This window comes from Eulemur rufifrons, chromosome 14 (assembly GCF_041146395.1).
Source record: "Eulemur rufifrons isolate Redbay chromosome 14, OSU_ERuf_1, whole genome shotgun sequence".
NCBI classification, from domain to species: domain Eukaryota; kingdom Metazoa; phylum Chordata; class Mammalia; order Primates; family Lemuridae; genus Eulemur; species Eulemur rufifrons.
In genome coordinates, this window is record NC_090996.1 from 34,512,981 (window position 1) to 34,579,248 (window position 66,268).

General features: G+C 53.9%; 7 protein-coding genes, 1 long non-coding RNA gene, 1 other non-coding gene and 1 pseudogene across 10 annotated transcripts; 5 read left to right on the forward strand and 5 right to left on the reverse strand.

Moving 5' to 3' along the window:
* Positions 1-9,123: 9,123 nt before the first annotated feature.
* LOC138394728 (uncharacterized) lies at positions 9,124-12,138 on the reverse strand. Its single transcript, XR_011235322.1, has 3 exons — positions 11,602-12,138; positions 9,663-9,760; positions 9,124-9,361 (listed from the first exon to the last, which is right to left on the reverse strand). It is a non-coding gene; the product is annotated as an uncharacterized lncRNA (long non-coding RNA).
* LOC138394961 (small nucleolar RNA U13) lies at positions 10,537-10,628 on the forward strand (annotated as a pseudogene).
* A 126-nt stretch (positions 12,139-12,264) lies between the features above and the next one.
* LOC138394726 (serine/arginine repetitive matrix protein 2-like) lies at positions 12,265-19,642 on the forward strand. Of its 2 annotated transcripts, XR_011235321.1 has the most exons (11): positions 12,265-12,474; positions 15,832-16,107; positions 16,994-17,101; positions 17,296-17,460; positions 17,690-17,767; positions 18,194-18,256; positions 18,351-18,383; positions 18,612-18,662; positions 18,829-18,921; positions 19,007-19,281; positions 19,574-19,637. XR_011235321.1 is itself a non-coding variant. In XM_069487026.1 (10 exons), the coding sequence occupies exons 2-10, from the start codon at positions 15,866-15,868 to the stop codon at positions 19,047-19,049; spliced, it is 876 nt and encodes a 291-aa protein (XP_069343127.1). In that variant the 5' UTR covers positions 12,265-12,474; positions 15,832-15,865; the 3' UTR covers positions 19,050-19,642. The 2 variants fall into 2 exon arrangements, 1 of the variants encoding a protein (XP_069343127.1); XM_069487026.1 differs by having other exon boundaries at positions 19,007-19,642.
* A 5,762-nt stretch (positions 19,643-25,404) lies between these two features.
* Positions 25,405-26,388, reverse strand: LOC138394727 (uncharacterized). The gene has a single exon (XM_069487028.1). It carries the CDS (start codon positions 26,315-26,317, stop codon positions 25,466-25,468), a length of 852 nt encoding a protein of 283 aa, XP_069343129.1. The 5' UTR covers positions 26,318-26,388; the 3' UTR covers positions 25,405-25,465.
* A 179-nt stretch (positions 26,389-26,567) lies between these two features.
* On the forward strand, positions 26,568-30,691 carry LOC138394085 (serine/arginine repetitive matrix protein 2-like). Its single transcript, XM_069485703.1, has 7 exons — positions 26,568-26,712; positions 27,178-27,583; positions 27,830-27,922; positions 28,324-28,611; positions 29,678-29,791; positions 29,933-30,046; positions 30,190-30,691. Exons 1-7 carry the CDS (start codon positions 26,568-26,570, stop codon positions 30,197-30,199), a joined length of 1,170 nt encoding a protein of 389 aa, XP_069341804.1. The 3' UTR covers positions 30,200-30,691.
* Positions 30,692-31,262: 571 nt separating this feature from the next.
* On the reverse strand, positions 31,263-35,848 carry ELOB (elongin B). The gene is made up of 4 exons (XM_069487029.1): positions 35,793-35,848; positions 35,537-35,671; positions 34,147-34,252; positions 31,263-31,435 (listed from the first exon to the last, which is right to left on the reverse strand). The coding sequence occupies exons 1-4, from the start codon at positions 35,793-35,795 to the stop codon at positions 31,323-31,325; spliced, it is 357 nt and encodes a 118-aa protein (XP_069343130.1). The 5' UTR covers positions 35,796-35,848; the 3' UTR covers positions 31,263-31,322.
* A 2,884-nt stretch (positions 35,849-38,732) lies between these two features.
* LOC138394957 (small nucleolar RNA U13) lies at positions 38,733-38,834 on the forward strand. The gene has a single exon (XR_011235463.1). It is a non-coding gene; the product is annotated as a small nucleolar RNA U13 (small nucleolar RNA).
* A 3,428-nt stretch (positions 38,835-42,262) lies between these two features.
* PRSS33 (serine protease 33) lies at positions 42,263-44,240 on the reverse strand. Its single transcript, XM_069485705.1, has 6 exons — positions 44,195-44,240; positions 43,784-43,816; positions 43,494-43,656; positions 43,047-43,318; positions 42,626-42,795; positions 42,263-42,421 (listed from the first exon to the last, which is right to left on the reverse strand). Exons 1-6 carry the CDS (start codon positions 44,238-44,240, stop codon positions 42,263-42,265), a joined length of 843 nt encoding a protein of 280 aa, XP_069341806.1.
* Positions 44,241-48,215: 3,975 nt separating this feature from the next.
* Positions 48,216-51,124, forward strand: PRSS21 (serine protease 21). The gene is made up of 6 exons (XM_069485706.1): positions 48,216-48,282; positions 48,473-48,499; positions 48,816-48,981; positions 49,749-50,032; positions 50,479-50,633; positions 50,885-51,124. Exons 1-6 carry the CDS (start codon positions 48,216-48,218, stop codon positions 51,122-51,124), a joined length of 939 nt encoding a protein of 312 aa, XP_069341807.1.
* A 3,261-nt stretch (positions 51,125-54,385) lies between these two features.
* ZG16B (zymogen granule protein 16B) lies at positions 54,386-55,974 on the reverse strand. Its single transcript, XM_069486747.1, has 3 exons — positions 55,876-55,974; positions 55,559-55,664; positions 54,386-54,889 (listed from the first exon to the last, which is right to left on the reverse strand). Exons 1-3 carry the CDS (start codon positions 55,928-55,930, stop codon positions 54,475-54,477), a joined length of 576 nt encoding a protein of 191 aa, XP_069342848.1. The 5' UTR covers positions 55,931-55,974; the 3' UTR covers positions 54,386-54,474.
* Positions 55,975-66,268: the final 10,294 nt, after the last annotated feature.

A 66,268-nucleotide genomic window follows, 5' to 3' on the forward strand; every position in this document is an offset into this window, starting at 1 on the left:
CCACCCACCTCAGCCTCCCAGAGTGCTAGGATTACAGGCGGGAGCCACCACACCTGGCCGGTAAAAACTACTAATGAAGAACCCAGTGGGTCTGTGAAGTTGCTAACCAAGATCAGGCAGAACAGGAATTAGTTACATGGGACTGAAACACTGATGAGGATAATGTTTTCAGGACTTTTTAATTTAAAATTTTGGTGGTTCTTTATTTTAATGTTTTATTTTCCAGATTGAAGGAAACATTTTTCCCTCTCTTCTTTTAGATTGTAGCCCTGTTCGTTGTTTTTGAATTTGATTATCTACTTGTAGACTGGATTAGGTCCAGAGTTGCAGGTTCCTCCAATTCAATTTTATTTCATTCTTCCAACTTGAAATCACTAAGAAAAAGAACTGCTATGTTTCTGCAACCCTACATGCTGGAGACGGACAATGTGATGTAATTTCAGGGGACGACCCTCCAGCCTCATGTGTGGGGCCCTCAAGGAGTTCATCGAAATGCCCAAAGCCACAACCAGAGACATTCAGACCTAAAACCAGGAAATTATGCTTTGGTTTCTAATCTAGAAATCTTCTTGACTAATTTCCCTCTGGACTCAGAGACTGAAGTTATAGTTTGTTCTAGTCATTGACCTTTGCTTTTATTTGGTTTCCATAGAAATATTAGCTAAGGAGTGTATGCCAGTATCTTGGTATTTTTCTCCTGATAGTCATTATCATCTCCTCGGTGTACTATGTGAATATAAACATAATTTAAAAGCTGTTGTAACTCCAACAACACTTAAAGCTTTGAGAGAAACACGACTGTGATCTGAGTCACATTCACTTAAAATTTCTGATTCTCAGATTATAGATCATCTCACTTTCTTAATTTTCTTGTTTTGTATAATGACTAGAGAGAATTAAACAACATTAGGGACAACAACTTTCTGCCTTAATTACTGACCCTCCTTAGAGATTAACTTCCCCTTTTTTGTCTCCCTTTGTTTAGACTAGATGATAGAAAACCCGTAACAATTACACCCTCTGTAAAAAAAAGTTAAATGGGCTGGAAGCCTGTAATCCCAACACTTTGGGAGGCTGGGGCAGGAGGATCGCTTGAGGCCAGGAGTTCAAGACTGGCTTGGGCAACACAGCAAGACCTAGTCGCTACAAAAAAAAAAAAAAAAAAAAAATTCGTGGGGCATGGTGGTGCACACCTGTAGTTTCAGCTACTCGGGAGGCTGAGGCGGGAGGATCACTCAAGCTCAGGAATTCAAGGTTGTAGAGAGCTATGATCGTGCAACTGCACTCCAGCCTGGGTGACAGAGCAAGACCCTGTCTAAAAAAAAAAAAAAAAGAAAAAAAAGAAAAGAAAAAATATTAATATGAGCACTGATATTACATATGTTAAAAAATGTTAAATGTCCCCTTCCCAAAAAGAAACCCTGCCTGTAATGAGCACTCAGACTACTGTAACTATGCACCAACCTCGTATGAATAATGTAATCTTGCTTCAGAAGTCCTCTGTTTCCGACTATATAAAAATGAAACCTTACCTTCCCTACTTTGGAACCCTGACTCCATTTCTCTGGACTTTGTGCTTGAATAAACTCTCTTTAAATTAGACCTCTGACCCTTCTGATTATTTTAGGTTGACAGCTGTATTCCCTCAAGGGCCTTCAATATGTGCCTGTGCCACCCACGGTAGCCAGATGGTCTCCCTGTGATTAGAGCAGCAAAAAAAAAAAAAAAAAACCCGAGATGAACAATAAAAGGAATCTTTTTTCAATGAGCCTCATGTTATGACTTAGGAGTTCCTCACAGAGATGATGACAGCCCACTCATGATGGTGACAGACAGTGGCACTCATGCCCAAGTTTTGGTAAATTTCTCATAAATAAGAGGCTGGCCAAATGTGGGGAATTGTTTAAAAAAAAAAAATTCTACTTGGGAGGCCATTACACTGGGGTGGCTCTGGCACTTTAAATTCCTACGTGAACAAACTAAAGCCCAGTGCAAACAATAAATTTAAACTAGAAACTGCACCAGTCAGAAACCACCAATTCATCTCTAACTAGGAACTTTCCACTCTAACCAATCAAAATAGTTTTCTTTGTCTTGCTTCTGCAAACACTTGATAAGAGTTTCTCCTCCACCCTCCCATGAGCGCTGGCTGCCTGCAGTCTGGTGCTATAGTATTCATGGGTCGCTAAATGTTCAAATAAACTCTACATAAATGTGCTTCCAGTTTCCTTTCATTAGCCTCCAACCCGTACATTTTAAAAACAATCTGTTTTCTTGCAGGCAGTGGCAGTTTTCAAAGATTGAGGACCAGGTGTGGGAAAGTACCTGGAGGCAGAGGCCTTTGCCCCTGGGGTTTCTGGGGGACCCCTCGTCTCCTGTTCAAGGAGGTAACTCTATGTTTCCTTCATCTCCTCTAGCAGGGCTGGCACCCCGGGGGCTTAGGGAGGGCTTGAGGTTCCCAGGGATCCTCCTCAGCCCTCGAGCCACCCACAGGAACATGTGGCAACGCCATGCCCTTCAGGCAGGATGGTGCCCCTCCCTGCCCACTGAAGACTGTGGGCCAACCTGCTCCTCTGCAGAACCCTGGAGCCACTTGGCAGTGTCCCCTGCACCAGGGTAGCCATGAGTCCCGAGAAGCTTCCAGGGGCCTGTATGGCTTGGGTGGCGTTGGGGGATTCCTGAGGAGGGACCAGCAGGAGGGGGCCTGAGGCCTCCTAGAGACGGGTCCTGGGAAACAGGTCACTCAGACCCAATCCCAAGGGAGGACTCCTGAGTGGAGGACGGCAGATGGAGGACGACCATCACTGTGCCACCTGCCAGGAACAGGAGTCCAAACACTTCCGCCCGCTGCATTCTGGCCGCATTGTGCCGCACCTGAGGCCGGTGAGACAGAATGCACTCATGCAAAGGAAGGCATCACAAGAGGGTTTATTACTTACAGTCAGTCAGGGACAACAGAAGCCTCAGATCCATTGTGAGCCAGTCCCCCAAGGCTCAGGAATGCTGCATGTCCCACTTGAACTGCAGCTGAGGGGCCCCAAAGGCAGCTCACCCCAGGTTATATACCTTGAGGGCTGCAAGACCCACTGGGACCCAAGCTTTGGCTTGAAGGACATCCTGCTTCCAGGGGAAGGAGGAACAAAGCCGGGCTGTCCCGGGTAGTTCCTAGTGAGAAGGAAAAGAAACTTTCTATCTGAGGAACAGGCACGTCCTCCAGATAACCAGGCAGTCCCGTCCCACTCCTGCCTTGGGCTGAGCGGTCATCTGAGGCTGCTCGCTACGGGCTGGAGACTGACTGTCGTCAGAGGTAGCTATAAATTTACCTAAAAATGCCACATGCTGGACACTATAACTCATACCCTGTAGTTCTCAACAATGTACAGCCCCTCACTAATCAATATCATTTCTCTGAACAATGGGAATTCCTGACAAACAACTTTGCATCAGCACACTCCTTGTCTGCCTTTTTGCCTTTAAAAACCTGCTTGTAGCAAAGGCTGAACAGAGCTCCTATCCCAGGTGACTTGGGTGTGAGTCTTCCAGGCAGCTGTCCCCATCTTGGCCCAAATAAACTCTGTACTTACATGAATTTTGCTTTGGTTTCTTTCTTTCTTTCTTTTCCTGAGACAGGCTCTTGCTCTGTTGTCCAGGCTGGAGTGCAGAGGTGCGATCATAGCAACCTCAGACTCCTGAGCTCGAGTGATCCTCCCGCTTTGGCCTCCCAAAGTGCTGGGACTACAGGTGGGAGCCACCTCGGCCAGCCTAGTTTCTTCCTTTAGGTGGACACTCTTTTAACTCAAGATGTGTCATTCCCGAGGAGCTACAGCAACAAGGCCTGGGCTGTTTCAGGCAGTGCCTATCTCAGGATGTTGCGTTCTCAGCACATTCTATAGTTATTGTTGAGAACTACAAAGACAGAGAACTGGGTAGGTTCAAGGCAACCGGGAGAGCTGCCCTGCAGGGAGAGTCAGGGCTTCTGAGGCCTCCCAGGGGCCCAGCGCAGGGGATCCCACTGCCCCCTTTCAGTCCAAGGGCAGTAGGAAGGGGAAGCCTCAGGGGTGTCCAGGCCAGTTGCTAGTCCCCCAGCCTGAGGGCCCAGGGTGTGAGGCCTGCGGGTCAGAGGCCCCAGGAGAGTCCCCTGGTCTGAGAGATGGCCCAGGCCAGGCAGCTCTGGGGCGGGGGCTCCAGGGATGGTGGGGTTGGAGCTGGGCCTCAAAAGGGCCCAGAATCCTGGAATCCACAGCCTGGTTCTGGCAAAGAGTCAGGCATGCTGTAGGCGCTCAATCATTGTGTGTTCAACGAATTTTTATTTTTTTGCCCAAAAGTATACTTTGTTCATATTCAAAATTTAAAATGTGTCCAGCACATGGCCCTACAACACTCCTGTGCAGGTGGAGCCTTCCTTCCCGTCCTCAGGGTCTGGGAGAGGCCCCTGGGAGTCCACTTGTCCCCACGAGTCTGCATCTATCTCTGCAAGGGCAGGGGCCGAGTCTGCATCTATCTCTGCAAAGGCAGGGGCCAGCTCAGCAGGGGCTGTGCCCACAGGAGGAGACGAGGGTTGCCCAGGGCAGGGACTGGGGCACGGCAGCCTCTCCCTCCCCTAGGACTTGTCCCAGCCTCCCGCCTGCCCGGTGGCCCCCCAGGTACTCTCCCAGGAGAAGACGCTGCTCCCTCACCCTCTTCAACAGAAAGCTGGTGATTCCGCCGAAAAGTACCACTGGAAACACAGTGACCGAAAGGTGTGCTAACTCTCCCTTTTACAGACACTTCAGAGACGTTCAACAAACAATCTGGACAGGGAAAATTGAGCCAAGTGACTCCACTGACGCGATGCCCATGCCCCAGACCGGGGACATGAGGGACCTGTGGAGATCAAGGTCCCACCAGACACGGGGCAAGGCCAGAGAAAAACACTGCGACCCTCGAGATGGCCCCGTCCCACGGAGCTCAGGGGAAGAACAGCCTCCCTGGACTGACCCACGTCCCCCAGCCCAGGCCCCCAGGTGCTGTCCCAGCGAGAGGGTGCCACACCCTGACCTTCTTCATCGGGCCTCCTCATGCACCAGCGAATCACAGCAAAGAAACCACACCTACAACAAGGGCAGTCACACTCCCCTTCAGTGGTAATTTCAGGGGGCCTGGAGACACCATCTGGATAGGGAAGAATGAGCCAGGTGACCCTAGTGATGCTGTGCCCACTCCCAAGACTGGGGACATGAAGGGCCTGTGGCCCACCAGACACAGGAACGACCAGAGAAAAACGCTGGAACCCTCAAGATGGCCCTGTCCCACCGAGCTCAGGGGAAGAACAGGCCAGGACTCAGCCCCTCTGAGCCCTGCCTCCCACAGGCCATGGGGACGGCACCCTCCACCCCTGCGCTGCTGGGGAGAGAACCTGGGGGCAGGTGGAGGCACTCAGAGCAGGCCTGGCGTGGGAGTGCTGACGGTGACAGCCGGGCACGCCACAGAGGGGGCTCTGGGAGTTGGAGTCCCTCTGAGTCCCCAACACGGCCCCCACCAGGCCAGGGACCCCAGCACAGGGATGGAGGCTGAGGAGTCCTTCAGGTCCCCTGAGCCTGTCCAGGGCTGTGTCCGGGGACACCCCCATCTCAGGTGTTCTGGGGCCTCAGCCCAGGGAGAAGCAGCCAAATTCCCACCCCTCCTCACTGGGCACTTCAGTCTTTAGTTGTCCTGGATCTCCCGCTGTCAATTGTGCAAGTGACCAATGTCCTGCTCCTGTCCCCAGGAGCTGGTGGCTGGACGTGGCCAGCCCTGGCTAACTGCAAGGCGGGATGCCGACCTTCAGCACCAGGGATCCCGAAGGTGGGTCCTCGGCGTGTCTGCATGTTGCCACAGGAACAGCGCTCACCTGCAGAAGAAAAAGCTCAAGTCATCTTTCTTTCCTCACACTCGCTTTCCCCAGGGAGCCCCTGGGAGCCCCAAAACTATGGCATGTTCCAGCCTCACAGCAGTGCACCTGAAGGGGTCACCTGGGCCCTAAGGCCAGGAGCCCCTGGGCTGCCTGCAGCCCATTCTCCACGTGCCTGTGCCACCTTCCCTTGGCCTCAGTTCCCCAAGGGTCAGGGGTCACCTCTGCAGGCCTGGGAGAAAGTGCTCAAACGTCCCCTGAGGACACAGAGGAGGTGGCCACGGCCTCTGGGGCTCCCTGCCCTGCCCAGGGCCCTGCAGCACCTTAGGCTGTGCCAGGCTGTCACTGAGACTGTTCTCCACCTGCCCCTCTGCATCCTTGATCTATGCCTGGCCCTTTGGTTTCTGGATGGTTCTGACGGGGGAGGCAGCCACAGACAGCTGGAGCTGAGAGAAGGGAGGTCAGTCTTTCCCCTGTCCCTCCGGCTGCACTTAGCCAGCAGCTGCTGTCCACTAGGGCCGACTCCGGACTCATCTCTTTCCGGCTCCGGCCCTGGTGGGACACCTCCCAGGACTCCTTCGGAGCTATGCAATGGGGGCCACTTGAGCCCCTGTGGCCCCTTAGCTCTCATGGCTTCCTGTCCCCAGCCCACCTTGGAAAACAGTCTGTCCTCAGGCAGCACCACCTCACCCCACGCCCCTGGGGAAGGAATTGAGCTCTGCTGGGCGCCAGCTCCCTCAGACTCGGCTAGGTCAGGGCAGGAGTGAGCTTTATAGGGGCCGTTTCCTTCTCATCCCGCCCCTTTACCAGGGCGGATTTAAAAAAGCAGTCGTTTCTCTGAAAGCACGTGACATGGGTCAACTCTGAACTTTGTTCTGAGGTTATCAAGCTTCATTTTATTTATTTTTCACCTGCTTTGAAATAAAAGTAAAGTACTCCTGGCTTCTGAGACGGCTGACAGTGAAAACTAGCCTCTGGGTGGGCTTTCCATGAGGCCAATGGGGAAGGAACGTAAGTAAAGCCCCCGATTGCAGGGGCAGTGTCACCACCCAGAAGTTTTTTGTTTTGTTTTGGGACGGAGTCTCGCTCTGTCACCTGGGCTAGAGTGCCGTGGCATCAGCCTAGCTCACAACAATCTCAAACTCCCAGGCTCAAGCGATCTTCCTGCCTCAGCCTCCCAAGTAGCTGGGACTACAGGCATGTGCCACCACACCCGGCTAATTTTTTCTATTTTTAGTAGACACGGGGTCTCACTCTTGCTCAGGGTGGTCTCAAACTCCTGGCCTCAAGGGATCCTCCTGCCTTGGCTCCCAGAGTGCTAGGATTACAGGCGTGAGCCACTATGCCTGGCCTATTACTCTATGATTTTTAAGTGGTGGGTTTTGTCTGATGGACCTTTTATGTGTTATTCAGTATTTTTCAAAAAGCATTTTAAAATAAAAAAATGCCAAGCTTGGCAATCATAATTGATTTGAATTTTCAGAAATATTTTTGACTGCTAACCTCTCCAAAGAGACTAAGTAAACAATCCTAAGAAAATACAATTAGTCCTTTAAAAGCTCTCTAAAGCCTCAAATCACAGAGAATTTCCACCCCCAGAAGAGAAAGCGGTGGCCAAGGACAGTCCCTTTCCTTATCAGGCTCTTTTCCAAGGTTTCATGTCTCCTTGTCTTGGGCACAGGAACAAGGGCCTCTCCCAGGGGCTCAGAGCCAAGGTTTCTTTGGGGTCGGAGTACTGCATAGAGGATGCTGAGGCAAACCTCTGCTTGCTGGGGGCCCCACCATGCTGCTGTGCCCGGTGGGCTGCGAGGACACATAGGGCCTCTCACAGACCCTGCTTGCAGCCCTGCGGGAGGGAGCTGGATGGGGCTGGGGTCTCCAGATAAAGAAGAAACGTCAGAAACCCCTACAGTGGCTGGCATGAATGGCGATGCCCTACTTATTTGTAAGGTAAGCTCCAGCAATCGAGGGTGGAAATGGGAGTGGCCGCACTCACCTTTACCCCATGGGTCCCCTAGCAAATACTGCTGGTCTGGCAGGCATGCTTCCACCAGGAGGCCCCACTATGCTGAACCCGGCCAGGAACAAGCACACGCAAGTGCACCTGCTGCACATGTCATTGATTCTACAGAATCCTACAGAGTGGAGGGAAAAGACTTACAAAAAGATCCACTTCTGGAAGGCCCTATGAAGGAGCTTTGATGTTCTCCTGAAGGTATTTGGGAGTTTTACGCATTTTAGAAGTTTACATTTTAGAAATATCACTTTCATGTGACACACATTAAAATGTTAACAGTGGTTATCTCTGGGAGGCAGAATTGCCTGTGTGTGTTTTTTCTTTTCTTTTTGTTTATCATATTTTCTCTTGTTTTCTACAGTAAATATGGTTTACCTGTATGTATTACTTTCCGAGGGTTGCCATAACAAATTACCACAAACTTGGAGGCTTAAAACATAAAAATGTATTCTCCTGAGATGTGGGTGTGGGTAGGGCTGTGCCCCCTCTGAAGGCTTTGGGGGAACCCTTCCTGCCTCTTCCAGCTTCTGGGGGCTCCTGGCAATCCTTGGCTTGTGCATCACTCCACTCTTTGTCTCTCTTCCCAGGCCTTCTTCCCTTGTGTGTCTCTACGTCCTCTCCTCTTTTTATAAGGACACCAGTCACTGGATTTAGGGCCTATCCCAAATTCACGATGATTTCATCTTGAGATCTTTAACTTAATTATAACTGCAAAATCCCTTATTTCACATATGGTCATCTTCTGAGAGTCCGTTGGACATGAAGTTTTGGGGCACCACTATTCCACCCACTGTATAATACAAAGAAAGTTCCAAAAGGAAATTAAAAAATCATTCTGGAGGCCACATGGAGACTGGAGGGGAAGCCAAGAGGACAAGGGCCTGGAGAGAAGGCTGTGGCTTGAGTCTAGGCATGGGTGTGGCCAGCGGCCGCCTAGGGGGACAGAAGGCTCCCCAAGGCTCCCCTGTAAGGGCTGAACTGTAAGGTGTGGTTGCCCCAGCCTTCTGGCTTGGACAGTAGTATGACCAATCCAGAAGGGAATGACAGGAGGAACACATTTGGGGAGGAAGGTGACACCTACATTTTGGACATGTTGCTATTGATGGGACCCTGTGAAAAATAGAGCTCCAGTATTTTATTTTTATTTATTTGCTGTATGGCATGTCACCGTGTACCTCTAATAACAAAAGTGCACATTAAAAGGCTTCCAGAGGCACTGTTTTATTCCCCTCAGGGCCACACTGTGCCCAGCACTGGTGGGCATCAATACAAGTCCACTGCAAGGTGCATCTGCAAGGCAGGGGCTCTGCCCCGGGACCCAGGGCCCTGGCACCTACCCAGGGCATTCAGGATTGTCTGGCGAAGCTGGAGAAATTAGTTGTCTCCAAAGGCTCAGCCTCAGTTCCCATGGAGCAGAGACCTGTAGGGCTTGCTTCTGGAGGACAGTCTGTACTATGGTGCACTTTAGAGTCTCCCTAGAAGCAAGGGGATTTTTTTCTTTGTCATCTGCTGGCACAGATGAAGCACAAGCCTGACAATGACCCACAAACATGTCCTGCATGCCTTCAAGGAACCCCTTCCAGTGCCAGGGCCCTTATCAAGACAAAGATGTGGCCCTGACCTTGAGGAGCTCACAGGTAAATCATCCTAACCAGTGGGTAGGTGGACAAAGAAGTATCAAGTGCGTGAGACCAACTACGCTTCCCCCTCTGCGTGATTGGCCAGCATTCCCCAAACCTTCCTCCCAGGATAAATACAAACAGCTGGGGCACTCACCTGGTGTGATGTTCTGCTGACACGGTATGGGGCTGAGGAGGACATGCCGAATGGACAGGGGGCCATGCATGTGATGTTGGTCTCATGAGGTGAAGATGCTGAAATGAGAAATGACTGGAGTGGGAACACAGCAGAAGTTACCTCGCCCATTTTTGGTAGTGAACTAGGCATGGGGTGATTCTCCTCTCCCTCAGTGAATTGTAATACAATTTTAACTATCAAGCATACAGACTGTACTTCTGGTGTTTGGAGGATGTTACAGCTTCTGAGAGAAGTTCCAAAAAGATTTAAGCTGTATTCAACCTGAGAAAGCTGATACATATTAAAAAAAACAACGAAATTAAAGCTTAAAGCTGTGAAGGGCTCACAACCAGGGTTCACCCATACAGTTTCCCACCCAACTTAATCCCAGTAGTCTGCTCCCCTCTGCTCAGATCCCGTAAGGTCATAGGTCCAAATATCTTTGCCATTTAGAAGGGCCTCCAATCTCCTTGTCCCCTGAAATCTGATCCAGGCCTGCCTCACCCACATCTGGCCTTCTCCATAAGGGTTTTCTCCAGGACCCCACCAGGTAGCAGTCTTTCTTTTTTCAATTTTTTATAGAGACAGGGGTCTTGCTATGTTGCCCAGGCAGGCTCAGATCACTTCAACTCCTAGCCTCAAGTGATCCTCCCACCTCAGCCTCCCAAAGTGCTAGGATTACAGGTGTGGGCCATTGTGCCTGGCCAGATTATAAACTTCTGTAAGGGAAAAATATATTTTAAGTTCCACCTCACTCAGGATAAGAGAAATGCAAATTAAAACTACACCACACTGAGATAAACTGGACTTTAAAAATTTTTGTGCATCAAACAATACTATCAAAAAAGCAAAGATCCTTTTGTAGTTCATAAGCGTGATGATTGGGTTTTCACAACCGTGTGAAATGTGTCTTCCTCAAACCTTGTTATAATGTTTGATGTGAAAAAAAGTAAAAAGACAACTCACAGATTGGGAGAAAAGATTCACAAATCACATATCTGGTAAGGAATAAACATCTGGAATATATAACAAACCCTTACAACTCAACAACAAAAATCCAAAACAACCCAATTAAAAAATGGACAAAGGACTTGAACAGACATTTCTCCACAGAAGATATGCAAATGGACAATAAGCACATAAAATGATTCTCAACATCAACAGTCATTAGAGAACTGCAAATCATGTTTCAACATGATTAGATTCAGGTTATGCACCAGCATTAAATACGCTGACTCACGTACGGATTTCAGCACAAACTAAATATAAGGAAGAATATCATTGGGAATTTGGTTACAGGAAAGGGTCTCGCTGGAGGTGGAAGGGGGGTCTTTAAAGAAACCATTACTTTTCACCGTCAATCTCAGAAATACCAGCTCAGGCCCAGAAAGACAGAGCCTTTGCCCCTTTGCCATGTTATTCCAGAGGTGCGTCCAGACAGGGTTACACCTCCCTGGGCGCTGGAACCTGCAGTTAGAGCTCCTGCACAAGACGGCAGGACTCCGCGTCCCAGCACCTGAGTGAGTATATCTAGGCAACTTAAAAAAAAAAAACGTAATGATATCAAATATAATTCCTCAAACTCAAACAGTTCATTAAGTGGTACTATGTCCTGTTAAGGAAGCATGGCCCTGAGATAACCAGGGCCGCTAGGGGCGAGTCCAAGGTCACTGGCCAGATACAAACTTGCGGCTGAGAGACCCAGCTTCTTGCAACTCTACTCTGAGGGACACTGGCTGATTACCCGGCTCCAAACATGGACTTGAAAAACTAACAGGAAATATGGTACCGAAAAGTGAAAATTTTAAGGTGCTTATAACGTTTTTCTCCTGCCACGTTCCCGGCCTTCTCCATAAAGGTTTTCTCTTCACATAGAATGTGTCCCAGGTTCTGGAGGATCCCTGCCTAGTGGCCTTACCCCAAGGTAACGGTCATCTATTTCCCAGGGTCAAGCTGTCCGCCTCAGTCCAGCAAAAGCGGGCGAAAGCTGCGACTGCCACGGGTGGCTGGTTTGACCTTTGCTTCAGGCCCTGAGCCTGAAGCCGGACTCAGCGGCTCCACGGGGGGCCCGCTTCCTAGGGTATGAGGCGGCTTCTCCCGAGCACGGACGGCCGAGTGATGTACGGCCGCGGGCGCGCCCGGGAAGCCCACGAAAGCGCCAACCCCGCGGCCCTTGGGCCATCGCTTCCCAACATGGGAGACAAAATGGCTGCCGCGCCCTGGGCCACAGCCACGGAGGCTCCGCGACGCATCGGAACCACAACTCCCAGAACGCTCTTGTTCAAGGCGGGAGGCCGAGAAGTGCTCGCGCGCCGCTCAAGGTAATGCTAGGCCCTTGCCCCTCCCCCAGCGGAAGGCCTCCTGGAGACGCTGTGGATTCGAGCCCCTCCCCCACCCTTCCTCGCACTGGCCGACGGGACTCTTAGTCCTTCGGGCAATGGAGTTGACCCCTCCTTGCACCGTAAGAAACTATACTTCTCGGTAAGGCTTCCGCGCCTGCGCACAAGGTCGCGGGGCGTACTACGGTTCCCGGCGGGCCCTGCGACGCGCGCGTTTGCGTGCTGACGCATTAGGCGTGCTGACGTGCAACGCGGCCCAGGCTGGGTGCGAGTGGCGCAGTCGGAGCCCGCTGCGGCCCCTGAGGAAGCGAGGAGGCGTCGGCGTCGGCTGAGGCGGGCGGACCGGCAAGGCGAGGCGGCGGCTTCAGACCCCGAGGGACTCGGGAGCTCGAGCAGCGGCAGCGGCAAGACCTCTCCCCCTCGGCAGCGGCGGGCAGAGGCGGCGGCGGCGGGTGAGAGGGTGAGGGAGCGAGCGAGCCGGGTGGGGGAGGGGCGGCGGCCCCGGCGCGAGGCCAAAGCGCGCGGAGAACGGCCCAGGCCGCCGCGCGCACGCGCGCTCGCCGCCCTTAGCTGGCGCGGACGCCCTCGCTTGCCTGCCTCCCCTCCCCCTTCCCGCCGTTCCTGTGGCGCGCGGGTTTCGACCCCCCCCGCCCCTCCCCCCATGGCAACGGCGCGCGCAGCCGCTTGCACGCGGGTTCGCGCGCGTTCTTGGCTACGGGGTGCGCGCGCGACTCGGTTTCTGGTCTCCCCCTACACGTGCGGTCGAGGTGGCCCTTTTGTAGCTGCCTGTTTCGGCCTTTAGGTAGCGGGGAAGGGGCGGCAGCGAGGGGCCTGTTTCCGGATCGTTTCCCCCGATCCCTTTCCCCCGAGTCTCTCGCCAGCATTGGGCTTCTCTTCCCTCTTGCGGGCCTGTGCACCCGGCCGTCCCAGACTGCGGGGCGCCGCGAGGCCCCTCCCCCATCGCTCAAGGCTGAAAATGAGCCTTCGTGGCCCAGCCGCTGCAGAGAGGGCCTTAAGCTAGATGGCCTGAATGGAAACAGTTTGGAGTCGTTACTATGAGCCGTGAAGTTACTAGGGGGAGAAAGCCCCGATTCCGGAGGATTAAAAAAGTTAACGTGTTTAGGTTACATATGTAAGGTAGAGTAGGTGTTCCTTTTTTTTTTTTTTTACACTTTTTCAGTGTCTCCCCACAATTTGTGTTAAAGCGAGGGAGACTTTTGGAGCCCGTCGTTGGGGAGAAAATGCTGGACTCTGTTTAAAGTGTTCCACGTTCCCGTTTCAGGCAATATTTGGCAGACAACACTTCTCAGTCTCCATTTCTGCCTAGCTTCTCTTACATGTGTCTTGATCAAAGATTCAGAGTTTGTTTTGTTGTCTTCCCTCCTAAGTGCACGGGCTTGAGGCTCTTCAAAAGCAAATAATTTAGCTTTCTGGGTTTCATTGTGTCTACTCAGTGACTAGAGTGCCCCAGTGTTAAGCTTGCTGTCCATTTTAGTGGATAGCCCTTTCCTCCGTCCTTCATGGTGGTGCCCTTTTTCCCCTAGAATAGCTTAATATTAAATTTTGAGAAAATCCTTCCATTCCCTTATTAGTTTGGCATTCTGATAATTTCCCAACAGGAAAAATTGTCTTTTGTCTTCTTTTGCAGCTTGCTTTTTACTTTCTGCTTTTACCTTGGGTAACTTTTGCATACCTACAGTCTTTGGACCCCAGTTTAAGAATCCCTGTTTATAAAGTTGTCTGGTTTTGGTGGTTTGTGTGTTAACATTAGTTCCTTTTTTTAGTGTCTTGATCACTCCCTTGGATGCTGTGATGTCTTTTCTTTTTTTTTTTTTTGCTCATTCCCTAAAAGTTCTCCAAAACATTGTGATTTACTATCCTTTGCTTAGCAGCTACTGGTTTTCCTTTCTTAGAGAGTGGGAGGATTTTTGTGTGAGGTGGTATGGAAGTGTGGGTGAATGGTTAAGCTGAAGAATTAATTGCAGGTCAGAAACACTCTGCAAGAGAAACAAATTAGAGTATGGAGAGGCAAAGAAGGACCTAGGTTTAGTGTGGGGAAGATTGGTATTAGAAAATGAAAATCAGGGTTGGAAGATAGAGAAACTGATTTCTTGAGCTATGAAGTTATTTATTTCTTGCTGTGTTTCCACTTGCCTTTCCTAGATTTAGTCTCATTTGTCACCCTGGCATGGTTATTTATTTTTTTTGCTTTCAATTCTTTCTTGGGTCTAGTAATGGTTGGGCAAGGGCCCATCCTTAGACTGGGATGAGGAGGTTTGAGGGTGCAGACTGTTCTGAATCTCGCCTAGCTTCCTCCCATTCAATATCTCCTCGTACTTTTTTCTTTTCTTTCTTTTGTTCTTTTGTTTCTTGCCTGTGTGTGTGTGTGTGTGTGTGTGTGTACTTTAGTGCATTTTCCAGGCATTTGTATTATTTTGGAATTTTCTAGATATGGCCTTCCCTTCTATCCAATTCTCTCTCTTCCATCTGCTTTGATCTCTCCACTTTACCTGTTCCTTGGGGTTTTTCCTGAGTATTTTTCCCTCACACATTTATACTCTGTGAAACTATCTTGGAGAGGATGGATTGAAGAAAGAAATAGAGTGTGTGTAGCAGAAGAAAAGAATAGAATATGTGTAGTCAAGGAATCTAACTAGAAAAACTGGGGCTTGAGGGTCCTTCAGAGTTATGCTGGGGTTGGGACAAGCTGAAAGGATAGAACATGGTGGGAGGCATGGAGTTAACATGGGAGGGGGTTAGGCAGGGCTGGGAGAGAAAAGCTAGGAAATGCAATACAGGGGATTGGTAGGGATAGCTGACAGTTGAGTGTTAATGAAGATGAGGTATAGTGAGGGTTTTCTAGATAAATTTATGGTAAGATGTGTAGAGAAGGTATGGGAACAGTTGGAACAGAGGAGACTGGTTTGATGTGTTTAAATAGAGCATTGAGTTGAAAACAGGTAATATTTAACAGGAGCTAGTGAGACGTTGAGGATCATGTTGTAAATCCTATTGGGAAGGAAATTAAAAGAATAAAATATCAGGATAGTTGGTAGACTCTTTAAATATTTAGAATCAAGGAAATGGCTCCTTACCTGGGAACTGAAGTATAAGAAGATTATGTAGCCAAGGTTCATACGTGTTTCTGATGTGGCTGCTGGCCTTTAGTCTGGGCGTGAGGCTGCACAGGATACTTTTGATTTATCTTAACCAACCAGTCCACCTGTTCAGATATCAAAGGGCTGTTTAGTTCATTTTGCATTCATACAGAGCAGTCTGAAATCCTTAGGTAAATTCTTGGAAGAGTCTTTGGGCATGGGCTGCAGGCCCTTGGGTGCCACGTATCTACGTCTTGTGCTTATTGTGCCCTGTTTGCAGGTCTTAGTTGGTTATCTGAGATTAGGAATTAGAGTAGTTGGTGGAGACACCACTTGTGCATTTTGGGGCCAGAGGAGAATAAAGGGACATTGTGGAGAGATTTGAGAGAAACAGGATCTTTGTTTGCTTAGGGTCAAAAAAGAACACCACCTGGGTGCAAGGAGAAATGATTCAGAATTTTGTGCAAGAGCATTGAGGGAAAAGGCTATAAGAACTGGTCTATGATTTTGTGGAAAGGAAGCAGTGTGGGAAGGATGAAGAAGGGGTTCTGTTGGGAGAACAGAAGGATGATGGAGCATTATTTAGTTAAAGGAGATTTAGTGTGAAGATAAATGTTGAAATAGGGATGAATGAGAGCAGGGACTTGGGTGGTGGTTAAGCGGTTAGTTTGGGGTCAGGGGCCTGACCCGTGTCTCCCCGCTCCCCCCCAGGAGCGGTGGTGCCCCCTCCCCCGGGCACGGGGCCATGTACAACGGGATCGGGCTGCCGACGCCCCGGGGCAGCGGCACCAACGGCTACGTCCAGCGCAACCTGTCCCTGGTGCGGGGCCGCCGGGGTGAGCGGCCTGACTACAAGGGAGAGGAGGAACTGCGGCGCCTGGAGGCTGCCCTGGTGAAGCGGCCTAATCCTGACATCCTGGACCACGAGCGCAAGCGGCGCGTGGAGCTGCGATGCCTCGAGCTGGAGGAGATGATGGAAGAGCAGGGGTGAGGGGAGGGCTGGGGGAGAGCTGAGCACTGAGCGAGTGCAGAGCTGGGGATGTTAAGTGGGGGTGTTAGTTTAGGGCTGGTTAAAAGAGGCCTGGAGAGGAGTTGTGGTAGGGGAGGAGGTAAATGAGCTAGAGAATTGGAAAGTTAAGGGACAGTGCAAAGTGGGAGATGAGGAAGGAAGCTGTGTCTGGGGCATAGTTGGGCATCTAAGGCACTGAATTACTTAGATGGAGGCACATAGGGAAGGGGGCCATTGAGGAACAAAAATGTGCTTTCAGGGAGAGACGGAAAAGCAGAGACCAGGTAGGAGAAGAGCTACGTAAGCAGACAGGTGTTGTCATTGGTAGAAAAGAAGGTAAATGGATTTAAGGAATTGAGGCTTTGGAAAGTAGCAAAGGCAGGAAACCAGGAATTGGAAGAATACTTGAATAAGAGGGAATCATGGGCTGGGTAGGAATGTGAAATTTTAAAAGGAGCACATTCAGGCAGAAAACCTTTTAGAGCAGTGGTTTTCAAACTTCAGCAGCGGTAACCGTTTTATGCCATATACCTTACTTTGGAATCCCAGGAGGTAATAGACCTGTTCGTGTTGAAGTTGAGGAGAAGCACTTGGAACTCCGCCTGCTTAACTTTCCTCTTTTGGCACCTGAAGTGTAGCATGTTTAAAATCCACTGTTCTAGAGGGTATAGCAAATAGAAGGAAGGAAGATGATGGGAAAAGATCAGAAGGACTGAAGAGAAAGGGCTTATGGGTGACAGTGAGTGAAAAGTTCTATGTGTGCCTGGAGAGGGAAGAGACCCTGTTGGGAATGAGGGAAATGTTTACCTGGGTCTGGGGAAAGTGTCCTGTCAAGCTCTAACCCTGAAGGGATTTATTCTTCAGGTACGAAGAACAGCAAATTCAGGAAAAAGTGGCGACCTTTCGACTCATGTTGCTGGAGAAGGATGTGAACCCTGGGGGGAAGGAGGACACCCCAGGGCAGAGGCCAGCGTGAGTGTTGAACTCTCCCTTGGTTCCTTTGGACTCTGCTGCTGCTGCTGTCCTTTTTCCTTACCTGGAACTTCCTGCCTGCCCACATCTTCCCTTCCCCATGCCTTATTTGGCTCCTGCTTATAATTGTGTTCTCAATTGGCTCTTCTCTTGGCTTCTTACTTCCTTCAGACTTTTGCCCTTTTTCCCTCCAGGGTAACTGAGACTCACCAGTTGGCAGAATTGAATGAGAAGAAGAATGAGCGACTCCGTGCTGCCTTTGGCATCAGTGATTCTTATGTGGATGGCAGTTCTTTTGACCCTCAGCGTCGTGCTCGCGAAGCTAAACAACAAGCTCCTGAGCCTCCCAAACCTTACAGGTATACAAGACAAGAATACCACTTTCAGCTTCTTTTTCTGATTCTAAGCACCCTGGGTGTGCGTGCGCTCGTGCTTTTTTTCTCTCTCTCGCCCCCCCCCCCCCTTTTTTTTGGTGTGGACTGTTTCTTCTCAAACTCTTTAGGTTTTGTTCTTCAGAAGTTGAAATATCTAAGAAAATTTGTCTTAGCACCAGTCTACCTGTCTCTGCTTTTTTTTCTTCTTCCCCAGCCTTGTTCGGGAGTCCAGCAGTTCTCGCTCACCAACCCCGAAGCAAAAGAAGAAGAAAAAGAAGAAAGATAGAGGACGGTAAGTTAAAGAGTTACTCGTAGCCAGAGGACCAATTTTGTGGTGCACTTTGTTTTTGGGAATCGAGAATTCTTGCTTCCAGAAAGCAGGAGATATTTGTCAGGGAGGAGGGAGCTACCATTTATCATTTAGGTCTCAACTGAGACAAAAGATGTATGAGCTGCTCAATGGGGGTGGGTTGAGTCTGCAAGTCTGCCAAGTAAGAACTGGCCAGTAGCATTTTGGATTTCTGGAATTTTCTTTTTAGAGGCTTGTTGACTTACGAGTTACCTGTACTTCGTGAAGGGTAAAGAAATAAGTTCTGGGCATAGGTCTGATGTTACTGGGATGTTCAGGTTTTAGAAACTTTTTTAGAGGATGGATTGTAAGTGGGAGGGCCAGAGAAGAAGCTGAGCAGAATGATCTTGCTTCTGAACTCATCTTTAGCAGGTCAGAGAGCAGCTCTCCTCGACGGGAGAGAAAGAAGAGCTCAAAGAAGAAGAAGCACAGGTATGAGGTGGGAGTACTTGGAATGATTAGAGAAGACTTGCTGAGTTGAAGCATAGGTGTTGGTTTATGTTTTTTTTTCTCTTTTTTCCAACAGGTCAGAGTCTGAGTCCAAGAAACGTAAGCATAGGTAAGAGCTCTTTGTCTCATAGGAGATGTAGTGGCATGTGGGAGTAATGAGCCATTGCTTGATGGCCTTGCTTGCTGTTGGCATCAGGGAGGTTTCTCTTTCTTGGAGCAAAGCTCAATTCCTTGATCTTTCTGCTCTCAATAACATTCCCTAATTCTTTCCATTTCATTCTTGGTTTTATTTCCTTTTTAAAAAATTTATTTCCAACAACTTTGACTTATTTCTTAGGTCTCCCACTCCAAAGAGCAAACGTAAATCTAAGGACAAGAAGCGAAAACGGTGAGTGAATTTTCAGGGAATTTGCTTAGTAAGTAGATAAATGCCAGCTTCAAGGGGAGAGGGAAGACTCAGTCATGTCCCTGACTGGTAAAGGGTTGAGGGATGGCTGAGAAGAATCTAGTATAAGTGTGGCAGCACTCTTAGCTTGTTGGTGGTCATCTTCCAGGTCTCGAAGTACAACACCAGCCCCCAAGAGCCGCCGGGCCCACCGTTCAACTTCTGCTGACTCTGCTTCCTCCTCTGATACTTCCCGCAGTCGGTAAGGGGTGGTCCAGGAGGAAGGGAGGGAGAGGGAATGGTGGGTTAATCAATTTAATATTTATTGAGCGCCCACGGTGTGCTAGGCGCTGCACAGACCATTCGGAAGACACGGTCCCTGCCCTCTAGGAGCTGACAGGCTAAAGCAACAGGATGGACAGACATATACATTTCCCCTTCTCTTTTTTTTTTTTTTGTTTTTGTTTTTGTTTTTTTTTTGTTATTTTTTGTTTCGTTCTGATGTATATGGACTGCCAGAATAGGGGGGGTGGTGGTTTGTTCGTGGTGTCTGGGGGAGGAAGGAATCCTTACCCTGGCTTCCTTAATCGGGGAAGGCTTCCTGAAGGAGGTGGGCTCAGAGGTGAGTTGTGAATGAAGTGGGTAGGGAATGGGCTGGGTGGATGGTTTGGGGATGTTTGTGGGAGGTGAGTAAAGGGGTAGAGGGAGAACATTCTTTGGGATTGTGTTGGGAAGAAAAGGACCAAAGTGGACTGAATGCATTTCATTGAATGATTTGAGTCATGTGACTAATAAGGCTTTTTGAAAGAGGGTTAAATGATTAGGAAAGATGGGTGGGAGCTGGGGAGGGGGTTTTCTGTTCTCCCTTTGAGCTTATTTCCCTCCTCTTCCCCATCCTCACTTAACTCCCTCAGATCTCGAAGTGCTGCAGCTAAAACCCATACAACTGCCTTGACTGGGCGAAGTCCTTCCCCTGCTTCAGGGCGTCGAGGGGAGGGAGATGCGCCCTCCAGTGAGCCAGGTACCATCAACACACAACAACCTAGCAGCCCAGAGCCCTCTACAAAGCAGCCTAGCAGCCCTTATGAAGACAAAGACAAGAAGGAGGTATGTTCTTCAGTTGTCACGGTTTATTGGATTGCAAGGGTATGAATTTGGGACAGATGTGTGAAGTGACAGGGAGAGGTAATAATAGCTTATTAAGAGAAACTGTATTTTCTACATTCCTCTCCCAGTTACCAAGTTCTCTTCTGCATCTGCAGCTCCTTTAAAATTGTGATTCAGTGAATTGTGAATCTTTCAGAATCAAACTGTACTTAATACCAGTAGGTTTTGTCATTGTACTGTTTACGTGTGTATATAGATAGAACTGGAACAAAATTTTTTTTTAAACTATGTTGAGCTTTACTACTTTTAACATGGGCTTTAGTTTATTTCATTAAATGCTGGTCATGGCTCAGTAAAATTTTTGAACCCACTGGGTTCCTGTCAGCAGTCTGAAAACACTATGGTATGGTGTTATCAGTAATTCCTATTGTTTTGTATCTCTTCTAATTCAAGCCCTAATCATTTCTTCTTGCTTCAACTATTATAGTGTAAATTCTTAAGTTTTGTCATCTGTTGTTGATGTCATCCAGAGTTACCTTTCCAAATTACAAGTTGGATCATCTCAGAAACTTAACTGTGTTATACTGCTTTTGAATTACATCTGAAGGCTTTTATAATTTGGTTTCGTTTTCTCTTTTCCTGTACTCCACCCATCCTGTTCTACTTTTTTATTTTTCACATAAATCATGTTCTCAAACCTTTGCCTTTATGCTGTTTCTTTTAATTTAACATAGTTATTCCTCAAGGGTGAAGTTAATTGCCACCCGCTTTCAGAAACCTCTTATCTATTAAAAAAATCTTTTCTGTTTTCACAGCATTTTGTAATAGTATTTATTGTTAAACGCAGTGCATTTCTTATTTGCATTTTGTCTTTTCTTTAGTTATGAGACACTTGAGGTCACAGATCATCCATATCTTCATGTTTTCTGCATTGTGCTCTGTATTATGTAATTCCTTATTATTGAATGAATGTGATTGCCTGTGGTGAGGAAAAGGACCAATTAGTGTAATGGAATGTGTAGAAGAAAAGTTCAATTGGAAAGGGTGTTGGGGTCTTATGGGTAATGTGAAGTTTTGGTGCTTATGTATCCCTATTCCTACTGTTTCTTCTACTCTTAGAAATCTGCAGCTCGACCTAGTTCCTCTCCGGAAAGGAGCAGCACAGGCCCAGAACCACCTGCTCCCACTCCGCTCCTTGCTGAGCAACATGGCGGCTCCCCACAACCCCTTGCAACAACCCCCTTAAGTCAGGAGCCAGTGAACCCCCCATCTGAGGCCTCCCCAACGCGGGGCCGTTCACCACCTAAGTCTCCTGAGAAACCTCCCCAGTCTTCTTCGTCAGAGAGTAGCCCACCATCCCCTCAACCTACCAAAGTTTCTCGGCATGCCAGCTCTTCCCCTGAAAGCCCTAAACCTGCTCTAGCTCCTGGGGCCCGCCGAGAGAGTTGTTCTCCCACATCCAAGAATCGATCACATGGCAGAGCAAAACGGGATAAATCACATTCTCATACCCCTTCCCGTAGGATGGGGAGATCCCATAGCCCTGCAACTACTAAGAGGGGGCGATCTCGGTCTCGAACCCCTACCAAGAGAGGTCATTCTCGGTCCCGGTCCCCTCAGTGGCGTAGGTCCAGGTCTGCACAGAGGTGGGGAAGATCTAGAAGCCCACAGCGACGTGGCCGCTCTAGGTCTCCTCAGCGACCAGGCTGGTCCAGGAGCAGAAATACTCAGAGAAGAGGCAGGTCTCGATCAGCAAGGCGAGGTAGATCGCACTCTAGATCCCCAGCCACTAGGGGCAGATCTCGTTCTAGAACACCAGCCCGGCGGGGCAGGTCTCGTTCTAGAACACCTGCCAGGCGGAGATCGCGTTCTAGAACACCCACTAGGCGCAGGTCTCGGTCTAGAACACCACCCCGAAGGGCCAGGTCTCGGTCCAGAACACCTGCTAGGCGCAGATCTAGGACCCGATCACCAGTCCGACGAAGGTCTCGTAGTAGATCTCCAGCCAGGAGAAGTGCCCGGTCACGTTCTAGAACCCCAGCCAGGAGAAGTGCCCGGTCACGCTCTAGAACCCCAGCCAGGAGAAGTGCCCGGTCACGCTCTAGAACCCCAGCCAGACGCAGTGGTCGCTCACGTTCCAGAACACCAGCCAGGAGAGGGAGATCTCGGTCTAGGACACCAAGACGAGGAAGATCCCGTAGTAGAAGTCTAGTTAGACGAGGAAGGTCTCACTCCAGAACACCACAAAGAAGAGGCAGATCTGGCTCATCATCAGAGCGAAAAAACAAATCCAGAACATCTCAGAGGAGTAGGTCCAATTCGAGCCCAGAAATGAAAAAGTCTCGTGTTTCTTCAAGGAGGAGCAGATCTGTTTCTTCAGAACGATCCAAAATGAAGTCGCGGTTGTCTTTGAGGCGAAGCCTTTCGGGGTCCTCTCCATGCCCTAAACAAAAGTCACAGACACCACCCAGGCGTAGTCGCTCTGGATCATCCCAACATAAAGCTAAATCTAGAACGCCACCCAGGCGTAGTCGCTCTGGTTCTTCACCACCACCTAAACAGAAATCCAAAACGCCATCAAGACAAAGTCATTCCAGTTCATCTCCTCACCCTAAAGCGAAATCTGGAACACCTCCAAGACAAGGGTCTGTAGGAAGTCCTCAAGCCAATGAACAATCTGCAACACCACAAAGACGGAGCCATTCTGAATCATCACCTGACCCTGAGTTAAAATCTAGGACCCCTTCAAGACATAGTTGCTCTGGGTCCTCTCCTCCTAGAGTGAAATCTAGTACACCTCCAAGACAGAGCCCATCTAGGTCATCATCTCCACAACCCAAAGTGAAGGCCGTACCATCCCCAAGACAAAGAAGCCATTCTGGCTCCTCTTCTCCAAGTCCTAGTAGGGTGACATCTAGAACACCTCCAAGGCAAAGCAGATCAGGGTCTCCCTGCTCCAATGTGGAATCCACATTATTACCAAGACACAGCCATTCTAGGTCCTCCTCACCAGATACCAAAGTGAAACCTGAAACACCACCAAGACAAAGTCACTCAGGGTCTGCTTCGCCATACCCCAAAGTAAAGCCCCAAACTCCACCAGGGCTAAGTCTTTTTGGATCAAAGTCTCCTCGTCACCAAGAGAAGTCTAAAGACTTACCGGCACAAAGTTCCCCTGGATCTTTCTCTCTCTGTCCAGGAGTAAAATCTAGTACACCACCAGAAGATAGTTATTTTGGCTCTTCATCTCTGCAACAGAGAGGGCAATCTCAAATCTCACCAGACCTCAGATCTGATACTTCAAGTCCGGAAGTGAGACAGAGTCACTCAGAATCTCCATCTCTGCAGGGCAAATCTCAAACCCCTCCTAAGGGTGATCAGTCTAGGTCCTCATCTCCAGTCACTGAGCTAGCACCCAGATCTCCAACAAGGCAAGATAGAAGTGAATTATCAGCAAGTCCTAGGCTGAAATCTGGGATGTCTCCTGAGCAGAGCAGGTCCCAGTCTGACTCTTTATATGCTGGAATAGACTCTGAATCTCTTCTGGGGAAGAGTAGGTCAGAGCCTTTTCCTGAATCAAAAGAGAAGATGGGCTTACCCCTTCAGGAGGATGTTACTGCATCATCTCCTAGACCAAGAGACAAATTTAGTCCTTTGGTACCGGTTAGGCCCGAGTCTTCACCAGTACTCAAAGACATACCTAGAACCCCATTGAGGGAAATAAGTGGTGCTGGGTCATCTCCAGATACAAGAGACCAAAACAGCACATTAGCTAAGTCAAGCCAAGATGAAGAGTTAATGGAGGTGGTAGAGAAATCTGAAGAACCCTCAAGCCATGTCTTGCCCCATTTGTCTCCAGAACTTAAAGAAATGTCTGGAAATAACTATGAATTATCTCCTGAAATAGAAGAAAGGCCTGCTGTATCTTTGACTCTTGACCAAAGCCAGTCACAGGCTGCTTTGGAAGCGGTAGCAGTTGCTGCAGTGGCCTCATCTTGGGGTGGGCCACATTTTTCTTCAGAACATAAAGAACTGTCTAACTCCCCCCCCAGGGAGAATAGCTTTGGATCACCTTTACAATTTAGAAACTCAGGCCCTATTGGCACAGAAATGAATACTGGATTTTCTTCTGAGATTAAAGAAGATTTGAATGGACCTTTCATGAATCAGCTGGAGACAGATCCATCTCTAGAAATGAGAGAACAATCGACAAGATCTTCTAGACACAGCAGTTCTGAGTTATCTCCAGATGTAGTGGAAAAGGCTGGAATGTCTTCAAATCAGAGTGTTGCTTCACCTGTACTTGATGCTGTACCCAGAACACCCTCGAGAGAAAGAAGTAGTTCTGCATCTTCTCCTGAACTAAAAGATGGCTTACCCAGAACTCCGTCAAGGAGAAGCAGGTCTGGGTCTTCTCCAGGACTTAGAGATGGGTCTGGGACTCCCTCAAGGCACAGCCTGTCTGGGTCCTCTCCTGGTATGAAAGATATACCTAGAACACCATCCAGGGGGAGAAGTGAATGTGATTCTTCTCCGGAACCAAAAGCTTTGCCTCAGACTCCTAGGCCAAGAAGTCGTTCTCCATCATCCCCCGAACTCAACAACAAGTGTCTTACCCCCCAGAGAGAGAGAAGTGGGTCAGAATCATCAGTTGAACAGAAAACTGTGGCTAGGACTCCACTTGGGCAGAGAAGTAGGTCTGGATCTTCTCAAGAACTTGATGGGAAACCCAGCGCATCCCCTCAGGAAAGAAGTGAGTCAGACTCTTCTCCAGATTCTAAAACCAAGACACGAACCCCGCTTAGGCAGAGGAGTCGCTCTGGATCATCTCCAGAGGTTGATAGCAAATCCCAACCTTCTCCTCGGCGCAGTAGGTCTGGCTCCTCTCCTGAAGTGAAAGATAAGCCAAGAGTGGCACCCAGGGCACAGAGCGGTTCTGACTCATCTCCTGAACCCAAAGCTCCTACCCCTCGGGCCCTTCCCAGACGAAGCAGATCAGGTTCATCAAGCAAAGGCAGAGGCCCTTCTCCTGAAGGAAGCAGCAGTACCGAGTCCTCTCCAGAACACCCACCCAAATCCAAAACAGTTCGAAGAGGCTCCAGGTCATCACCAGAGCCCAAGACTAAATCTCGCACGCCACCTCGACGTCGCAGTTCTCGATCATCTCCCGAACTAACGAGGAAGGCCAGACTTTCCCGTAGAAGCCGCTCTGCCTCTTCCTCACCAGAAACCCGCTCTAGAACTCCCCCAAGACGCCGAAGAAGTCCCTCAGTGTCTTCCCCAGAGCCAGCTGAAAAGTCAAGGTCTTCTCGCCGACGACGCTCAGCTTCATCTCCACGCACTAAGACAACTTCCAGGAGAGGCCGGTCTCCTTCACCAAAGCCTCGTGGACTCCAGAGGTCTCGTTCCCGCTCAAGGAGGGAGAAAACCAGAACAACCCGCCGTCGAGATAGGTCTGGATCTTCCCAGTCAACATCTCGGAGAAGACAGCGGAGCCGGTCAAGGTCTCGGGTTACTCGGCGAAGAAGGGGAGGCTCTGGTTATCATTCAAGGTCACCTGCCAGGCAGGAGAGTTCCCGAACCTCCTCTCGACGCCGAAGAGGCCGTTCTCGAACACCTCCAACCAGTCGGAAGCGTTCTCGCTCACGTACCTCACCAGCTCCGTGGAAACGCTCTAGATCTCGAGCCTCTCCAGCCACTCACCGGCGATCCAGGTCCAGAACACCCCTGATAAGCCGACGTAGATCCAGGTCTCGAACCTCACCAGTCAGTCGGAGGCGGTCAAGGTCCAGAACATCAGTGACTCGGCGAAGATCTCGGTCAAGAGCATCCCCAGTGAGTCGAAGGCGATCCAGGTCCAGAACACCACCAGTAACCCGCCGTCGTTCAAGGTCCAGAACACCAACAACACGCCGGCGCTCCCGTTCTAGAACTCCAGCAGTGACTCGCAGAAGGTCCAGATCTAGGACGCCACCTGTAACCAGGAGACGATCTCGAAGCAGAACTTCACCCATCACACGTAGAAGATCAAGATCCAGAACATCTCCAGTCACCCGAAGGAGATCTCGATCTCGTACTTCTCCAGTAACTCGAAGAAGGTCCCGCTCTCGAACCTCTCCAGTGACACGCCGCCGCTCTAGGTCCCGAACTCCTCCAGCTATTCGGCGCCGCTCTAGGTCTCGAACACCGCTGTTGCCACGCAAACGTTCTCGAAGTCGCTCACCACTTGCTATCCGCCGCCGTTCTAGATCCCGTACTCCACGAACAACTCGGGGCAAACGGTCCTTAACAAGATCTCCTCCAGCCATCCGCAGGCGTTCTGCATCTGGAAGTAGTTCTGATCGTTCACGTTCTGCTACTCCTCCAGCAACACGGAACCATTCTGGTTCTCGGACCCCTCCAGTAGCACTCAATAGCTCCAGAGTGAGCTGCTTCAGTCGTCCTAGCATGTCACCAACTCCTCTTGACCGCTGCAGATCACCTGGAATGCTTGAACCCCTTGGCAGCTCTAGAGCACCCATGTCTGTCCTGCAGCAAGCTGGAGGCTCCATGATGGATGGTCCAGGTCCCCGAATACCTGATCATCAGAGAACATCTGTGCCAGAAAATCATGCTCAATCTAGAATTGCTCTTGCCCTGACAGCCATCAGTCTTGGCACTGCTCGGCCTCCTCCGTCCATGTCTGCTGCTGGCCTTGCTGCAAGAATGTCCCAGGTTCCAGCTCCAGTGCCTCTCATGAGTCTCAGAACGGCCCCAGCTGCCAACCTTGCCAGCAGGATTCCTGCAGCTTCTGCAGCAGCCATGAACCTGGCCAGTGCCAGAACACCTGCCATCCCAACAGCAGTGAACCTGGCTGACTCACGAACACCAGCTGCAGCAGCAGCCATGAACTTGGCCAGCCCCAGAACAGCAGTGGCACCTTCAGCTGTGAACCTTGCTGACCCTCGTACCCCCACAGCCCCAGCTGTGAACCTGGCAGGAGCCAGAACCCCAGCTGCCTTGGCAGCTTTAAGTCTCACAGGCTCTGGCACTCCCCCAACTGCTGCAAATTATCCTTCCAGTTCCAGAACACCCCAGGCTCCAGCCTCTGCAAACCTGGTGGGTCCTCGGTCTGCACATGCCACAGCTCCTGTCAATATTGCCAGCTCCAGAACCCCCACGGCCTTGGCTCCTGCAAGCCTCACCACTGCTAGGATGGCTCCGGCACTGTCTGGTGCAAACCTCACCAGCCCCAGGGTGCCCCTCTCTGCCTACGAGCGTGTCAGTGGCAGAACCTCACCACCGCTCCTTGACCGAGCCAGATCCAGAACGCCACCATCTGCCCCAAGCCAGTCTAGGATGACCTCTGAGCGGGCTCCCTCCCCTGCTTCAAGAATGGGCCAGACTCCCTCTCAGTCTCTTCTCCCTCCAGCACAGGAGCGGCCTAGGTCCCCTGTGCCATCTGCTTTTTCAGACCAATCCCGTTCTTTGATTGCCCAGACCACCGCCATTGCAGGGTCTCAGTCCCTTTCCTCTGGGGCAGTGGCAAAGACCACATCCTCCGGTGGTGGCCACAATGGCATGCTCTCTGGCGCTGCCCATGGGGTGTCCCATTCTGAGGGTGGGGAACCACCTGCCTCTACTGGGGCCCAGCAGCCTTCTGCATTAGCCGCCCTGCAGCCAGCAAAGGAGCGGCGGAGTTCCTCCTCCTCCTCCTCGTCCTCTAGCTCCTCCTCTTCATCATCATCGTCCTCGTCCTCCTCCTCCTCCTCTGGCTCCAGTTCTAGTGACTCGGAGGGCTCTAGCCTTCCAGCTCAACCTGAGGTGGCACTGAAGAGGTGAGGGAATTTGACTTGTAGAAATTTCCTAGGGGGAAGAGATGGAGGGTGGGTGGGGGAGTGGGGAGGGAGAAACCATGTTACACAGGTTCTTGGCGCTTTGAGAAGGTATGGGGACCTTGATGCTCAAGCTGGGGGAAGAAAAGAATGCTGGGGTGGGGGCTGTGGGGGGAGGAATGGGACAGATAAAAGTCTCCGAAGGTTAATTCTCTAGAGGATAATGATAAGTTTTCCGTCTCTACAGAGGACAGAACTAGAGGAAATGGACTTAATTTTACAGCAGGAGGGATGGCAGTTAGACCTCAAGAGGAACTCCCTGGGCTGGAAGGATCTTCAGAGGTCATCCCATCCCTCTCCCTGCCTCCAGGCAGGACGGCCCCTTCCCCAGCCAACCTGCAGTCACAGGGGCCTCCCCAAGCTGCGGCTCTCCGAGGAAGGAGACCACCCAGCTTCAGCTTCCACACCTGAGCCCAGAGGCCTTATTCCTCCATCAGGGACATTCTTGAGGTTTAACCTTGATCCCTTGTGCTACGGGCCCCAGCCTGTTGCTTGTGTTAGCAGAGGTTGGGTCAGCTGGGGCCACTGCTCTCCAGAGAATGTGCTCACTGGCTCGTGTGGCTCGGAGAGCTCCCAGGGCCTTTCTCAGGCACCCTTCCCGCACTGCCGTTCCTCCAGGCCAAGGAAGGTAGGGTTGGGGCTGGGGCAGCTTGTCTCCTTGTGACATTCCTCTTCTCCCCCAGGGTCCCCAGCCCTACCCCAGCCCCAAAGGAGGCTGTGCGAGAGGGACGTCCTCCGGAGCCAACCCCAGCCAAGCGGAAGAGACGCTCTAGCAGTTCCAGTTCCAGTTCCTCCTCTTCATCTTCTTCCTCTTCCTCTTCCTCCTCCTCCTCTTCGTCTTCCTCCTCCTCTTCGTCTTCCTCCTCCTCTTCCTCCTCCTCCTCTTCTTCTTCCCCTTCCCCTGCTAAGCCTGGTCCTCAGGCCTTGCCCAAACCTGCAAGCCCCAAGAAGCCACCCCCTGGTGAGCGGAGGTGAGTGCTTCCTTGCCTGAGATGGAAGTGGGGGTGATGTGTCCAGAGAAGGGACCCTGGGGGTGTCTCAAGTGGACTTTGGTGTCTGGTTGTATGGGAGGAATTGGGTGCTTTCCTCCCCCGCCCCCCGTGCCCCCCCCCCATGTCATTGTGCCCTATTCCGGCAAAGGACTGCATTACCGAAGTGGGTGCTCAAGCCACAGTTGGGGAGTCTAGGTTTCTTCCTCTCCGTCCCCCTGACATACAGCCTGGTCCCAGGGATTCTTGATTTTAAGTCTCCCCACTGCTACTGCCCAGGCTCTGGTCTCGCCACCATCATCTTTTCCCGACTCTGTCCACAGCCTCCTCCCTGTCTCCTTGCCTTCACGCCATTCTCTTCCACATGTAGCCAGAGGGATCTTTCTAAAACGCACATCTGGTTACTTCCCTCCACTCCACACATCCTTCCGGGATGCCCTGTGGCCTGCAGGATAAAGCCCCACCTCTGCGGGAATGGCGTGTGAGGCTCTTCACCAACTGGCCTTGCCTGCCCTGTGTTCTCCTCTCCTGCCCGCCCCCACACATGCCCTGTGCTCCAGCCACACCCAGCGCCTTGCAGTCTAAGGAGAGCCCATGCCTTTGGACATGCTGTTCCTTCTGCCTGGAATTTCCTTGTCCGCCTGGTGAACTCCTCGTTCTGCAAGACTCCGCTCAAACAGCACCTTCGAGAAGACTGCCCTGCCCCGCCCTATGTCCCTTTCCCCTGGGTCCCCAGACCCACACACATCCAACCCTGCGGGGCTGCTTCCCACACGTGGGTCCCTGTTTGCCTTCCTTCCCCACTGAGCTCCTTCAAGGGCAGGGACTGTCTGTATCTTTGCATCCCCCGCTGCACCCTGTGCCCTGCGCTCTGGGGCACTCGGTGGATGGTGTGCGGGCGGATGGGTGAGTGAGCGGACAAAGGTGGGTCTGAGGCTGGCCCTGTGTGGTGTGAGGTTTGGTGGTCAGGACCTGGGCGGGTGGTCCTGAGTGCTGGCTGGAGGATTTGGAAGTGTGTGGTGCTATGGGGTCCTACTCTGCTCCCCAGGTCCCGCAGCCCCCGGAAGCCAATAGACTCCCTTCGGGACTCGCGGTCCCTTAGCTACTCGCCTGTGGAGCGTCGCCATCCCTCGCCTCAGCCTTCGCCACAGGACCAGCTGAGGTAGGGCCAAACAACAAGTGTCAGCATTCAGCCTGGTCTGGCCACCACTGATTTCTCCAAAAGAAAAAAGGTTTTGAGGCCCACTGGTGCCTAAGGTTGGTGCTACCCTTTGTGTGGTCTGACGTCTGTCTTGTGTTGCAGCAGCAGCAGTGAGCGAGGTTCCCGGAGAGGCCAGCGTGGGGACAGCCACTCCCCAGGCCACAAACGCAGGAGGGAGACACCTAGTCCTCAGCCCATGCGACACCGCTCCTCCAGGTATGTTCCCCTGGAAGGCTGGGGCTTCTTAGAGCAGGTTCTGGTGCTGGTGGGCAGTGGCCCCATTCTGGGAGTCGTCCAGTAAGCTGGGCTTGAGGGTTGCGGTGGAGCCTCTGCATTGATCCCCATCTTCTCTGTTACAGGTCTCCATAAATCACCTTTGGGGGATACCACCACACCCCATGCTCTGGAGCCACAGGGAGTGTCCTCTTTCCCAGCAGAGCAGTGGGAGGGGTCCTTGTCTGACCCCCTCCCCTTGAACCTTGGCAGCCCTTGGAGGGAGGGCTCCCTTCTTTCCCTCCCCCTTTTCTTTCTTTGTTCCTGTGAAATGTTAATCTCCGTGAGTTTTTCCTGGTTCACGTGTTTTGGGGTGGGAGGGAATGCAGATGGGAGTTGGGGGAGGGGAGGATACAGTTCAGAATCCCCCAGCTTGGAGTCAGAAAGGGCCTGGGAGGCATGGCCCCCTGGGGGGTGATGGTGTGGGACTTGGGAAATTATACGAGTATGAGAAGGGACAGGAGTTGGATGGAGTTAATGGGTCCCTACTGTCCCCCATGAGGTGTGGCCCCTTCCCCCCAACTTTTCTTCACGTTTCTTAAAGGCATTTTGGTTTTTTAAAATCTGTACAGCAAGAGCAACTTTTTCTGTCAAATAAAAATGAGAAATGCAGGAATTGGGTCTATAGACTGCTTTATTATTAGGTGTGGTGGGAGCAGATTGGAGGAGCCACCCTCCACCCTGAGTACCAGCCTGCAAGGTGGGCCACGGGGAACTTGTATGGAGCCATTCTGGGCTGTGGTTCCCTCACTGAACATGCTCTCACACTAAGACCCTGGCTGCAGCATATACTTTTGATTTTGGCCTTTGTTCCTCAGGACAGGAGGCCCCTAGGAGTGGATGATGGGGTTGTGGGAGGGCCTCAAGGAGTATGGCCTGGAATCTCTTGTTCCCTGCTGGGTAAGTTTGGCCCAGGGCTCTGGGATCCTGCCCACCCTCTCTACCCCCATGACTGGCTGGTGGGAGTGGCTCAGCTTTCAGTGCAGCCCAGGTCCCTATGGTGCCTTTGAGTGGCAGGCGGGGCCAAGTTCTCAGCCAGGGTCCCAGGTAAGCAAGAGCCCCAAGAGGAGCTTCGAGGCTGCTGAGGCAGCAGGACTCATCCAAAGGAGGGTGATGCCTGGAGTCAGAAGGAGGAGTAGAAAGAGGCAGCAACCAGGCAGACACCCAAATCTCTTTTATTGGGGGGGAACTGGGCCTCTTGGGGGCAGGCCAGGGGCCCTCACTGCACAGCTTGTTCATTGGCGCTGCTTCCCGAGTCTTGGGGCTTCATCACGTCTGGCAGCTCTGGTGGGCTGGAGAAGGGCTCGATTCGCAGTGCTTCGAAGGCATCATCTGTGGAAAAAGGGACACAGCTGCAGAGGGAACCCCGATTCTTGCCCCAACTAGGGCCTTGGTGTTCACCTGTGATAATCTGTAGCTTTGTATTTCTCCACGCAAACACGCATCCCCACAAAGTTAGTCCAGACTCAGTGATCCCACTGGAGTTATCTCCCACCCTTACAAGCCCAACCAAACTGTCACCACCACCCCCTGCAAGGCCTTTTTCCACATCTTTCATGTCCACCGGTGAGCCTGTGGGCTGACCACCTGCATCTACCTACTCTGTCTCCACAGTCCCCATCACCCAGAATGTCCCAGTCTCCTTGTTCCCTTCACAACACTTTTCCATGATTTTAGAATCAAACTAGACTCTCTTCCTCCCCTGCTTAAAATCTTCCAGTGGTTTCCCATCTTAGTCTGAATAAAATCTCAAGTCCTTGCCATTATGTCTTTCCAATCATCCATCTCCTATGCTTCTAGACTCTTGCTCCCTCTCCCTGTGTTCCCACCAAGCTCTCCTGCCTTGGGTCCTCTGCACTTGCTGGTCCCAACACCTGCCACTCAGAATGGCTGCCTGCTTCTGGGCATTCAGAGTTCAACTCAAAGGTCACCTCAGAGAAACCTTCCCAAACTTTCCCCAGCCTTTCCCCCCAAACTGAGTCACTGCATTCCAACACCCTGGGCATCACCTTGGGGGCACTTACCCCTGGACAAAATTGCCGTATTTCTTTTGACTGGCTCCTTTTCCCACTACAACAGTGGCTCCAGGAAGTTCCCACTGTCACCCCACCACACAGCAAATGAACCTACTTCACAACTTTTCTCCTGTGCTCTCTTCTACCTGGCTCAGGGTTCTCAACTGATCAGACCCCCCAGGGAAAGCTGGCATGTCTGGAGACAGTTTTGGTTGTCATGACTGGGGCGGTGGGGGCTGCACCTGGCATCTAGAGGGTAGAGGTCAGGGACGCTGCCACACATACTGCACTGTACATGACAACAGCACACACAATTATCCTGTCTAAATGCCAATAGTGCTGAGGTTTAGAAATCTGACCCAGCTTAATCTAATGCACTTTCCCAGCCACTAACCTGCAGTGATAATTCTTGTCTGGACTACCTCTCTCTCTTTGGAGATTAGTCTGGACAATGCCCTTTAACACTGAATTTGACACTCTCATCTCATCTCTCTGAGCAGTTAGTTCCGGTGCCTGGGAGAGGCCAGCATCTCCGTGCTGACTGCTTGATCTGTACCCAGAAATGTGTTTTTGTAAGTAAAGCAGCCCATAGGGAAACAGACCTGCCGGCCCACACTGTGGGCCCAATCAAAACAGCCATCACGTTCCTCAAGGATGATGGGACCTGGGGCCCACCACACTCAATGCCACACTGGGTTTTGTGGGGAAAAACTAGTCACCTCCCTTAACTTTGATTTTCTCATTTGCAAAATGGGTCTATCAACATCTTCCACGTCACAGCAAACCTCTAGGGCACATCTTTTCAAATCGGAGAAAGGGAAATTCTGGGAGAATGCAACTCAACCTCGGTTTAAGCAGCGGACCAGATGCACTCTTGGCCCTCACTTGCCCCCCTCAAAGCACACCTGAACAGGACATGAACTGTGCATCTGTACCAGCCCTGCACCTGACTCCCAGGGTCACTGTGGGCAGAAGGAACCCACAGAAATGTCCCTACACTTGCCACCTGCTGAGCACTAGCAGCAGGCCAGGCCTGGGTGCACAGGGGCTCGTGCTGCATCTTCCTCTTTTACGGAGAAGGGAACTCTAGGCCCAGAGGGGGTGGGAGTGCAAAGACGCTGGCAGCAGGACACAGCTGCTAAGGCCGAGGCCTAGCCCAGTAATCCTTAGGGAACAGAAAAGTGTAGCTAGGACTGTACTTTTCCTCCTCAGCCCTTGCTTCTGACTTCACCCAAGTTTCCCCAGCCATCCACACAGCCCCTGGGTCCACAGCTGTGAAAACACAGCTCTGTAACTGTTTAAGTTCCCAGAGACAAAGAATAAAACTTAAAATCCCCCCTTCGTCTCGGTGGAGGGAGATACACTGGGGAGAAGAAAAGCCCTCTCTACACTCTGGGTTTGTAGAGCTTGGGCAGGGGTGGCATGTGCTTAATGATAGCAAAGGTTCCGGATCTGAATCCTAGATTTGGCAGTCCCAGTAAGTGACCTAATGTCCCCAGGCGGACTTTACTCATCCTTAAAACTGACACAATCTAAGTGTCAGCCACACAGAGGTGCTGGGGGAGTAAGTGAACTACTGTGAGGAAAGAGCCCAGCACTGACGTCTGGCTCCAGCAGGCGCCTGGCGCCCTCGGTGACTGCCGCAAGCCGCGGAGTGCTCTGCAAGATGGGGATGATGCAGTGCAGACCTCCCAGGGCCACTGAGAGGATGAGATGGGACAATGGAAGTAACCTGCAGAGTGCGGAGCCAGGAGCTCACTAAGTTGTCTGTAAACGTGAGCTGGTACATGACTAGGGATCTTCAAATTCTCTGGCAAGGAGGCTTCAGTTTCCACAAGCATCTGTTCGCTTGCTTTTCTTTTTATGGGGAAACACACATACTACTGAAGGATACTGCCTGCGCTTTGTGTACTGGGAAGACACTGACTGCCCTGTGGGCTTGAAGGAGCAACCACAGGCTCCCCGAAGACCCTCTTCTTTGGCTGTGCCCACCCTGCCTAGCTGTCACCCAACCCAGGCGTCTCTCACCTGCCCTGAAGGCCAGCCCCACTGTGGCTGGGGCCTGTGGCCGTGCTGTTTGGCTGGTGAAGCCACACTCGCCCAGCGTCTTGCCATCATCCAGGAGCTGGTCGTCCTGAGGAGAGAAGCAGGGTCTTGGGAGAGGCTCCAGGAAGGCCAAGTTCCAGAGACCTCTCTGGCCAGCAACTACACTGAAAGTCACAGGAGGGAAGAAAGACAGCCCCAAGTGTGGCCCAGGACTGCCCCAGTGTGTTATCAAACACATAAATTCCACGATTATAGCCAAGAATTTCTAAGTCAGAACATCCCAGGGTGGGGCTGTAGAATCTGGCTTTTCCAAATTCTCCAAGCAAATCTAATTCCAGGAGCCACGGAGCTAGTGTGGAGACAGGCAGACCTAGGTTTGAATCCCAGCTCTGCCACCTTGGACAAGGTAAACATTTTGATGCAAAAGTTTCCTGATCTGTAAAATGGGAATTGCTGAAATTCCCAACGCATAGGGCAGCCAGAAGGTTTCAATGAGCTAGGGAGGCATAGAGGAACCAAACACACTATGTGGCACATGGGACATGCACAGGCAGCAAGAAGGGTCATTATTTGGGAAGCCCCAGTAGGTATCAAGCAGGAAAGGCCTTTAGAGACCCTGGAAGCTGAGGCTCTGAGCCTGGAGCAAAAGGTCAGTTTCCCAGCTTCCAGATCTAGAATCAGATTAACTCCCTTAGGTGACAACCTCATGCTGCTGGGACATCTAAATCAGGGGTTGATGCATCTGACTCCCCAATGAAGACCCCAAACCCCAAGGCACTGTTACTTAATAATAACAGTTGGTTTTTAATAAGAGAGAGGCTTCTAGAACATTGGCAGGAGATTGGGAGATAATAAACAGTCACTTGGTGACGAACTGGTGAGACCTGACTTATCCCAACACCGTTCATTTCTCTGCATTAATTGGGTCCCCCACCCCCCGTCACCGGGAGTGTCTGGGATCAGCATGATTCTGATGGGCCTACAGAGTAAGCTGGGGATTAAGGGCCTCGAGGTTCAAATCTTGGCTCTGCCAATGACCCTCAGTTTTCCTAACTGCAGAGCAGGGCTGCCCAGAGCCGGCAGGGCGCGGGCGGGACCGCTGTAGGGGTCCGATGCCGCCGTGCCCCTCGGCGCCCGGGGCCTGGCGTGCGATTTAAAAATCCAACCTGGACCCGACCTCCCCGTGTACGAGCGCTGCTCGTGCTCCGTCCGCACAACGGATGTCCCACCCCCGCGGCTCGGGCCGGGAGCAGGCGCCGGCCGCCCGGCGACTGTTTACATCGATGACGCCGTCGCCGGCGCGCTCCACGCTGGGCACGGGGCGGCGGCTCCTCTCACCCCGCCACCGCTCGGCCCGACCGCTGGGCCGCACCTTGTACAGCCGCTGCTCGTCTGGCGGCCGCTTGAGGATGCCCTCGACGATGCGCTTCAACTCGAACACAGTGCTCGACTCCTTGGCGTCCGTGAAGATGGTGGTCTTGTGGCGCCGGATCATGAGGAACACGTCCTGGGGGCAGCGGGCCGGCGTGAGCACGGAGCCCGGGCCCCCCGCGCGGCCCGCGGCCCGACGCCCCCCGCCGCCCCCGGCCCGGCCCGGCCCGGCCGCCCCTCCCCCCGCGCCCGCTCACCATCTCGGCGGCTGCCTCTCCCCTCGACGCGCCGGCGCCGACGCGCTCCGCCCCGTTCCCGGCAGCCCGCGCGCGACCCGGCATGCCCCGCGCGCGCCCCCGCCCCTTCTCCCTCGGCCCCGTGCCGGCCGCGGCCATTTTAAGGGAGCCGGAAGTGGAGTGTGCCGGTTGGCGTCCGGCCGCCATCTCGGTGCGGAGGCGCTGGTCGCGGCAGTCGGCGTGGTGGTCGAGCGTGGGAGGGACACGGGAGGTGGTGGCACCATCTCGGAAGTGGCAAAGGCGAGGTCGCCATGTTGATGGGGTCCGGTGGGCCCTGGGCGCAGACATTTCTATTTTGCGGGGATAACGGGGCACAGAGTACCCTACATGCCAGGGAGAGTGAATGAATGATGTGCCTTGGGGGAGACACTGGATAACCCAAATGGGGGACTGAGGCAAGGAGCTCAATCAGTTGAGGTTTATTAAGGCAGGTATAGGGCATGTCTGGGAAAGACACAAGCCGCAGATGCATCTTTGACTTTTTTCCAAAGAGGTTTTAGGAGTGTGAACTGAAATAAAATCTTAAGCGCCCCTAGCTAACTGAATGGATCCCCTCTTGGCCCAGGGGACCCCAGAAATTCTCTAAAGCTGAGTTGCTGGCCATGAGAAGGGAGGTCAGACGTACCCTGTCATGCCCCTCCTCCCTTGGAAATGGCCTTTGTAGCTCATTAACAGGGGTAAGGTGGCTGGGCGCGGTGGTTCACGCCTGTAATCCTAGCACTCTGCGAGGTCGAGGTGGGTGGATTGAGCTCAGGAGTTCCACACAGCCTGAGCAAGAGCGAGACCCCGTCTCCACTAAAAAAATAAAAAGAAATAAGTTGGACAACTAAAAATAGATATAGAAAAAATTAGCGAGGCATGGTGGCACATGCCTGTTGTCCCAGCTACTCAGGAGGCTGAGGTAGGAGGATCGCTTGAGCCCAGGAATTTGAGGTTGCTGTGAGCTAGGCTGACACCACTGCACTCTACCCAGGGTAACAGAGTAAGACTCTGTCTCAAAAAACAAACAAAAACAGGGCTAAGGCTATACAAGACAAAGCTTGCACTACACCTGCAGGTATACTTCTGGTGGCTTGGTTCTGATTAACAGACTTCTTTAACTTGAACATTCCAAGCCTTTAGACAAAGCTTCATTTCTTTAACCAATTACAAATCAAAGAACCTTTAAACCCACATATAACCTGTAATGCTCCACTTGGAGATGTCCTGTTTTTTCAGGCCAACTGCTCAATCTATGACTTTATGTGTAATTCCTGTCTCCCTAAAATGTATAAAACCAAACTGTAATCCAACTATGCCAAGACCACATGCTCACAGCTTCTTGGGGTCTGCTCTCCCAGCCATGGTCGAACATATTTGGCTCAGAACAAATCTCTTTAAATTATTTTACAGAGTTTGGGTTCTTTTCTGTTGACAGGAGGTTTAGTATTTATAAGTTTCCTTAAAGTGGTGGTGGGGGGATGTAGGCGGTAAGACAAATGTGAGACTTTTATTAGTGCCCAGGAAATGTACACTTAATATATAAGGTGAATGTTTGAGGTGAAAACGGAAGTAAAGGAATGCAGTCTCTGGGCAGGTGGAGGAATGACTGCTCTGGTCTTGTCTCTGTTCTGCCCTTGGGCCAGTAAACTTACAATCAACATTATCAGTGTGGATTAGAACATACTTTAGTTTTAGGAGCTAGGTGTAGCCTGCAGACCTGAAGTTACAATAGGCAGTCCTTGTTTATGGGAGGCCAGCAAAGAATTTCCTTAAGGAATGATCCTGGGAGCACATCTTGGTAGATGCTTGAGGCCTGTTACCCTTCCCTGGGGATCTGACTAATGCGTAATGTTAGTAACCTGTCTCCCTGAAATGTATAAAACCAAACTGTAACCCAACCACTGCCAGTCCACTTGCTCAAGGCTTCCTGGGCTTGGCTCTGGGTCATGGTCCTCAAATTTGACTCAGAATAAACCTCTTTAAATTATTTTACAGAGTGTGGCTTCTTTTCCATGGACATAATTATAGTATTAACTCTTAATGATTCTTATTAAATCTATGAAGTAATTGTAACTGTTTTAACAGTCCCCAATTTTTTTTTACTGACAGATTCAATATATTTAACTTTCTACACAATGTAAAAATAAGATGTCAATGTATGTAAACTTAAACTTATATTTAATAATTATTTCATTTTAATTTACCTAGAGATGACTCAGACATTTTATGATTATCTATTATTTTAGTTTTACATAGCATTATTTAAAGATACTACTGAAAAGAATTTTTTTTTTTTTTGAGACAGAGTCTCACCCGGTTGCCCAGGCTAGAGTGCTGTGACGTCAGCCTAGCTCACAGCAACCTCAGACTCTTGGGCTCAAGCGATCCTCCTGCCTCAGCCTCCCGAGTAGCTGGGACTACAGGCATGTACCACCACGCCCGGCTAATTTTTTCTACATATATTTTTAGTTGTCCATATAATTTCTTTCTATTTTTAGTAGAGACGGGGGTCTCACTCTTGCTCAGGCTGGTCTTGAATTTCTGAACTCAAACGGTCCTCCCACCTCGGCCTCCCAGAGTGCTAGGATTACAGGTGTGAGCCACCACGCCCGGCCTGAGAAGAATTTTGAAAGTATGACAGAGGTACCCTCCTTCTAATGCCTTTCTCAGCCATCTGGGGTCCCAGCTAGCCCAAGGCTGCCAAGGATGGCTATGGACGGCAGGGCCTGTCTGGGTCTTGAGCCTTCATGTCAAGTTTAGAGCTCAGGACTGAGGACAAAGCTGTGGAGATAATGCCTGACCCTTCCCTGCATGGCCGGGAGGCACAGCTGGGCCAGGGAGAATTCTACATGTCCTCAGGCCTTACTGTGGCTACTTAGCTAGACAGCAGAATTTGAAAGCTTAACTCCAGAGACAGGAACTTTTGTAGTTTACAAGCAGGATGATTGGATTTTCACACGCCTATGTGAGCTGTGCCTCCCTCAAACCTTGTTAGGACAGGAGCACATCACCTATCTGACACCCATCTGACAAAATCTAAAAGCATAAGCTCATATCACAGAGCTACTGTTTTATGACTTTAAAATATCTAGCAGAGATAGGACAAACCCATGCAGCCAGTAATAGACTTGGAAAAAAGGTTTAAATTTTGAAGACGTCGCTATCTTATTTTGTTTTACCAACAATTTAAAAATTTTCTTATTTACTAAAGTAGATTTACTTTTAGATTGCTAAAATCACGTGAACTTGAAAAGCATCGGGACTAGTTATTTAGGAGTACACGTGCTCCCTGGGCTGTGGAGGAGACACATCGCTGAGAATGTCTTTAGGTCAGATTTGTATGTAACTCACATCCTGATGAACAGCACATATACAATAATTATGATAATAACGATACTATTGTGGCATATATGGTAATAATGATACAGTGTAGGCTGGGCACGGTGGCTCACGCCTGTAAATCTCAGCACTTTGGGAGGAACCAAAGTCCAAATCAAGGTGCCAGCGGGGTTGGTTTCTTCTGAACCTCTCTCCTAGGCTTGCAGGTGTCTGTTTTCGCTTCTCCCTGTCAAATCTCTAGGCCGTTTTTAAAAAAATTGTTATTTTTTAGAGACAGGGTCTCACTCTGTTGCCTGGGCTAGAGTGCAGTGGCGTCACAGCTCACAGCAACCTCAGACTCCTGGGCTCAGGGATTCTCCTGCCTCAGCCTCCCTGGTAGCTGAGACACTGGGACTATAGGTGTGCACCACCACCATGCCTGGCTAATTTTTCTTTTCTTTTCTTTTCTTTTCTGCTTTTTTTTTTTTTTTGGTAGAGACAGGGTCTTGCTCTTGTTCAGGCTGTTCTTGACCTCTTGACCTCAAGTGATCCTCCCACCTCGGCCTCCCAGAGTGCTAGGATTACAGGTGTGAGCCACCACACTGGGTCCCCAGGCTGTTTTAAAGGTACCTTCTATGTTAAGTTCAACCAAACTTATGACTTAACCAAGGACACACGAGCAGTCTCCAAAGTGGTGGAAAGCAGTTTTTTCAGGATCCAGAACTGCCGCACAGACAGCGCTAAGAAAGGAAAGTTTTGTTAGCCACAAAAGAGGTATAATCCACATTTTTGTCTAGTTACACAATGTGAGACCTTTCCAGGGTCTCAGCTTCTCAGCTGACCATCTATGTACAGAGGCCTAAAAGCCTCTCGTGCCCCTCTAGAGATGGAAGAAGACAGGAAATGAAAGGCTGTCTAAGGAAGAGAAGAGGATCATTAAATGAGTACCTCCGAAAGTCCAAAGTCACATAAATATCAAACCACCAGGGGCCAGTTCTCTGGCCGGAATCAAACCCATCCCCCAATAGCAAAAGGACAGAATCTTAACCACTATGCCACAGGTGGACTGGCTTTTGCTAGCATACAAAGATTTTTATCTTTGTTTTTGGTCAGAGTTTTGCTCTTTAACTTTGTCAAGAGAATTTTTAAGGCTAGCCGTGACACTGTTACGAATCTTTTTAAATTTGGTCTTCCCATAAATACAAAGAAGGCAATTGTTTACAATAAGAGATCTCTAAAATATATATATTTTTAAACTGAGGAGTCTAATTTAAAGGATCCATTTTAACGTCACCTGGCCGTTGACAAATAGAATTTTTAATGGTATTTAATTCTTCTATTTATTTTTATTTTTTATTTCAGCATATTATGAGGGTACAAATGTTTAGGTTACATATATTGCCTTTGCCCCGCCTGAGTCAGAGCTTCAAGCGTGCCCATCCCCCAGACGGTGCACTCCGCACCCATCAGGTGTGAATATGCCCATCCCCTCCCCACACCTGCCCGACACTGAATGAATGTTACTACTATATGTGTAATGGCGTATTCAATTCTAATAGCACAGAGAGAGACCATGAAGGTGGTCTTGTTATGTAAATGAAACCTCACAGGTAGCAGCTTTCAGAGAATGTCTCCAAAGCCAGGGCCCTGGGCTGCGTGCCCACTGCCTTTTGCAGGATGGCCTGCCATGCCCTGTTCTGGGCTCCCTGGTCCCTGCTGACCCCTTGGGGGTGGCCAGGCTCCACTGCAGAGTGGACTTCTCTCAACTTGGGGGAGAGGGCAGACTGGAGCTCCCTCCCTGCCCAATCTGGCCTGGCCCAACAGTGACCATCTAGTACCACCCACTTCCCTGGGTTCCCTGGGAGAAAAGAGGGGAGGAGGTGGGGCTTAGGCCTGTGTTGGGGCCTGAACGACTGCACCTTCCACGTTGGCCTCCTCCTGTTTTCCCTCCACTCCTGCTGCCCCTGTCAGCTCCAAAGAGTAGGCTTTGAATTTTCCAGATTTTGTTTGGTTTCTTGTTTCTTCTGCAGGTGTGGAAACTGACATCTATCTATTGGCATGGGTGGTTCTGGATCTGCAGACAAGGACGTGGCAGGGAGGGGACTGGATGCCGGGCCCTAGGCTGGAAACGGAATACAAGGGTGGGCAAGGAGCTGAACAGGAGCCAGGTCATTGTCCAGATGCAGCTGTGTGGGGAGGAGCTGGGGCCTCAGGGTCACCCTGAGGGGCAATGGTGGTCAGAGACAGTGAGGACAGAAGCTGGGCCTTCCTGGGGGCTCCTGACTCCTGGGCTGAGGGTGTGATGCCAAGTGCCCGGACTCCTGAGCCTCTCAGAGTACATGGGGGCCGGCCATGGTGACCAGCCCACCCTTCCCACTGGGACGCCTCCATCGCAGTGAGGCACAATCTACATTCATTTTTACTGTTGTGTAACAAATTTCCACAAATGTAGCAGCTTAAAACAACACAAATTTACTAAATCACAACTCTGTAGGTTGGAAGTCTAGTGGCTCATGTGGGTTCTCTGCTTAAGGTCACACCAGGTTGAAATCAAGGGATTGGCTGTGGGCTTCTTATCTGGAGGCAGAAGAAGAATTCACTTCCAAGTCCCTTTGGGGTGTTGGCAGAATTCAGTTCCTTGGAGTTGTGGGTCTGAGGATTTGGTTTCACTGATGGCTGTCAGCTGGGGCTGCTGTCAGCGCCTAGACGTTGCTCACAGTTTGGGGCCCCTCCACCTTCAACACAGCAATGGAGAATCTCCCTCCCATGCTCCAAATCTGTCTCGCTCCCTCCAGAAAAAGAGGGGCATGTAGGCCTGATGGTGCACATGCTGGTTTGCCCATCTCTGGGTCCCCCGCACCCAGCCCTGGCTAGGGCTGAGGAAGGTAAATACAAGCCAAGAGGGGAGGGAGTGTGACCCCCAGGACACAGAAAAGACACCTGGATGGGGTGGAGTCAGATTTGGTGAGCCCCAGGGAGAAGAGGAGGCAGGGATGGGCAGATGGGTGGACGGGTGGCCCCTTAGCTTCATTAGGCATCTCAGCCTCACATCAGGAGGAGGGGGCATGTGTAGGTCCCCAGAGGCTGAGGGACCCCAGAGTCTGGCTCCAGATCAACATCACTAACCACCATTAGGGGCTGAGGTGAGCATGAATCCAGGGACTGTATGTGGCCACACTGGTGTAGACACCCGGTCGGCTGGGCAGGGCGCAACCCTTGCCCCAGCTCACCACGCCCACCAGGACCCAGCGCCCAGACTGCAGGCAGGCCAGGGGTCCCCCAGAGTCACCCTGCAGGAGAAAGGCGAGCTTAGGTCCCAGCACTCTGGTGACTTCAGAGTAGTTCTCTAGGCTCTAGACCCCTGAGGTTGTACCTCTGGGTTGAGGGCCAGGACATTGAGCCTGGAGTTGGTATATTTTGGGTCTCAGATTCTAGGGAGGTAGAGTGCTGGGCACAGGGGTATGGATTCAGAGGCTGGGGGCAGGGAGGCACACCTGGCAGGCATCCTTGCGGCCCTCAATGTAACCAGCACACAGGTTCCCGGGTAGCACTATGCGCTCGGCCTGGGGCACGTCTGAACCCACGTGGTAGAGGCGGTCACAGGTGCGTGAGTCCAGCAGAGGCACCCTTACTCCTTGCAGGGGTCGCCACTCTGGGAGTGGCACTGAGGGAAGAGAAGATATATCTGAGGGCCGGGAAAGAGCAAGGCACGAAGCTGGGGTCAGTGGGAGAAGAGGAGGAGCTTAGCGCGAGTCCAACTTGCCGGCTGGAACTCCCTGGTCTGCCTGGGAAGAGGTTTGAGTGCCTAGAAGTCGCGCTGGGTCCTGGGTTGGGGCAGTGGGGGGCTGGGTTTCCAGTCAGATGGAGGACGAGGGAGCTCCCCAATGGCCCCGGGCCCCGCCCTCCGTGCCTTACCTCCTGGGCGGAGGCTACCCCAACCAGTGACCCAGCACGGTGTGCGGGGTGCTGGACGGGCGCCAGGAGCAGGCAGGCAGACAGGCTGGACGCGGGCGCTCAAGGGCACCGGGTGGCGCAGCTGCAGCAGCGCCAGGTCGCCACGGCCCTGGTCCTTGGAGTAGTCTGGGGGCAGCAGCATCCGCCGCACAGTCGCCGAGAGCGCGCGGGGCGAGGTGGGGCCCAGGCGCAGCGCCCCCAGGCGCACGCGGTACTCTGACGGCAGCGCCCTCCTGCACGACGGGATCTGGGACTACCTACTGCACCGGGCCTCGACCCCCGCGGGCCGCCCTAACCCCACCAGCTGGCTGGGAGCCGGCACAGTCCCCGCGCTCCCGCCAGGTGGCGCCCCTCCCCCGCGGGCCTCGCTTTCCCCGCGCAGCCCGCTGGCTCTCCGTGAGCGCTGACCTGGGGAAGCAGTGCGCAGCTGTCAGCACCCACTCGGGGGCGATGAGCGAGCCCCCGCACACGTGCGCCCCACGGTGCTGGATGCTCGCCTGCCAGGGCCACTCTCCATCCTGGGCATCCCGGCCCCCCACGATCCGACTGGACGCACGGGGCTGCCCGCAGGCTGCAAGAGGACGAGAGGGTGGCGAGCGTGGGCGGAGGAGTGGGGGCGCAGGCGGCGGGTGTGGGCAGGGAGACACGGGGACAAGGTCCAGGAGGGCTAGAGCGGGCGGGCTTTGAGGCCTCCTTACCTGCAGACTTCCTTACCTGGGTCCCAACAGCTCCTGGAGGAGGAAGCAGGGAAGGGACTGGACTGTGGATTTGGTGTCAAATAACGGGTTGGGGAGGATGGTCGGAGAATAGGAATGAGGATGGAATATATTTGTTCCCCTGACCTTGTGTCAGGATTTTGTGCAATCTGCTACTGGATTCAACCCTCCCCAGAGCACCGTAAGGGAAGGGAGGGACTTATGCCTATTACACAGACAAGCACATCAGGGTCTGGAGAAGCCAGAGTCAGTGGCAGAAAGGACTGGGACCTTTGGAATCAAGATTAGAACCCCCGAGAGTGCTCTAGGGGAACCAGACCCAGAAAGGGGTGAGATGGAAAACCTGGGAGCCCAGGTCCCTGTGGCCAGCATCCCCAGCCCCGGGCCCCTTACCCAGCACCAGCAGGAGCAGGACCTGGAGGCAGGAAGCCCCCCTCATTCTGTCTTCGGGGCTGGGCTGGGTAAGTAGCTCTGCCCAGGGCTGGGGCTCTGGTCTGGAGCTGGCAGAGAGGAGAGAGGAGCTTCCTAGCCCAGGGGCTCCATCTCCCTGGCCCCCACCGCCATGGCCCTTCTGTCTGCCCTCAGCTGCTGGTTGGCCCTGGACCTATCCCTGTGGCCCAGGCTCTATACATTTTCCTGCACCACCGCTGGCCAAGGTGCAGCCCCGTCCTGAGCTATTTGGGCATCCTCTTCAACGGAAGCCCTGGAGCCTCATCCGCTCGCTCATTCTCCCTGTGCCGACAGCTGCCCTGCCTGCTCTCACCTCACAGCCTGGTGGCCTCTCTGCTGACTGGGCTTGGGGGAGGGCCTGGGGGCTTAAAGGGCCAGGAGGGGGGAGACCCAGATGGGGTGATTAACACAGCCAAGGCGGAGCTGTGGCTTCACCTCAAACAAAGATGCTTTGAACAGTTCTTTACAGGTGGCAGGGAAGGGACACCTGGGTTTCTCAAAGAAAGCCTGGCTTGGGGGCCAGAGCCTGGGCCCAGGGAGGGCGGGCAGGGAGGGGCCTGCGGTCAGGCCAGGAAGTTCCCGAGAATCCCTGGCAGCTCACCTCGGAGCTGACCCCAGCTCCTGGCACTGCTCGGTTGCTGGGGCTTCTGGGCTCTGTTGTTCTGTCCAGTCATGCTGGCGTAGAGCCCTGACCACAGAACCCGGACCCCAGGCCTGGCCAGATGGTCCTACACAGAGACCCCAGCCTGGCCAGCCCCCTCCTGGATCGTGAGTCTGGAGGAGCTGGATGTGGGGTGCCCTCGGCTCAGAGCTAGTGGTACTCCTTTCTTGACCAGAGGCAGGGGCAGACCTGACCTGGGGAAACAGTGCAATCTTTGGTTTGGGGTCCCTTTTGTCTCTGAACATGTCCCCTCTGACCAACTTCCATCTCTTCTCCATTCATCCAAGTCCACTGAGAAGTCCGCAGACCCTCACACCTAGAAAGGGCCACTGGACTCACCTGCTGTCCCCTGGAAACAGCCATGTCCACTCCAGCCCTACCTTGGAAGCCACCCACCCTCTCCCAGCCTCACTCATCCTCTGTGTGGACCAGCCAAGCCTGCTCACCAGGCAGGGCCTCCCCCAGCCTCCACCCATACATGGCACCCCAGGGGGCAGTGGAACAGCACGTCCACTGGATCACGGCGCTGGCTGATACGATTGTAGCAGCCTGGGAAATTCCACCTGCAATCAGGTCAGCTGCCCCTGGTGAGTGATGCTGTCCTGCAGGGCAGGAGGACCTCCCAGGCAGGGACCAACTGCGGCTGCCCCCACCCTGGTGTGGGGAGCCAGAAGCCACTCCGGCCTTGCTCCCCAGGCTCACCGGTGACCTGGAAGGGTTTGCTGCTGGTGGATGCATTTTCCATGCAGCACGGCTGTGGACTGGGGAGGGGGAGGAGTCAGGCCAGAGCTCCTCCCACCTCCTTGTTCCCACAGCACTTAGGCATCTTGGCAAGTGCAGATCTGCTTTCAGAGTTCTGAGGGCCCACTGAGTCTGCCCTGCTGGGCTGCTTCCCTGGCCACGCTGATGCTGGGGTCGGGGGATGCTGATGGGGGACACACAGGGTTGATGGCCTCCCACTCCCTCTGCCCCAGCCACTTACGGTGCAGCTGTTGCAACTCTGTCGGTGCTCACAGCCTCACCTGGGGTCAGCTGCAGCTCTGGAGCATCTCATGTTCCCAGGACCACCCTCATGTTCCCAGGGCGGTCATAAGAGAGATGCCCTCCCCTAGTGTCCTTGTCCTCAGAGGGCCAAAGCTGAGGCCCCAGTAGGACTGTGCCTCTGTGGTCTTCTCTGGCAACCTTCTAGTTTGAGCAAATTCATCAGAATTTCTTCCTTCCCTGCCTCAGTTTCCCTACCTCCTCACCTTTGTTTGAAGGGGAGAAAATAATTGCAAACTAATCGTCCAACAAGGTACTGATCTAAAAGGAACTCAAAGAACTCAACAGTAAAAAACACAAATAATCTCATTAAAAAGTGGGCAAAGAACATGAATAGACATTTCGTGTTCCTTCAGGTCATCAGATCTGTTGAGAAGGTGCTGCAAATATCGCCCTAATCTCAGTGATTTGTTGTGTAATGAAACTGAATTGTACAAGGACCATATTGCAACAGTGGCATTGTTGGTAAAACTCAGTTACCTCATGTAAATAAGTCAGATGCTAATAGTGATATTAATGACCAAATGTACTGAAGGTTGAGTTAAAGCCTCCTCAGGATGTACTATTGATGGAAAAGACCAGCCTGAGGAGGAACTAGATGTATTAATAACCGTCAGCTAATCTGCACTTTAGTTCCACACAAGCTTACCATAAGGTATGAATGGCAATAGATCAATGGGGGAAATGAGTCACCAAATCAGAGCAAAATATACAGTTGACATAATGCTTTATAATATAAGTCAGCTCCTCCACGTGTTGGCCATAGTCATACTGACACAACTGCTGTTCCTTTACATAAACCCATATGTGAGGAGTCTGGCTCCTGGTTAAAAACCCACGTGTGATATTTCAGGCCTAACTGTAGGCAATTTCAGGGCTGTGCCCAGCAGGCCTCAGGAGGAAGCTGCCCTCCCCATGCCAGTGGGCGCACAGCCAGTGCACTGTGGTCTCGGGAAGGAGCCGGGGCCAGGGACCCAGGCACCCCCCACCCCGGCCGGCCACGCTCTTATTTGCATTTGCATTCCTAGACTGAGATGCTCACAAAGCTATGGCTGTCTTGCTATAACAGCCAGGGGTGTCTTCACAGCGAAAGTGAACTAAGCAGGCTCAGGGAGTGAAATGCTGCAAATCCAATAAAGGCTGGTCCTTGGCCAGGTCTTGGGAGGAAAATTGAAGCCCTTGAGTGTCCTGCCTGATAAGAATGTCTCTGCCCAACTGGAGCATTGGACCTGACCGGATAGTTTGTGCTAACAGCATGATTGATGGCAGGGCCATCGGCCATGCTGTATCCCTTGACCTCTGGAGGGGCTGGAGACTGACTGACTGGTGTCAGCCCACCTGCTCCAGGCCCATACAACTACTCTCCAGTACAAACCCTGGCCACCAAGGCTCAGGGAGCCTCCCTGGGTGCCAGAACCTCCTGTGTGCTGCTGCACTCCGTGCTGGGGGACGGGGCGCTGTCCGCAGGCTGCACTGGGAGAGCACTGGAACTTCCGCCCTGGGCTCTCCTGGGCTCTGACCTGTGCACGTTTCACTGCGGAGACCAGGACCAGGAGGCCGCTGGTTTCGCTGAGAACTGTGACTCACTGACCCTGAGGGTGGTCTCATGGACCGGACTCAGCTGTCCGCTCACAGCTAGGATTGGAGGGCAGCTTGGGTACGTTGGCAGCCCCACAGCTTCGCCCACAAGAAAGAAGAGGTGCCCGTAGGCTCCATGCAGTCTCGTGGGGCTTTTTGCAGGGCAGCGGGCAGAGGAGTAGGCTAAGAGCCCTCCAGATGGTGAACACAGCCACCTGGCATTCTGTGGGTCCTTCCTCCACCTGGACACGACCAGGGACCATCACGTTCAGCAACAGGTGACCCGCTGTCAGGCCTTCAGTTGGCCCTCAATGAAGACTTGTTAATGAGCTTTAACGGGGGCTCTGGCTGTGGGCCAGGTCCTGGGTCCTGGAGGAAGTAGTGGGTGGAGGAGAGAGGGCCACGGGGGGACAGCTGGGACCTCTGGGTTGCAGAAAAGAAAGGGCTTGTTCAGGGCCACCAGTTCCTGGGCCACGCCAGGGAGTGTGGCTGGGGACCTGGCCCACAGGAGCGGAAAGCCAGGGCGCTGTGAGGCCTGAGGGTCCCCAGACAGCCCGGGGCCCAGGAGGCCCAGCTGGGGCAGGTGCTGGGCTGGGGCCGCCCTGGCTCCCGCTCCCCAGGGGGCGCCCCGCCGGCCTGGAGCAGGAGGAAGCAGAGGGGGCGCCACGCTGCGGAGCTGAGGCCATGGGCGCGTGGGCCGGGGCGCTGCTGCTGGCGCTGCTGCTGGCGCGGGGGGCCCTCGAGAAGCCGGGTGAGCTCAGGGGCACCGCTGCCGGGCTGGGGGCGCGGGGGCGGCACGGGGGTCGCGGGGGGCGGCAGAAAGGGGAGGCGGGGGCAGCAAGGGAGCCTCGGGGGGAGGGCGCCATGGGGGGAAGACGGGGGCTGCGGGGTTGGGGTGCGGCACAGGGGACAGGGGAGCTCACCTTCTTGCCTCCTCCCAGAGTCGCAGGAGGCCGACCTGTTGTCAGGTAAGGCGCCGGGATCGCGCCTCCCTGCGCGGTGCCGGGGCGGGGGCGCAGAGGGCGCCTCATCTATTCCTCTCCCGCCCCAGGATCAAAAAACTCATTGGTGTTGGAAAATAACTGATGGGCCCTGGGGGGAGGCGCAGGCCACGTGGGAGGGTCCCCAGTCACCTTCCTCCACGGGGACAGGAACCCAGGACGGCGCGGGGTCCTGGGAGGGCACGCGGATCCCCGGGGACCCCCTGCACGCGCCGCGTGGGGTCAGGCCAGGAGGGGCGAGCCTGCTTCGTGGCTGAGCCGGGGGTCCTTCTGTCCATCCCAGGGCCCTGCGGCCAGCGGACTATCCCGCCGCGCGTGGTGGGTGGAGAAGACTCGGTGCTGGGGCGCTGGCCATGGCAGGGGAGCCTGCGGCTGTGGGACTCCCACGTTTGCGGAGCCAGCTTGCTCAACCGCCGCTGGGTGCTCACAGCTGCGCACTGCTTCCAAGAGTGAGTCTGGGGTCAGATGGGGGCAGGTGGCGCATGCAGCGGGGGAGGGTGGGGACACTGACCTTGGCCACCAGCCTGGGCAGGCACTGGGCGAGCACATTACACGTGGGTGCGGCCTGGTATTCTCCAGGGCTCCTGCTCTGTTTCAACCCGTTACACTCACCCCAGGTCCCTTTAGTGCTCTTGGAGGGAACTCTGTTCAGGTTCTTCCAGAATGTTCTTCCAGAATTTCCACCAGACTTCGGGTATATTTTCCTCTTTTTTTTTTTTTTTTTTATTATTCAATGCATATGGCACCACCCTCTGTGCCATCCGCCCTCATTCCACCTCTGGTGGCTGTGTGCCACAGGAGTGCAGGACAGGGATGAGGGGCGCCTGCTGGGCACCGAGCCTGGCTGTGGCGCCCACTCCCAGGGAAGCCGTGCTGGCTGCACCCTGCTGGGCGCCCACACTGCCGGGCGCATCTGCTCATTCTTTGCCGCTGTCTGGGGGTCCCGCTGGAGGACTCGGCTCGATTCAAGTATTCTTAGGACAGCTCTGTGAGCTGACAAGACCCCACCGTCCCTCACAGTCCCCAGGTTCTGGGCCTTTGGCTGTGGCCTCTCTGGGCTGTCCCGTGTCTACAGGGGCTGTTGTGCCCAGGAGAAGGACTTGCTAATGGTGCCTGGGAGGGGCAGGAGTAGCAACCCCACAGCCTGACCTGCATTTTGCCCTCAGGTGGCCAATGCCACCTCCAGGGCCCCTGACTGCTCTCTCCTTCCCACCAGGTCGACTGACCCCTTTTTGTGGTCGGTCCAGTTTGGCGAGCTGACTTCCATGCCGTCTTTCTGGAACCTGCAGGCCTACTACAATCGTTACCAGGTGGAGAGGATTTATCTGAGTCCCAGGTTCCTGGGGTCGATATCCTATGACATCGCCATGGTGAAGTTGTCCACCTCCGTCGTGTACACTAACCACATCCAGCCCATCTGTCTCCTGGCCTCCACATTAGAGTTCGAGAACCGGACGGACTGCTGGGTGACCGGCTGGGGGAACATCGAAGAGGATAAGTGTGAGACTGGGGACAGGCGGGTCTGGGGGGTCCTACACTCATTTACTTGTCCCTGTGACTCAGGCACAGCAGCCCCCCCCCTTGGCCTGGGCACAGTGGGACCCCCTGCTGGCCTGCTCCCCTCCTCTCCTCACCTGCCTTTCTGCACTGGCTCCCACCTGCCAGGGTAGGAACCAAACACTCAGTTCTCACTGCCGCAGATTGTGGGGGCCAGAAGGAGAGTTTGAGAGGGAGGCCAGGCTGCGGGGAGGGGGCGGGAGGGATGGGGACAGCCTGGTGACAGGGGCCTCAGCCACATCCCCATGATGCTCACGAATCCCCAGGCGTTAGCTCCCCTCTCTGGCTCATCAAGAGTAGCATGCCAGGCCCACCCCCGGCCTGTGCCACCCCTCCTTAGAGAGGAGGCTCAAGTTGCTGTCTTTCTCTGTCCCCCCATCCCCCAATAGCTCTGCCATCTCCCTACACCCTCCAGGAAGTGCAAGTTGCCATCATAAACTCCTCCATGTGCAACCACCTGTATAAAAAGCCTGATTTCCGCACGGACATCTGGGGAGACATGGTTTGCGCTGGTTATCCCGAAGGTGGCAAGGATGCCTGCTTTGTGAGTGTCCCTCGTGCCACTCCCAGTCCCAGGGCTGAGAGCAGCCTGTGTCCCTTACCTCATTTGATCCGTATACCAACCCTGGGAGGTAGAGGCTGTGGGCCCACTTTGCAGATGCAGGAACTAAGGCTTGGTGGCTGCCCGGGGAGGAGTAGGATTCGCACCCAGCCCCATGGCCCGTCCAGCTCTCCTGGCCTCTCTGCTGCTCCCTGACCCTGCCCCAGGCTGGGCTCACCCATGTTGCTCCCCAGGGTGACTCAGGTGGACCCTTGGTGTGCGACAAGGAGGGACTGTGGTATCAGGTTGGAATCGTGAGCTGGGGAACGGGCTGTGGTCGGCCCAACCGGCCTGGTGTCTACACCAACGTCAGCCAGCACTTCAGTTGGATCCTGAAGCAGATGACCCAGAGTGGCATGCCGAAGCCAGACCCCTCCCTGCCGCTGCTCCTCACGCTGCTCTGGGCTCCCCGACTCCTGCAGCTTGAGGCTTGAGTGTCCTGTGCCCGTGAGGATCGAGTCACCTGCTGAGCCAGGCTCTGGTCTCTTCTGTCCTGTGTGCTAATAAACACATTTGAGAGACGCCTGGCAGAGCATTCCTCCAGCCTGGGGGCGCCCTGACAACTTCCTCCCTGTCACCCATGTCCAGTTCAGCCCCTGAGCTGCCCTAACCCCTAAGTCTTTGCCCACCCACGTGCATTAGCCCAGGTTTTGTTACAAGCGGCAGAGGTCTTCTCGGGACGATCCTGGCTGGAAGAGCAGTAGCAGCTGCAGCGTGTCCGGGGCTGGGAAGGCTGGGGGTGGGGGTGCCAAGGAGGAAACACTCCCAACGTCCCCATCCCGGGCTTCCCCGGCACACACATGCCAGCCACTCCCCGTCTCGCCACGGTCCCTGCAAGGCTGGCCGAGACCAGGACCTGGTACAGGGAGTTTATCTGGCAGGGGGTCCCAGGGAGCACAGGTGAAGAAGTAGGGAGATCAAGGCAGGGGAGGTAAAAATGCTAATGGTTTGTACAAACTTTGAGGTTACACTTGCTGGCAATAGAAGCAGAGTCCTGCTGGGCCTCAGCATTGGGACGCTGAGGACAAGGACTCTAGGGGAGGACAGTTCTCTCTTGACAGCCTCTCCGTCCACCCCGCACATGTTCGGGGTGGTCCTGGGGTCACAAGATGCTCCAGAGCTGCAGCTGACCCCAGGTGAGGCTGTGTGCGCCGACGGAGTTGCAACAGCTGCACTGTAAGTGGCTGGGCTGGGGACAGGGGGAGAGCATCAACCGTGTGTGCGCCCCATCAGCATCCCCCGACCCCAGCATCAGCGTGGCCAGGGAAGCAGCCCAGCAGGGCAGACTCAGTGGGCCCTCAGAACTCTGAAAGCAGATCTGCACTTGCCAAGATGCCTAAGTGCTGTGGGAACAAGGAGGTGGGAGGAGCTCTGGCCTGACTCCTCCCCCTCCCCAGTCCACAGCCGTGCTGCATGGAAAACGCATCCACCAGCAGCAAACCCTCCAGGTCACCGGTGAGCCTGGGGAGCAAGGCCGGAGTGGCTTCTGGCTCCCCACACCACAGAGGGGGCACCCCATAGAATGTACTCCCCACTCTGCACTGTCCTGGGCTCCTCTTCTTCACCTACCTGGGGACCGAGCGGCCCGGGCACTGGCTGTGGCCCGGTCTCCTTGCTCCCCTCTCTCATGGAGGGGTTAACACCCACTGGGGAAGCAGTCCAGCCTGCACTCGACACCCTACAGCACCCTCTGGCTCCTGTCCCATTCCCGCTGTTGCTGTCCGCTCCCCTCCTCACTCTGCTCCACCCGCACGGGCTGCGTGGGGCCCTGTGTGCCCACCCTTCTCTGCCTCTGGCCTTTCCTGATGCTGTTTCCTCCGTCTGGAGTGTCCCCCCTTTCCAGGGTGACCCCTGCCCCTGAGTCAGGCCTCCGTCTAGAAGTTAGCTCCTCCCTGGGCCTGGCCCCAGGCTTCTGTCGCTCCAGCCCATTGCTCCCATTTTATTCCTCAGGCCAAGGGGCGCAGTTTGTTATCGCACGTGTGATGTTTCCCAGGTGGGTGGCCCGTGCACCTGTGGCAGCCATGGGTCAGAGGCCTGCGGTGTTTGGCCTGGGCTGGGCAGTGCCAGAGGAGCTCCCGTGGTCTGCGCTGGGTGCACCTGGCCACGGTGTTGCTTCTGGCCCCTGCGTGGGCGCCATGGCATTGTGCCAGATAGAGGGGGCACTGGAGACAGCTCCTTGTGGAGGGGAGGGGGCCCCTGCTCCTGGAAGTCTCGTGGGGTCTGAGGCTGGTGGAAGGAAGGAGCTCTTGGCCTTGGCCAGACCCCAGGACTGGGAAAAGGGGAGGGGACAGACCTGGACGCCTACCAAGATGTGGACGGGACAAGCACCGTGTACCATTGGAGTGTCCCCCAACTCCCGCCCCAGGGAGCGCTCCCTGGAGGGCCCAAGGCAGCCACCTGGCAGCTCCGAGGAGCCCCCTGCCCAGTGGCCCCTGTGAGTGGCTCCTGAGGATGAGGGTGTGAGCGCCTGGGCACAGGAGGGGGTGCCACCACCCCTGCTGCACCGCAAGCCAAGTCAGACACATCGGCTGAGAGCCGGGACCCCAGGCTGGGAAGAAAGCAAGCCCGAGGGGGCGCCCTGGAGCTCGCCACCCAGGATTGGGCGGGCTGGGGCCCTGCAGACCCCTGGGAGAAGCTTTGAACCGTCAGGAACCGGGTGACCAGCCCTTCCTAGGGCCTCTGTGCCCCCACCCTCCCCTCCTGACCCAGGGACAGCAGCCCTGGCAGGGTTTGGGTCCCTGAGATGCACCTGCTGGCCTCAAACCTTTGCCCTGCCCCTGTCAGGCTCGTGACCTTGAGCTGGTCACCTAGGCTGTCGGGGACTCAGCTCCTCATCTGCAGAGCGGGAGTGGTTGTTGGGGGAGTCACCCAGATCGCAGTAAGAGATTTGAGGTTTGGGAACGGGGATACGAAGAGTGGGCCAGGTCTAGGGTCCTTATTAGTTTCCTGCGCTGCTGTAGGAAATGACCATGCTTTAGGGGCACTGTCCCCAGCTGTCTCCAGCTCTGGCCTTTGCCCAGAGATCCCTGGGGCTGGAACATCCTCCTCCCCTTGTCTCCACTCAGCCAATTCTCCCTCATCCTTTAAGACTTAGCTCAGACAGCGCCTCCTCCAGGAAGACTTCCCTGAAGCACACCCTCACCACCTCACCTCTGGGCAGCTGCCTACGCACAGCCACCGCATGTGCGCCCATCAGTGCAGGTGCTGCCGTGACCTGCCACCATCTGCTTCTGCATCCGACCCCATGGGGCAGCCAGCCCTGCAGCTGCACACCTGGCCTCTTCTGTGCACCCCCAGGGCCCGGGGAGCCCGGTGTGGACGCCCTTGGCAAATGACTGCTGCGTGAATGGGTGGACGCGGGGCTGCCCTGAGGCCCCGTGGCCACTCGGAGAAGCCTGGCACTGAGCCCGGCCCAGAGAGGCAGCGGGATGGGGCTGGGGGACGGGGCAGTGGTGGCCCTGGAGGCAGACTCCTCAACGATCGTGGGATCAGGGCGAGGTCTTTGCAGGTAGGGCTCCTGTCCTTGGCGGAGTCACCTCTGTCCCACCCTTCAGCTTGGTTCTCCGGGCTCCAGCCCCGGGAGCTTTGTGCCCCAGGAGGCGGGAAGGCTTTGGCGCTACTGGTGGCACCCAGGACCCAAGCACCACACTGGACACACTGTCCCTGCAGAAGCTTTATTTATTGGTGACGTCAGATTCAGCGTCACAACTCCGTTACCCCAGGACCGTTTGCCACCACACCCCATCTGGCTTCAGCATTTGTCACCTTGTAAACTGCCCTGTAACTATTGCCAAATAAGTGCCTCATCATCATCCTCATGATCATCAGGATCATCATCATCATCATCATCATCACCATTGCCATCAACATCACCATCATCTGTTGCAGTGGTGGCCTCCACTGTCGGAAAATCCCAAGTAAAGCCGATGCCCTTGAGGCCGAGGAGTCCATACTGGCCAAAGATGCCCGTGAGCACCTGTCCCTGTTGGCTGGGGAAGGCAGAGAACTGCTTGCCAACGCTCTTCCCAAAGGAGATGCAGCCTCTCATGTCGGTGCACACGGACAGGAAATGGATTAGTAAGTCGAATGAGCCGTGGATCTCGGTGATGTATTCACCCGGCCACAGGAGGAGTTCCTGGCCCTTCCCACCCGAAGCGCCATGTCGATCATCCCAGCTGTCTCCAAATTTCACCTGGATACTGCGGGGTGGGGGTGGGGTGTGAGGTTTGAACCCTTGCCATCTGGGGTGACCCAGCCCCTCCCAGAGCCTCCATGCCCACCCCCCGACCCAGGGACAGCAGCCCTGGCAGAGTTTGGGTCCCCGAGATGGACCTGCTGGCCTCAAACCCTTGCTCTGCCACTGCAGTGACCTTGAGCTGGTCACCCAGGATCTCCAGGACTCAGCTCCTCATCTGCAGAGTGGGAGTGGTTGTTGGAGGCATCACCCAGATCGAGGTAGGAGAGCCCTTGTGGGCCAGGTCATCACAGCCCTCAGGAGGGGCTGCCGCTGTCCCAGCGGCTGACAGCGGGGCTGTCCCTGGCCAAGCTGGGGCCTCCTGAGCCCGAGTGACTCCCAACGGAGCAGCTCTGGGGCTGACGAGCAGGTGACTTCCCACAGTCACCAGCCTGTCCAGCTCACCCTCCTAGAACAGCCCAGGGAGCAGGGGCAGGTCGTACCGTGCAGTAGGAGGGAGGGGGCAGGTGAGGGGAGAGGAGGTGGCTGAGGAACAGGGACACATGGAAGGGAGGTGTCCGGGGGCAATAAGGGCCCAGCTGGCCTCAGGGAGTCCCCAGGAGCCAGGCAGGACGTTCCCAGACCCTGGCTGCGCTGGGACGGGGTGTCGGGCGGTGGCCTGGAGCCCACTCACCTTTTGATGTTGTTAACAGCACCGATGAACACCCGCAGCCCCGTGATTTCACCATCGAAGTTCTCAGAGGTCCTGAAATAAGTGCCTCCTCCCAGCCCATAGTGCCCTGCAGGGAGGAAAGAAACGGGAGAGAAGCCCACACGGGGATAGGCAGGCGGCCTCTGCAGCGCAGGGGACATGCCCCTCCGGGAAGACAGGGTGGCCTGTGACCAGAGTCCACCTGAGACAAGGGCTGGGGTGAGTCCCGGGCCCTCCCGGATGGAGAGGGGAGGTGGCTGCCTGGGGGCTGGGCCGGGCGGGGGACCAGCTGGACTTACGGGCGGCCCAGCAGGGGCGGCTCCCCAGGAGGGCGAGAGTCAGCAGCAGCAGCATGGCCTGTGGCGCGTCCAGGGCTCTGGGGAGAAGAGCAGAGGCCGCCTGACTCCCACCGGGACAGTCTGCGCCAGGGAGTCTTGCTGTGCCTGGGCGCCCTCCACCTGGCCTTTATACCCTCTGAGCCCCGTGGGCCCCCGTCCAGAAGGAAGGAGCGAGGGGCCACCAGGGCCAGGAAGGGGCTGGGCGGCGGGACTCTTCCTGGGGGAGGCACCCGGTCGCGCAGTGTTTGCTGTCCTGGCCCCGCAGCCTACACAAACAGCACCGGGGACAGTAACAGGCATTTTATGGTCACCTCTGTGTTCTCTCTCCTCAGCACCTGCACAGACCTTAACGGCAAAGGTGGGGAGAGGTTTGCTCAGGGCCTTCTCCAGCCCGGCCAGACAGGATTCAACCCGGGCAGTGGCAGGTCAGGTGCCCACAGACGCTCTGCCACGGGCACACTGGACTCAGGGCCCCTCCGGGCCAGGCAGCTCCTGGTGTCTGCCAGGCTTTCTGGAGCCCAGCCGAGCTCCCCGCTGACCCTGAGAGCCAGGGTGGACAGTCCAGTTCTTTGTGCCCTAAGCAGGGGTCAGGGGCACCGCAGACCCTGGCCCTCCATGTCCTGTCCTCGGAAGGTGGCCGTGGTCTCTCCTGTGTGCCGGGTCTAGGCACAGGGGGAGGAACCCGGCTTGATGGGTTTACGGGCCACGGGAGGGAAGGACACCAAAGGTGCGGTCGGTGCCCTGACAGGGGATGGAGGGTCGGGGGCGGGCCATTGTCCCGGCCAGGCCTTCTGAGGGCGCCTACGGCCAGGCCGAGGGTCCGCGTTACCCGGGCGACAACAGGGCGCTCTGGGAGGGATCCTGTGAAGGTGGGCAGGGACCCCTGTTTGCATAAAACCCTTGTCTGGAGATGTTTCATCCCAAGGATTTTGAAGGAACCAAAGGCACCGGTTTGGGAAGGAACTGGGGTCTGGGGAAGTGGTCGGGTCGTAGGCTAAGGATGGGGGACAAGGGACAAAGGTCCTCAGACACCCACCCGAGAGCAGGTCGAGGGGACCGAGAGCTCAGTGGAGGTTCCATGCGTGTCCTGTGCACAGCTGGTGCGACCTGGCGGCTGAAGCCCAGGCTGTGCCCGGGGCCTCCGGCCGTGGTGGGGGTCGGCCTTGGGGTGGGGGGTTATCAGCGCAGCGCTGGAGCCGGACGCCGCCCAGGCCCGGCCTCGCTGCTGCGCGCTGGGGTGGGACTCGGGGCGCTTGCGTCACCGCTCTGTGCTGTGATGGCCTCACCTGCTCTGCCTGGACAACGACAGAACCTACTCAGAGGGCGGCCCTGAGCACCCCGCCGCACTCTCCACGGAAGGGCCGGTCACCCGCAGTTTGCCTTCGCGCTGTGCGGGCAGGTGTGCTAAGTCCTTCTCTGCAAAGAGCAAAATTAGAAACACCGGACGTGTCCACGGAGGGAGGGCTGAGTGCACCCTGGGCGGCGTCCTCACTGGGGGGCTCTGCGGGGGTGGGGAGGGCAGCAGGCCCGGTGTCCCCGCGTGTCCAGGTGCCCCACGTGCGTCCAAGGAAAGGGGGTGCAGAGAACGGCTCTGTCTGCGCACAGCCTGACTCTGCCAGTGCTGGCTCAGCAGGACCAGGGGACGCCAGTCTCATGGGTCTCATGGGGACGACAGTGGAGGAGGGACCGCAGGCGGGGCACTTCCATCACCTGCGCCAGGGGCCTGCGCCAGGGTGGGCAAACGGTGGCTCAGGCCAGACCGGCCTCCGCCCGCGTCTGCACAGCGCAGGAGCCACAAGGGCGTTTTACATGTTAAAACTGTTAGGAACAATGAAGAAAATGATATTTTATGAAAGATGACAATTCTTTGAGATTCCGATGCGGGTGTTCACAAGCGCTAGCAGCCCACGGCCACGTGTTTTCAGACCCCTGTCGAGGCCTCGGGAGAAGCCTCCTTCACGGCGGCGGAGGCCGAAGAGGCCGAAGCCCTTGGCAAGGGCAGCTCTGGCGCCGGAGCGGGAGCCGGGGGCTGCTCAGAGGGGCTGGTGTCCCCGCCCAGCCCAGCCCGAGGGCACTTTTCCTGGTGTGGCTGCCAGCTCCCTCGCCTTCCTTCTCACTGCAGGCTGGCAGGGTCGGCGCCCAGAAGGAGGGTCCGTCTGGCCGGGACTCCAGGAAGCGGCGGCCAGGGTGCGGGGGGCGAAGGAGCAGACAGTGACCAGCCTGGCCAGTGGAATCCGGGACTTGCCCAAGTGCACACTGGGGCGCATTTCCAGAGTGCACCAGGCGGGGAGCACAGATACACCTCCACACGTGCACTTGAACATGCAGGAAGCACACACGAGGGCGCCCCAAGCACACCCGGGAGCCCGCAGGCACGATACACTCCTGCACCCCCGCGTGTGCAGGCTTGCAGGGTAGCCCACCTGGTGGGAGGTCCCGGCCCCACAGAACTCTGCCCACCCCCCACCCCCGTCCACCCTGGCCCAGTGCTGGCCCTGAGCCACGCTTGGGGACACTCAACACAGGCCCTTTGTCCCTCGGGATCAGGGCTCTCCAAGAGGGGGATTTACTGAGCATTTATTTCCTGGCCCGGGCACGCCCAGTCCCAACTCTGCCAGGAAACGACAATGAGGCCTTCTCTTGCCAGCAGTGGTGGGCTCTGGGCTGGCTGGCCCTGGTGTCAGGGGTTGGGTTAGGGCCACCGGCCCTGGGCCCCCTGCCCTCCTCGTGTGGGGCTTGGAAGCCACCTCTGAGGCCTGGGGCTCAGCAGACAGAGTGTCTCCATCTGCAGCCCCCTCAGAGCCGCGAGGGCCTCCCGGGAAGCCCCAGCTTCAGAAGGAGGGCGGAGCCTGTGCCCCTGGCTCAGGTCCTCACATGGGGTCGGCGGGGTGGGGACAGCTGTGGTCTCCTCATCTTATAAGGACACTAACCCCAATATAGGGGTCCTTCCACATGGCCTCATCAAAACCTGATGACCTCCAATGGCCCCACCTCCTAACACCCTCACGTTGGGGCTTGAAGTTACGAAATTGGGGGCACACAAACATTCAGACCGTACCACCTGCTTAGCACCCCCATCCTCACCTGGGACTGGTACCTGCTGGGACCCGGGGCTCTCCCTGCTCTCCTGACCTCCTCTCTTGGGGGCTGGAAACAGCCCCCATTGCTGGAGACCTGGGGCCCCTCTGCCGGTGTGTCTGGCCCATTTGCTCGGGGCCTGCCCTGCACCATGAAGGCGTGACCGGCACTGGCTTAGCCTCACTTGTGTACCAGAGTTGTAGCCCGATAGAGCCATTCCTCTGATAGATATGGAAAGGAAATATTGGGTGTGGGGAATAGTAACACAAGGAATGGCCTAGGGGAAAAAAAAAAGCAAAAATATTTTCTGTCTCTTTAAAACCTCCTCCACTCCTTTTTGAGAACTAGAGCCTGCATCCCGGCTTCAGGCCGGCTGGGAGGGGCACAGTCTGTCTTTTGTTATTTGTGCTGAAGGAGATGGCACAGCCCAGTCCTGGTAAAGAGAGGTCCTGGGCGGAGGTCCGGGGATTGTCTTCAGCGAGACGGGACGATCAGAACCAGCCACTATAGCGGAACAGTAACTGCCTGAAGCTGAGAACCCGTCCTGGAAAGCTCGGTGTTTCTGCTTATTGTGAGGACGATGGCACAGACAGGCATCTCCATCCTCCTCCTCTGCTGGCAAAGTAATCAAACTTCTCTTTCCTTCCTCATCAGACCGCTTGTTCTCATTCTGATGCAGCCCGGAGAACAGGTGCGAGCTTTGGATAACAGATTTGGCGTCTCTGGTGTGGCCATTGGCTTCCCAGGTGAGTGGCACCCTGGACTGCTGGAAGGGGCAGGGGGCGCTCCGGGTCAAGCCAGGGGTGGGAGCATCGCCTTATGGGTAGGAAAGAAAGGGATTCCTAGCACGTGCTGGGGCAGGATTAGCTCCGAGGAGCCCATGCCTTTCTTTCCGGATGGACACCGCTCCAACAGACCTGCACTGAGTTGAAGATAAGGAAATAGATTTACGAGGCCTCTCGACAGCCACAGCCATTTGTGAGTAAAGCCCCAGGGTGCTGAGACCCTGTTTCCACTCACTGGGGGGTGGTTCAGGCCTCCCTGTTGGTTTAGAGGCGCCGTTTGCGGGTGCAAATGTAGTGGTTTTGTGGAGCCGGGATGTGGTTTGAGTTTGGGGCTCTTTGTGGTTCCCAGGGAACAGGGGGGACTAGGCCCCCATTTCAGGAGGGTTTCCCAGGGAATGGCGTTGGGGAGGGGGGATTAGAATCGATCTCTTCGGATTCGCATTTGTGAACCTTCCGGCCACAGGCCGGGGCATTTGGGGCACCATTGAGGTGCAATTTGGGTGGCCTTTGTCCCCTTTGGATTCCCATTTGTTTGATAGGCCTGGCATTTTGTGTTGAGAATTCTGTTGTCTGTGTTTGTTTGGAAAGTTTTGTTGCAACATAGGAAAGTTCCATCTAAAAGTCTCTTGGGAAAAATTTTGGCTGGTTAACTTACAGCTGCTAGCCTACATCTAAGGAAAATGGTTTTATCGTAATCAATGTGTGTGCTGGAGTATGAGGAAAAGTGGATGTTAAATGAAGCTTTAAATTTTACTGTCTTATAACTAAAATTATTTTGTCAAAGGTCAAGGAAATGGGACAAGATCCCATATGTGTTGGGTTATTGGGTAGAAAATGTTTGATTACCTTGTTTCATTCTTTTTTTTTTTTTTTGAGACAGAGTCTCACTCTGTTGCCCGGGCTAGAGTGCCGTGGCGTCAGCCTAGCTTACAGCAACCTCAAACTCCTGGGCTCAAGCGATCCTCCTGCCTCAGCCTCCCAAGTAGCTGGGACTACAGGCATGTGCCACCATGCCCGGCTAACTTTTTCTACATATTTTTGGTTTTCTGGTTAATGTCTTTCTATTTTTAGTAGAGACGGGGTTCTTGTTCTTGCTCAGGCTGGTCTCGAACTCCTGACCTTGTTTGATTCTAGGTCGGACATTTCATATTTAAGGACCTAGTAGAAGGTTAAAGGTCTGGGATAAAGTTAATGGTTTAGCTAAACAGTTGAATTCCCCTGGCAAAAGGGAGGAACCAGGGGGCACAGCCTGCTGCCACAGGGTGAGGGCATTGGGGGACAGAGTGCCTCTTGCCCCCACCCCCAGGCATGGGTGGGACAGGGCACCAACTCCCCGGGAGAGGAGGGGAGTCAATCTGCGGGGAGGCCCTGCGGGCTCTGATCTGCGGTGCCAGAGGCACAGCTGGTTGGGGAAACAGCTGGAGGCAACTAATACCCACCACAGCCATTTGCACAGAGTAGGGCGGAGGGAAAAACGCCTGCCACCTGGCCGCCCCCCACCGGGTGCAAGTGCTGGCAGCTGTGTATCGTGCCCAGCAGAATTTCTATCTGCCTTTGGGGTTTGCTGAGAACTGGACTAGGGCACTTAAGAAAGAAAATTTCTTCTTGTTTACATAAGGTCCTGGGCGGAGGTTGGGAGATTGTCTTCAGCGAGATGGGGGGTTCAGAACCGTCAACTGTAGGGGAACAGTAACTGCCTGAAGCTGAGAACCCATCCTGGAAAGCTCGGTGTTTCTGCTTATAGTGAGGATGATGGCACAGACAGGCATCTCCATCCTCCTCTGCTGGCAAAGTAATCAAACTTCTCTTTCCTTCCTCCTCAAACCGCTTGTTCTCATTCTTCTGATGTGGCTTCGAGAATGAGTGCTGAGCTTTCGGTAAGATCTTTGCCCCTGGCACATGGCTGGGGACCTGCGCAGCCTGGCTGGGCCACACACTCTGGCTCTGTCCTTGACTGCATCTCACTCACTCACACAATCCACTCATCCGTCCGTGCACACTCGGGCTGCGTCCGAGTTCCAGCTGCTGTGAGTAGCGCCACTGTGAAGATGGGATGCGATCATTCCTTCCCAACCCTGGTTTCAGCAGGGTGTGGACTCACACACGGATTGCTGCACCCTGTGGGAATTAATTCGATGTTTAATTTTTTGAGGAAGTGCCATACTGTTTTCCACAGAAACTGCACCAGTTTACATTCCCACCAACAGTGAACAAGGATTCCAATTTCTCCACATCCTACCAAGACTTGTTATTTTCTGTTTACATGTTTGTAACCATCCAAGTGGGTATGAGGTGGTAGCTGATTGCAGTTTGCATTTGCATTTATTACTGACTAGTGATGCTGGGCACCTTTCCCTGTGCCTATGGGCCATTTGTGCATCTTCAGAGAAACGTCTACTCAGGTTGTTTCTCCATTTTTGAATGGGGTTGTTTGCTGTTGTTTATCGAGTGTTAGGAGTTTTCTTTTTTTCTTTTGAGACAGCTTCTCACTCTGTTGCCCGGGCTAGAGTGAGTGCCGTGGCATCAGCCCAGCTCACAGCAACCTCAAACTCCTGGGCTCAAGCGATCCTCCTGCCTCAGCCTCCCGAGTAGCTGGGACTACAGGCATGCACCACCATGCCTGGCTTATTTTTTTCTATATATATTTTTGGTTGTCCAGCTAATTTGTTTCTATTTTTTAGTAGAGTAGGGGTCCCACTCTTGCTCAGGCTGGTCTCAAACCCCTGAGCTCAAATGACCTGCCCACCTCGACCTCCCAGAGTGGTAGGATTACAGGTGTGAGCCACCGTGCCCGGCCAGTTTTCTATATACTCTGGGTATCAATCCCTACCAGATGTTTGATTTGCAAATATCATCTCCTACTTTATGCTGTTTTGAAGCACAAAATGTTTCCATTTTCATGAACCATAATTTGTCTATTTTTTTCTTTTGTTGTCTGCGCCTTGGCTGTCATGTCTAAGAAGTCGCTGCCAAATCCAACATCGAGAAGCTTCTGCCCTGTGGTTTCCGCTAAGACTTTTGTAGTTTCAGGTCTCACATTTAGGTCTTTGATCTGTTTTGCGTTAATGTCTGCACTTGCTGTGAGGTCAGGGTCCAGTGTCATTACTGTGCATGTGGGTATTCAGCGCTCCCAGCACCATTTGTTGGAAAGCCTGTCCTTTCCCCGCGGAGTGGTCCCGTCCAATGATGTGACCTCGCGCTCTAGGGTTTATTTCCGGGCTCTCTGTTCTACTCCATTGATCTGTGCGTCTGTACCTACGCCAGGACCACCCTGTGTTGCTACTGTAGGTTTTTACCTAGTTCTGAAATGAGGACGCGTGAGTCCTCTGGCTCTGTTCTTTTTCAAGATTGCTTTACTACTTGGGGCCCTTGAGATTCCGTGCGAATTTTAGGACGGGCTTCTGCTTTCTGCAAAATGACCCATTGGAATTTTGATGAGGATGGCGTCGAATCTGCCATGGGTTTGGGTGGCATTGACACCTCAGCAATATGAAGCCTCCCAATCCATTAGCGTGAGACGTGTGTCCTTTTATTTTGATGTCGTCCTTAATTCCTTTCAGCAACATTTTATCATTTTCATTGTACAAATTTTTCATCTTCTTGGTGAGATTCGTTCCTGAGTATATAATTCTTTTTGGTGCTATTATACACGAAATTGTTTGTGTAACTTCCCTCTTAGTTTTCCTTGTTAGTGAACACAAATACAAGTGATTTTTGTGTGTTCACTTTGTATCTTGCTACCTTGCTGAATTCATTTATTAGTTCTAACATATTTCTCTGTGGAATCTTGAGGGTTTTCTACACACAAGATCATGTCATCTGGAAACAGGGTTAATTTTTTACTTCTTGCTTTCCAATTTGGATGCCTTTTCTTTCTTTTTCTTGCCTAATTGCTCTGTCTAGAACTTCAGTACTATGCTGAATAGAAGTGTTGAGAGCAGGCAGCCCTGGTACGCTCGGGGTTTTGACTGATGCATCTGTCTGTGTAACCCAGACTCCTTTCAAGATATAGCACTTGACTTTGACCCCAGAAAGCTTCCCCCTGCTGGGTCCCAGTTAATTCCTCCCCCTCCCACCTCCAGGCAACCACTGTTCGCCACCAAAGTTCTTAACCACGTGACAACTTAGGCAGCACAGCTGTCTTAGGAATACATGGAAAATGAAACTGATCCAACCAAGAGAGGAGCCAAAATAAAGATCTTACATGGTAAACTGAGTTTATTTACATACAGAACAAATATGAAGTATCTGTTACAGAGCAGACTAGGAAAGTTATAAACGTTAACAACCTACAAACAATACGGAACTACCCAGAATTTCTGCGGCTGCCAGAATAAATCACCACAAACTTGGTGGCTTCCCACAAGAGGAATTTATTCTCTCACATTTCTGGAGGCCAGAGGTCTGAAATGAAGTTGGGACACGGGGCTGTGTCCCCGCAAAGGCTCCAGGGGAAGGCCCGTCCCTCCCTCTCCCAGGTTCTGGGTCTGCGGGAGCCCTGGGCTTGGAGGCTCTTCACTCTCCTCTCTGCCTCCATCTTCAGGTGGCCTTCTCCTCGTCCCTGTGTCTCCTTCTCTGTCATTCATAAGGACACCTCCCCTTGGATTTAGGCCTGTTCTCTCCTGGATGATCTCCTCTCCAGATCCCTGCCTTAATGACTTCTGCTACGACCCTTAGGCCAAATAAGGTCTCATTCTGAGGTCCGGGGTAGACATAGCCCTTCTGAGGAAGCCACAATTCAACCCACTCTAGGGAGTTCCCCAAACAATGAGCTTGAGGTTTGCCTGGGCTCACTGTGTCCCAGCTGGAAGCCCCCAAGTCCCACCCCCGGCCGCACTGAGGCCCCTGCTCCCATCAACGCAGCCCCATTGGCCCCTTCCTCCGAGGGGCCCCTCACGCTGGGGTCCAGCCTCTGGGAGAATTACTCCCTCGTCAACATCTGCTTGTTGCTCTCCAGAGTTTGCGGGAGTCTGGGAGAGGCAGGCACCTGTGTCTAGTCCTCAGTCCCGACCTCACCCATGCCCTGTCCGCCCTTCCTCTGCCGGTCTTGCAGCCTGCCTTTGCCAACAAAGAGATTTCTGGAATGGTGTTCAAATGACATGGTTATTTTCAGATGGTGGGAATTAGGACACTGTTCTTTCTTTTCTTTTCTCTTTCTTTCTTGTTTGAGACAGGGTCTCGCTCCGTTGCCCGGGCTGGAGTGCAGTGGGGTCACCACAGCTCACTGCAGCCTCACACTGCCCGGCTCGGCCTCCCCAGTAGCTGGGAACACGCTGAGCACCCTGGCTAATTGTTCCCTCCCCTCCTTCCTTCCTTCTCTGTCTTTTCTGTTTCCCTCCCCTCCCCTCTCTGCCTTCCTCCCTTCTCCTCCCATCTCCTTCCCTTTCTTGAGATGGGGTCTGGCCAAGTTGCACAGGCTGGTCTCCACCTCCTGGCCTCAGGCCATCCTCCTGCCTGGGCCTCCCACAGTGCTGGGATTACACCGCGAGCCACCCGCCCGGCCCCATTATATTCTTTGTGTTACTTTAACTGAAAGAAAATTGTACCAGTTTTACAAAAACTAAGTGATTACTCTTTTCACAACGGAGGTGCGATTTCCTAGGTGTCGGCTCAGAGGGACCAGCAAGCGGGAGGCGTCAGTGCTGGGGGCAGAGTGGGCCGCGGGTCCCCTGCGCTGCAGGGGCTTGTGCGGGGCCTTCCGCCTTGAAACCCTGAAAAGTGTGACGCCCCTTTGGCTGCGACATCGCACACGTAGGCCATCGATCCCGGGGACCGAGGACGAAGGGCTGCCAGGCTCTGTAAAGGGAGGGCGCGGGGCAATGGCCGCAGCGACACTCGTCGCCAGCCCAGCGGCCAACACCGGGGTCGGTTGGCACTTTGGTTCCGGGGATTTTCCAACCTTTCCTCTTCATGCTCCTTCTGCCGACTGTGTTTTCTTAGAGGCGCGCGTGGTGTCCCGCCGTGGGAAGCGAGTCCTGCTCCGCGGGGACGTGCGCGGGTCCCGCCGTCCCGCACCGCGAGGCGCCTCCGCGGCGGCCTCGGCTCAGCGCGCCCCCTGGCGTCCCGCGGGCGCACTGCAAGGGCCTGAGTCCTGGAAGGCGCAGGATGGGCGACTCAGGGGTCCTAGGGCAGGGCGGGGCCCCGGGAATGGGAGGCTCTCTTCCTCTCAAAGTCCCGCCCACTGGGCATATGCATTGATGCTGGTGATGACGATGACGTCAAATTACTGTAAGTGGTCTTGCAAAATGACCCCCTCCCTGGGTCATTTTTTTTGACCTAGGAGGATAGATTCAAGGAGTCCTGAATGTACCCGCCCATGGGTTTTTTGGTTTTTTTTTTTTTTTCTGTTGTTGTTCTCTCCCTGGTGCCTCAGACTTCACCAGTGAAAGCTGATGAGCAGACTTAATGATCTTTCCCCGGGACTTCCTGACCACTGGCCATGCACCACCCACAGCCGAGCATTGGATCGGACGCCCTGCAGCCCCCCTGAC

Excerpts from the sequence above, each read along its gene's own strand:
- LOC138394085 (XM_069485703.1), top strand. The coding sequence starts at position 26,568 with ATGAACCTGGCCAGTGCCAGAACACCTGCCATCCCAACAGCAGTGAAC. Across the intron at positions 27,584-27,829 it reads CCTGAGGTGGCACTGAAGAG|GACAGAACTAGAGGAAATGG; the intron begins GTGAGGGAATTT and ends GTCTCTACAGAG. Across the intron at positions 27,923-28,323 it reads GGCTGGAAGGATCTTCAGAG|GGTCCCCAGCCCTACCCCAG; the intron begins GTCATCCCATCC and ends CTTCTCCCCCAG.
- LOC138394727 (XM_069487028.1), bottom strand. The coding sequence starts at position 26,317 with ATGGAGCCTCCAGCTTGCTGCAGGACAGACATGGGTGCTCTAGAGCTG.
- PRSS21 (XM_069485706.1), top strand. The coding sequence starts at position 48,216 with ATGGGCGCGTGGGCCGGGGCGCTGCTGCTGGCGCTGCTGCTGGCGCGG. Across the intron at positions 48,982-49,748 it reads GCTGCGCACTGCTTCCAAGA|GTCGACTGACCCCTTTTTGT; the intron begins GTGAGTCTGGGG and ends CCTTCCCACCAG. Across the intron at positions 50,634-50,884 it reads GTGGCAAGGATGCCTGCTTT|GGTGACTCAGGTGGACCCTT; the intron begins GTGAGTGTCCCT and ends GTTGCTCCCCAG.
- PRSS33 (XM_069485705.1), bottom strand. The coding sequence starts at position 44,240 with ATGAGGGGGGCTTCCTGCCTCCAGGTCCTGCTCCTGCTGGTGCTGG. Across the intron at positions 43,817-44,194 it reads CCTGCTCCTGCTGGTGCTGG|GAGCTGTTGGGACCCAGGTA; the intron begins GTAAGGGGCCCG and ends TTCCTCCTCCAG. Across the intron at positions 43,657-43,783 it reads CCAGGTAAGGAAGTCTGCAG|CCTGCGGGCAGCCCCGTGCG; the intron begins GTAAGGAGGCCT and ends GTCCTCTTGCAG.
- LOC138394726 (XM_069487026.1), top strand. The coding sequence starts at position 15,866 with ATGTACAACGGGATCGGGCTGCCGACGCCCCGGGGCAGCGGCACCAAC. Across the intron at positions 18,257-18,350 it reads TCAAAGAAGAAGAAGCACAG|GTCAGAGTCTGAGTCCAAGA; the intron begins GTATGAGGTGGG and ends TTTTTCCAACAG. Across the intron at positions 18,384-18,611 it reads TCCAAGAAACGTAAGCATAG|GTCTCCCACTCCAAAGAGCA; the intron begins GTAAGAGCTCTT and ends CTTATTTCTTAG.
- ZG16B (XM_069486747.1), bottom strand. The coding sequence starts at position 55,930 with ATGCTGCTGCTGCTGACTCTCGCCCTCCTGGGGAGCCGCCCCTGCTGG. Across the intron at positions 55,665-55,875 it reads CCGCCCCTGCTGGGCCGCCC|GGCACTATGGGCTGGGAGGA; the intron begins GTAAGTCCAGCT and ends TCCTCCCTGCAG. Across the intron at positions 54,890-55,558 it reads GCTGTTAACAACATCAAAAG|TATCCAGGTGAAATTTGGAG; the intron begins GTGAGTGGGCTC and ends CCCACCCCGCAG.
- ELOB (XM_069487029.1), bottom strand. Across the intron at positions 34,253-35,536 it reads ACGAGCAGCGGCTGTACAAG|GACGACCAGCTCCTGGATGA; the intron begins GTGCGGCCCAGC and ends TTCTCTCCTCAG. Across the intron at positions 31,436-34,146 it reads GGGGCTGGCCTTCAGGGCAG|ATGATGCCTTCGAAGCACTG; the intron begins GTGAGAGACGCC and ends CTTTTTCCACAG.